The following is a 72,089-nucleotide window of genomic DNA, read 5'->3' as shown; positions in this document are numbered from 1 at the left end:
TCCTTGAAAAATGAGGTTGGAATATTGGTAGGTATTGCATTGATTTTGTAGATAGCCTTGGGAAGTATTGCCATTTTCACGATGTTGATCTTTCCAATCCAGGAGCATGAGAATTTTTGCCACTTTCTAAGTTCTGTTTTGATTTCCTTTTCCAAGTTTTTAAAGTTTTCATCATAGAGGTCCTCCACTTCTTTGGTTAAGTTAATTCCTAGGTATTTTATTTTTTGTGGGGCTATTACAAATGGAGTTGTTTTCCTAATTTCAGCCACACTTTTCTCATTGTTGGCATACAGAAAAGCCATTGATTTTTGAGGGTTAATTTTTTACCCTGCTACTTTTCCAAAGTTTTGAATCAGCTTGAGTAATTTGGGAGTGGAGTTTATGGGATTCTTTAAATACAAGGTCATGTCATCTGCAAAGAGGGAGAGTTTTACTTCATCTTTCCCTATTCCAGCTCCTCTGGGACACAGCAAGGCAGTACTCAGAGGCAAATTTATAACTCTGAATTCCTACATCAACAAATTGGAGAGATCTAAAAGCAACAATTTAATGAGACATCTGAACCTCCTTGACAAAGGACAACAAGATAAACCCCAATCCAATAGTCAGAAAGAAATAATTAAAACTAAATCATAATTAAACGAATCCAAAAAATAACAATAGAAAGAAAAAATTAACAAAATTGACAGATCCTTAGCAAACCATATCAGAAAAAGAAAAGAACATACCTAAATAAATAAACTCAGAGATGAGAATGGAACTTCCACAGAAACAACCAAGATTCAGAACATTATAAGGGAATATTTCTCAAACATTTATGCTAATAAGTTTGAGAACTCGGCAGAAATGGACCTCTTCCTAGCAAATATCGACATGCCAAAACTAAACCAAGATGAGTTAAGCCATCTTAACAGGCCTATATCAAGTATTGAAATAGAAACAGCAATAAGAGATCTCCCATCTAAGAAAATCCCAGGACAAATGGATTTACAGTGGAATTCTACAAGGCCTTCAAAGCAGAGCTCACATCAATACTCCTCGAACTCTTCAATGAAATTGAAAGAGAAAGTTCACTACTGCACTCATTCTCTTATGCCATCATAACCATCAACCCCAAACCAGACAGGGACTCATCAAAGAAAGAGAACTATAGACCCATTTCTTTGATGAACATTGATGCAAAACTTCTCAACAAAATTTTGGCCAATCGACTTCAACAATCCATCCAAAAAATCATACACCGTGATCAAACAGGATTCATTTCAGGGATGAAAATCTGGTTCAATATACTTAAATCAGTTAATATAATTTATCACATCAACAAGAGCAAGGATAAGAATGACATGGTTATCTCAATAGATGCAGAAAAGACATTTGATAAGATTCAACACCCCTTTATGATGAGGGTTCTGGAAAAACTTGGAATCCAGGGAACATCCCTCAATACAATAAAAGCTGTATATGACAAACCTACAGCCAACATTATACTTAATTGTGAAAAACTAACGCCATTTCCTCTTAAATCAGGAATGAGACAAGGATGTCCACTCTTTCCATTTCTCTTCAATCTAGTATTAGAATACCTTGCTACAGCAATAAGACAAGATGCAAACATAAAAGGTATTTGAAACTTTGTATTGAAGTAGGGATGCTGAATCTAACAGGTGACATTTGGCCACATGGTGAATTATAGGGTATTGGCTTTCACTGGTGCCTTCTTGTCTTCATGGCAGAGGCAGGGAAGTCCCACCTCCCAGTTGATGGGCATGACTGAATTCCTAGGGGAAGGAGCAGGGATTTTAACAATAGTTTACTGGACCCACCAGTTTTAGGTCGTGAACTCTCAAGCTCCCTTTGACTCTTCCCCATGCTTGACTCCATTTAGTCCCAGACCAGCTCAGGCATGGTACACCATGCCACATGTACTCCTGTCCTGTCTCCTGGCACTCCTCCCAGTAAAAGTGGTAGCCCACTTCAGCTTTCCATTGGAGCTGATCTGGTTTGTTGGTATTGTTTTTTTTTTTCTCTTTCTGCTGCTCTTCCTGTTTTTCAGCTCATTCCTGTCCTGCTCTCATGGCTAACTTTGTTGACAGTGGTGTTTATTCGTGGGGCTGCAGGTCTTTGTGACAAAAGGCCACCTGCAGTTGCTAGCCTTCTAGTATAGACTCCTGATTTGACCACTCAAACTGTGGCTTCTCTGTTTTCTCGCCATATAACAGAATGATTTTCACTTCATTGGACTTTCAAATTTCAAAGTAGTTTCATCTTATTATACATTCTGGGATGTGTGCAGTCACTGAATATTTATATTTACGATTTGCACTTATTGGTAATGTTTGGATTATGTTCACTTTTGGTTCACAGCTCCACCCAAACCTGGGCCCCCCTCCTATTCCTGGAGTTCCCTCCATACAGCTGGCCCTTCCCTCTCTCCATCCAGACCTACCTGAACTCCCATCTACCTCACTTCCTATCCCTCAGACCCTCCTACTATCTGGATGGGGACCGAGGCCTTGTGCTCTCTCTTGGGGAAAATATGGCTCCTCTAATAAACCTTATAATAATCTTTCTCCTGCGCCTTCCTGCCTCTGCATGGTCCCCTGGAATGGATGTGTGGGATCCTCTTTCATTGGTGGCCTGTATGGGAATAGGCTCTCTAGTGGATTTGCTCCCCCCTCCACTTTGGAAAGGGGTTGCCCGGCTGCCCCGGGACGTATCCTGAGATCCTACACTCTGGTGGCCAGAGGACCACCAAGGTAACTTTCTCCTGACTCAGCACTCTACCACCCCATCCAACACTGCTAATTAAGTCTCACTCCAGGGTAAGTGACCAGTTTATTGGAGATCCAGGTTTCTGATTTTGATATAACAGTGGTAAGGCCACCTGGACCTTTGTGGGCTAACTGAGTCCCCTGTCTGAGCAAACTCTTGGTCAAGTGCCCAGACCTAGCCTCAAGGGGCCTATCATGGCCCAAGGACCCCCCCTTCTCCCATGGACAAATGTGATGACATTCTCCACTGGTGGGGCCACTTCCTCTTTAGGAGCCAACCTGCATTGTAGAGGATGCTTTACTATAGGCACATGTCTTCAGGTCACTTACCATGGAAACGACACTAAATTTCTTTACATTAAGGCCACATGGACCTTGGAGGGCTGCTGAGCCCCTATCAGAGTCAAATTTGGCCCCAAATTTAAAACTCCATGTCTGTGAGCTCTCAGGCATGTAAAATTCTCTATCTCTCTCCCCTCCCCTTAAACTCTGCCACTTCCTGTTCCAAAATTAGCTTCTGATAACCTCTCCCTTCTTCCTACTAAAGGTATTCACAAGTATTTCATATGCTAAATGCCTTGGTAAAGCCCTGGAAGAATGTAGCCAATAATAGTTTGTTTATACTCCTTGAGATAAAAGAATGGATAAGTTTAAGTTTAAACTCACGCCCCCTCCCCCTGCAAAAAAAAAGGGAAGATCAACACATTTGGATATTACCAAAAATGTATTAAATTCTGTTAAATCTTCTCTCTATCACTGAGCATGTGGTGGATGTGCCATCTTGGCATCAGGTAATTCGGCTGCTGTTTCGTGCCTCCTCAATTTGATTCTGTGACCCTCCCCCCACCAACCTGACCTGTGGCGCCATTACGCTAGGCCACGGGTCTGTTCATGTCTTGTCTCCTGTTTACTAAGTTTCTTGTTGGTGCAAAGTTTTGTATTTTAAACTGACTACCTGGTTCCATCATAATTAGGAAACATAATACCACTAAAATTTCAAAACTTTAAAATGGCTGATTTTAAAATCTAAGCACACTCTATAATCTGTGCACAAACATGTCTGTCTGTGTCTATTTGTCTATATGTAAGTGGTTTTCAGGGTTAACAGGTATTCTGCATACTAAAGGTCTTTGTCAACGAAAGCTCTGATTTCATCTAAATTGTTTTATAACTTTGTGACCTGACTATAAGCCAAAGGAAAATCAGGCAGTTTTAAAAGGCTTTTGGAAAGGAGTTAAAAAAAAACAAAAAGACTGTTTTCTTTACAAAGTAAATAAGTTGGCTGTGATTTATGTCATTCCTATGTCCACCTATGCTAAGAGTTAAATATTGTACCTCTGACCATGGCTAGTAAACTAAGGCTAGGGTTTTAATTCTCTGTTTTCTAACTCCCTTTAAGATCAAAGGACCAGAATAACTCAAGATAGTGTGGCCTGTGAATGAGAAATGCCCAGGAAACAAAACAAAGTTGTCACAGCTGCCTAAACCAGTAACATCAATGTACAAAAGCCAATGTAATCCAGGTCTTTAACCAATATATATATAATTTTGCAGGTAACCAATGGGAGGTGTGACAGTCCATACATGCTTGGAGATGCCAGAGCAAACACCCATGCTGGTCTAAATCCCAACCCCCCTGTATCTGCTCAATGTCCTAATTGGCAGTAACTTTGAGCTGGTTAAATTCATCTGTTAAAAATCTTGTAGAGCTGAGATTATGTCCCTATTGAGATCTGTCTAAAGGCCTACAGAAGTAGGCATTGTTGGGGCCACTAGAAATCAGGTTCTTCTGCCAGCCAAAAGAAAAGCTTTTATAAACCAAGGTGTTAAACAGGCTATGCTGCTGTAGCCCAAAAAAGGCCTGTACATTTGTTAAAGGCTAAATGTTCTATATAAACCACTTTAAACAGGCTGCCCAGAGGCAGTGGGCATTACTTCAAGTGCCAATCAGTTCCAGATTAAAAGCATCTACTGGGTTTCCTTTTAAAAACTCTGACAAGTAATGGTTAGTCAATTGTTAACAAGTTATAGGTAACCTCTATCTCATTGATCTCCTTGTTGTTTTAATTAGAAATAAAAGGGCTTTTGTAACAAAGACTCTTATTGCCACAGTTCAAAGCCATCTTGGGCACAAAAAAATCCCTCCAAAACTCCATTTCCCAACTAATCAGCACAGAGCCAGGCTTGAGGCATGGCTGCGGACTCACCTCTAAGTATCCAGTGGAAGGCTGAAAGTGACATTGTGACTCTAAATTGCAGAGCACTAGCCTCAACCAGAAGTGCCCAGGGACAGTGCCCAGGCCTTGAGTCCAAACCATAAGTTCCAACTAGGACAACCTATCCCAGCAATGGACACTGAGACACCTGCCAGGACAAAGTCAGTCCTGACAATGAAAAACCATGGAGAAGAGTGAGAGGAGATGGCATCCTAAATGGAGACACTTTATACTTGTTCTTTCATTAATCAGAGCCTGGAGATCAAGAGAAATAGTTGCTTGTCCAACTAATGTCCATACCTGTCTACCTTCTAACTGGACAAAAATTCAGCAGTCTTGCCTTTCTTGCTTGCTATTTGTATTTATAGTAGCTTCTGACTGGTATTCCCAACCAGACCATTATGCTCCCCCTACCCAGTTACCAAAAAGCCCTACACACACCCTTTTCTGCCTTCTTGCCCCAGTTCAGTTATCTCACCTTACCTGTAATGGGCTACAACTGGGCTTTATACTCCAAATGGAACATTTCTGGCCCATGATCAATGTGTGTTCCTCTATGTCATTCATGTTAACTGACCTTGTCAGCTTTTTGCTTGATCTTTTGTCAGCTTCTTGCCTGATCTTTCCCAGAGTCTCTTTCAACAGGATAACAGCCCTGCCCAGGAAACCACTTGGGAACAAGTCAAGTCCATCCTGTTCCAACAGGCAACCAGTGACTTCACTTACACTGCTCTGCCTTGCCCAGCACAGACCCAAACCCTAAAGATCTCAGCTCCAGGGATTCCTTGATGCCCCAAGTCCAGCAGGAAGTAGCCAAAAGAGTCCAAGACACCTGTTGGCTCTGGTACCTTTAAATATTTCTGCTACCTCCTCCTCAGGTTACTGTGATCCTAAAGCAGAAAAGTCTTATGCCCCCTCCTCTAGGATGCTGGGAGTTAGGTGCCATTCTATGTTTCCAATCAGAGACAGAAAAGGCAATTTCAGGTCTTTGATAAATCCCTCCATGGCATATTCTCTCTTGGGGTACTAACAACAATTTTTGCCTTTTATTAATTGTGTCTTACATTTTAGATAACTATTGCCATGGAAAAAGGTAAACCTTTACCAACCAGACTGTCAAATAGATGCTTAATGGACATTATCCAGCCATGCAACAAAGCAGAGACCTCTGACTACTTCACCCCATGACAGCAGGAAGTAGCTCCAGAAGAAAGGACCTCTGCTCACAGCCCCCCCCACCTGTGCTCCCTATTTTTATTAAACAACAGAGAGGAGAATATTAGTATTATACTCACCTTTGGTCCTCAGCTCCACCCAGACCTGGGCCCCCCTCCCATTCCTGGAGTTCCCTCTATACAGCTGCCACCCCCCTTCACCCAGACCCACCTGAACTCCCATCTATCTCACTTCCTATCCCTCAGACCCTCTTGCTACCTGGTTGGGGATGGAGGATATGTGCTACCTCTTGGGGAATATATGGCTCCTCTAATAAACCTTATAATAATCTTTCTCCTGTGCCTGCCTGCCTCTGCGTGGTCCCCTGGGATGGATGTGTGGGATCCTCTTTCAGGTAACATTCATAGAGTGAAGTACATGGTTGTACTTGCAGTACATAACTATTGCTTCTATATGATTTTATCTCTCAGCTATTTAGAAATAGCCAGGAAACAATTCAAACTCAATTTAGCACTCTCTACCTTTATGTCCTCAGAGATTTTCTATGCCAACAATAAGTGGCTCATGCCTCTGATCCTAGCTAATTAGATCTGAAATCTGAGCCACTGAGATCTGAGAATTGTAGTTGGAAGCCAGCCTGCTAAGACTAATCCATCAGACTCTTATCTCCAATTTGCCAGCAAAAGGCCAGAAGTGGTAGAACTTGAATCATGAGCAAAAAGCCAAGTGAGAGCCCTGAATTCTAGAAAAAAAAAAAACTATCTCAGGCTGTATTTTCATTATTGTTAAAAGGGAATTGTGTTTTTCATGTTATTGTGAGTGTTGGGAAAATGGAGAACGGAAAAGGAATAGGCCAGACTCTATCATTAACAGGCAAGGACTGTTTATTGAGGAACAGCGAGGGGCACAGGCCTTCCCTTGGGTTTGGAGGTTGTGACAGAGAGTTGGGAAAGGAGCTGTTTTTTTTTTTTTTTTTTTAAATGAGGTCTGAGCAAGGAGGCAGAGGTTAATGAAAAAGCTACTAGGTCAAGAGAGGTGGGGCCTTTTCAGTTGGGCCCACAATAGGATGTTTACAGTTGGGCTTAAGTAGATTGCCCTGTCAGCACATCAATCATGTTCACATATACCTGGGATTTTGCCTGGTGTCTGTATGGGCCTGGGACACTAGGGTGGAGATCAATCCTTAGGTGAGAATCAAGTATTTTAATCTTTGTAATGTATTCCAGCATCCAGTACATAGTAAATAGTCAGAAATCAGCTCTTTTAATTAGCACATAATAGAACATTAGCACATAATGGGACAGACCCTACAGTACTTGGCTTAACACTGCTCACGGTCCCTTTACTTTCTCAGGCACCTCCTTATTTCTTCTAGATTACGTGCAAGCAGACGTGGTGCAGCATTCAACGGGATATTCCAGCTGCAAAGTCTGAAGACTGCTACTTAACTGGCACTCCCAGAATTTTCCTTTTTTTCTAGAAAAATTTATTTTTGGGCTGTGATTCGTTCATTGAAGCTTAGATGAGGGAATCATGGGAAATATGCTTTCAACATACTACCCATTGATATCTATTATCCTGAAAGATTCTCAAAAATAATTTTAATCTTCAGCTTCAATAGATAGCTGCACTTCCTTAAATTATCTACCAGCATGTGTTTTTCATCACATTACTTGATGTTCTAATATTAAAAATGTTACATTTTTAATATTAGAAGCATAAGCTTTTAATTGTTATGCAATACATTGATATTTTGAAGCCTGTTTTCTGAAGCTTTTGAAAACTGATACTACTAATAATTGATACTAGTGATAATACTAATAATTGATTGTAATCAGTTAATTGTACAAAAGTGTTTAATTTTAACATTACTATGTATAGAATGTGTCTTGATAAGACTCACCATGCTCATTGCTCTCAATTATCCCATATTCCCTTTCCCAAACAAATCTCAGTAAGCTTCAGTGTTTCATTTCACACATGAAAGTAAATTACATTATCCGTATTGGCACTTCTTCATCATCTCCTTTCAACCTCTCCCCTCTTACTAGTACAGACACTCAGGACATTAACTGCTTTCCATTTCCTTTATTCACTATTCCAGCGTCTGCTAACTTCTCAAAGGCATTTTACAATGGTATTTTACAAACGCATATGCAATGTTTTCATCACATTGACCATTTATTGGCCACATTTATTGTCCATTGGTACTCTTTAAAAAATTCTCTAATTAGTCCATGTGCCCATTTTCTTTTCTTTTTATTTTTTTTCTTTTTTTCTTTTTTTTTGTCAGTCATGAGGCTTGAAGTCTAGGCATGGGTGTTGTCCCTAAGTTCTTCAGCTCAAGGCTAGCACTCTACCACTTGAGCCATAGTGCCACTTCTGGTTTTATAGTGGTTAATTGTAGATAAGAGTCTCATGGACTTTCCTGCTCCAGCTGTCTTTGAGAAATGATCCTCAGATCTCAGCCTCCTGAGTAGCTAGGATTATAGGCATGAGCCACCAGTGCACGGTTCATGTGCCCATTTTCTAACTGGGTTATTGATTTTTTGCAGAATTTAGTTTTTGAGTTCTGTCTATGTTCAGATCACTAATCTCTGTCAGATGTGCAGCTGGCCAACATTTTCTCCCATTCTTTACGCTGCCTCTTTCACTTACTGATGATTTCTGTTGCTGTGCAGAAGCTTTTCAATTGGATCCAAATTCATTTTTCAATCTTTGCTCCTATTTGATTAGCTATTGAACTTACCTTTATTAGTATGGCTCTGTAATGTAATTTGAAATCTACTATTTTGATAACAAAGCATTTGTTTTTGTTCAACACTGGTTATTCAAAGTATTATATGCTTTCATATTAATTTTAGGATTTGTTTTCTATGCCTGTGAATAATGATGGATTTTGAAAAAAAATTGTATTGGATTAACTGACTGCTTTTGGTCACATAGCCATTTTTGCAATAATACTAATGTAGGTTCATGAGTACGGGAACCCTTTCTTATATATCCTTCTTCAAGACTTTGTCATTTTTACTAAAGAGGACGTTCCTCTGTTTTCTTAAGTTTGTTCCTCAGTAGTTTACTTTTACTGAGGCTATTGTTAAATTGTTTTAATGTTCTTGGTGTGGCTTACATAAATTACTGTGTATAATAAATGCTCTCTCTTGACCTAATTCAGGCCAGAGTCACTGTTCATTACACTAGTCAAATCATAGGACTTGATCAATAATGTCTTCTATATTGTTTTCTGCTAAGTTACATAGTTGTAACCACTTTTATAAATTGCCTCTTCACCTGATTTGGAGTCAATCAGACCTCAATCCAAACCTGATTCTTAAGTAACTGGTTAATTTTAGTTTAGTTAAATTCTCAGATTTTCTTTTCTTTTCTTCTTTTTGGTCAGTTTTGGGGCTTAAACTTGGGGCCTGGGTGCTGTGCATGAGGTCTTTTGCTCAAGGCTAGCACTATACCACTTTTTTTTTTTTTTTTTGTGAACATACTGTACAGAGGGGTTACAATTACATGGGCAAGATAATTTCCTATCAAGCATTGTAGCCTCCTCCTTTGTTTACCCTTCACATCCCTTCCCAGCCTTCCCCGTCCCCCCATCCAATCCTCCTCCCCCCCACCAAAGTTGTAAAGCTCGTTTTCGACATGACAACTTGTACTTCTCATTGCTGCAACGGGTCCACCTGTATCCTTATTTAAATGACTTGTTTTTCCCCTTCCCCTCCGCAAATTATACCGACATCAAATACAGTGAAAGCAGGGGTTATACTGTGGGGGAGGGACATACATAGCAACAAACAAATAATCTTATAAATGCATTAGAAACAAATGCATGCAAGAAAAAAAACATTTAAATACATATCTTAGGGTTCATTTTCCTAACATCACCTTATCTGACCTTTTCTTCTTGACTCATACATATACTAGATATTGCAAATAAGGGAAACCATGGGACCTATGTTTCTTTGGGCTTGGCTTACTTCACTTAATATAATTTTTTCTCACTATACCACTTTTATCCACACCACCACTTCTGTTTTTTTGGTAGTTAATTGGAGATAAGAGTTTCACATATTTTCCTGCCTAGTCTGGCTTTGAACCATAATCCTCAGATCTCAGCCTCATGAGTAGCTAGGATTACAGGCATTTGTCACAAGTGTCCAGTTTCAGATTTTCTAATCTATAAAATGTTATCAGGGCCAGGTGCCAGTGGCTCACACCTGTAATCCTAGCTACCCAGGAGGCTGAGATCTGAGGATCATGGTTCAAAGCCAACCTGGACAGGAAATTCTATGAGACTTTTATCTCCAATAAAACATTCAGAAAACCAGAATTGGTGCAATAGCTCAAGTAGTAGAGTGCTAGGCTTGAGCTGAAGAGCTGAAGGACAGAGTTCTGGCCCAGACTTCAAGCCCTATGACCAACCAAAATAAAATGTTACTAGGGATATTCTAAACACCTAGTGCATTAATCTTTATAATGTACCCAATATACAGTATGTATTTGGAAATTTTCCCTTATTTTCTGAATACACATATTGGAGCAAGGCATGATTTAGACCTCCTCATTTGTTCTCTTTTTCTAAGGTATATTTTCTTTGATAGTTAACACCAACTCCACAATAATTCCATGAATGGAGAAGTGATTGAAGAAGCCAGGATTTTCCCAGTGCTGAATTGTGCCCTCTTCTGTCATAAGAGATAACTTTCCATGGGGAGGGAATGGCTTAGTCACAGCAGAACTTCCTAGCTCTGCAGGCTTGAAGATGCTGATTATCTGGAAGCCCTGGAATCCATTTTCTTACCTATAAAAAGGACTTTGATTAATTTGTTGAAGAAATAATTTACTGAAGATATATAAATATTTTAGACCATGTGAGAAACGCTAAACATGCTAAACATAGATATGCACCATCCTGAGAGGTTCTCAAAGGCAATTTTAAGATTACAATAATCGAGAGTGCTGCTTTCTCTACTTTAACAAGATAGGTTTTATTCCAGCAGAAAAATGTAACCTGAACTTCATATAGTCAAGGTAACAATTAAAAAAACTTTCCATTTTGATATTAGAAACTGCAGTCTCTAAATATAATATAGTAAATTTTTAATCAGAAGGTTTTTTATGTATTCTGTAATTGCTTAAGTTACTTTGAATCCCCAGGCATTGTTCCTCTTCCAGTAGAAGTATTTTACTTATAGTCACCAGTGGATCTATATCAGCTAAATTCCCTTATTAAGTATTTTGGTGACATTAGCTTATCTCCTAAACAAAAATGTATGTGGCTATTTTCTCTGTGACTTTTCTTCATCATTTTCATGCAACTGTTTTACCTAATTCCTTTTTCAGTCAGCTCATGTCATTTCTTTGGGGAAACTTGGGATGAATTAAGTGAGTGGTTTACTAGAGAATTTTATCAATATTTGGATATAAATATGACATCATAGGAATCATAATGGTTAAATTTATGCGTGTAGCCCCAATATTCATATTCTTCCAATATTCTGTTTATGAAAATATCCATATGCTTTTTTCTGTTGAACATTAGTGTTTAGTGCTTGCAAAATGACAAACTTACATCAACTTTCTAAGTCTTAAGATTCTGATTAGCACAACTCTGTTTTGTGTACATAATTATCAAAATTTTATCACAAAGATTTTTCACATTGTAATTCCTTGCATAGACTATTGTTATTGTTCTATTCCTAGACCAGTGACATCTGTCTATTTTTTTTTCTTGCATTGTACCACTGAGTAGAAGTGCACCAATCTGTACTGTCATGTAATGAGAGACTGCTAAGGGGCTTTGAGCTACACAGTTGTTTATGTGTCTTGGTTGATAATAATAATGAAACAAACTGATTTGCTTAGAAAATAAGTAGTATACAAGAGACTTGAAATAAACTCAAGAACTAGAGAAACACTGTATAAAAATTTTAAATTAAAAAGTAAAACATATCAGAGAACATTGTTTCCTCCCACCAAAGGAACTTACAGTTTGAATCAAGAAGAAGAATATTGTAGATTTACTTAATCTTTGTGATAGTTAATCTTGACTACCCATTTGATTGAGTTGAAAAGTACTAAAAGACTAACTAGTAAAGCCACATTTGAGTGTTTTTGTGAGTGGTTTTCCATAGATGATTAGCTAAAGGGGAAAGACATGTGCAGAATGCAGTCCATAATATTCCACAGGCTAGAGGCTAGGTACAAATAAGGAGGAAAAAGGAGAAAGCCTATTGTAATAATATAATTTGTTTACAGTGATTCTTAAGTATTGATGTCTTTAAGTCTCAAAATATAAAAAGAAAAACTGTAAGATCTGTGTTCAGTTGATAAGGTGTTTTTTGTTTGTTTGTTTGTTTTTGGGGGGGGGTTCAGTTGTGGGGTCTGAACTCTGGGCCTGGGCGCTGTCCCTCAGCTCTGCTCAAGGCTAGCACTCTACCACTTGAGCCACAGTGCCACTTCTGCCTTTGTTCTTTTTGCTTATGTGGTGCTGAGGAATTGAACCCAGGACCTCATGCATGCAAGGCAAGCGCTCTACCACTGAAACACCTTCCCAGCCCCTGATAAGGTTTTTTAACATAAACAATAACCAAATATACGAGGTGTTCAGAATAAACTGGTGTACTCAGAGTACTCGCTACAGTCTGAATGGGGGTTAGAGTCCATCTAGATTGAATAAGGTTTAGAGCCCCTATCCTACCTTTTGTGTGCCATACTGGGACTTGAACTCAGGGCCTGGGTGCTGTTCCTGAGCCTCTTTATGAGGAAGGCTAACACTCTACAACTTGAGCCACAGTGCCACTTCCAGCTTTCTTGAGTAGCTTATTAGAGGTAAGAAGCTCACTGGGACTTTTCTGCCCAGGCTGGCTTTGAATTGTGATCTTTAGAAATCAGCCTCCAGAGTAGTTAGGATTATAGGTGTGAGCCATTGGTGCCTGGCTCCTACCCTGCCTTTTTTACCACAAATATCTCCAGCAAGAAATACCTCAAAATTTCTCCTGAAGAGACATTCTTTATCTTCTAGAGCACGTTCTTGCTTTATGGTGCTTACATAATAAAATTCTACCTAAATTTTAGCCTGTCTGACTTATGGAGAAGGATTTGTTTTGTATTGGGAGTCAGGACCTGGAATAAAATCCTGAGCAGAGTGTTCATAATTTTAAAAGGACACTTGCAAAACATCCATCAGTGACACCTGTAACTTCACAACTGGGTAAAACCTCCTAAAAGGTAAAGTCTCATCAATCTTGACAAAAAGACTACAGGTAAGCTATGTTGGCTTGGGAATTTCCCTGTGTGTTTATGCCAGTTTCTTCTTTTGCACTTAATTTGTGCTCCTTCATCAAAGAGTTTTTGCTTTTTTCTTACTAATGGTAATATCTCAAAGCCTGTCTTCCCAATACAGTAGGAGATTCTAAGAAGGAAGTTGTGGATAAGACTTCTCCAAAACACCCCCAGCCCCCCGCCACACACACACATACACACTACTCATGTGTTCTCAAATTCACAGAGACAGATTGGCTGGCAGAACTAGAATCATACAGTTGGATCAGCTGAGCCCTTCAGGGAAGAACCTTCTCACCTCAACTGGGAAAAAACTCCACTAGACTGAGTGAAAGCTCTGGTGGAAAACCCAGAAATAACCTTCTCCAATAAAACATTTTTCTTGTCCTGAACTCTTCTTCCTAGGATGGGCTCTCAGGATCTCTCTCATGTCATCTTTCCCTTGGACTCTAAAGCTTTTGTTACATCCCTGCCTCCACTACCAAGTTTGTCTTTTCATTCTATTGAAGGATTGATGAGGCTTTCCCCTCTTGAGTCTCTCCCTCTGGCCTTGCCTCTTTCTCCACCCTCACAACAATTCCCTGTCATCTCAACCCATGTTGACTCCAGAGTCTACTTTCACTTCCTCTTCAGAGCTTGCTTTGTTGAGGGAATTGTGGAGTATTTATCCCAATTTTTCGATATCCCACATAGATACAGTCTGAATGGAAAGTGTCCAATTTGCTCAGAATACATTTTTCTCTCTTTTGGTTTCCTTTAAAGGATAAAAAGACAGCCCCTAAGTTTAGATCCATCTTTGCCTTAATTCAGCATTTACTGTTTTGTTACTATCAGATGAAATGTTATCTCTACCATATTCAAAGGAATCCTATTCCAGATAAACATATGACTAGCATATAACTACTTTTAAAGGAAAGGTGGTTATTCTTGAACATTGCCTGATGGTAGTTGAGAACAGTGAAAGTGGATGTAAACATCCCCTAATATTAAACCTACAAGGCTTATGTATTCATTGAATAGTCTCCACAATAAAGGAGCAATATCATGAATTTCAACTTCAAGAATATTCTTAGTACCATTCAACACAAACTTCCCCTTTGATTTGTCTAATTTTATTTCTCTTTAAACAAGGGAACAAGGATCTGGCACACTTTTCTGCATTCTCATTCAGAGGCACCTGAAGTAACATTGCCCTGTGGAAGGAATGGAGGGCATGGAAGGCAAGAAGGACAAGGAAATCTCCAAGGTAGCTTTCTTCAATAATTGGATGGGTCAGAGTTTCTTTTCTATACTTGTCTTTTTTTATAATGCCAGAGTTTCCTCACTTAAGAGATTGAAATAGGCTTAAGTTATTGACCATCTTACATAAACTTTTCTACCTTATTTGCATCTTCTGGTTTTTATAGGCAAACCTTTTAATTTAAGAGTGATGTCAAAAATTCTTTCACAATTTCTTATATATCTTTAGATTTTAAAACAAAGAAGTTTATCTTCTGGTATAATGTAATTTGGTCTCTTTATAAATTTCTTAAGGAGATGTATGGCCTGAAAACTGGATAGTAAATGTCACTACTAGCCCCCAACTTAGACTATTCTGTAAAAGGAAGGGATGTGCTCTATATGCACTCTGTTAAATACTTACAATTTTATCCCAGACACCTAGACTTAGTGATTGGGGTTCTCTTCATGAGTAGCCTATAAAGGACCCTGTTTGGGGGGGGGCTAGAGAAGGATCTTTCCTTAGCAAGTTCATAAATTGACAACCAAGAATGAAGAAAGGTCACTCCCACTGGCTTCTGTTTCAGAAGCATTTGCCTATATCTGATGGCCAACAAATACTTCACCTTCAAACTGGTCTCAACTTACATCTATCTCTGTACGCTTCTTTGGTAATAATGTACCCTGACAGAACAACTTAGAGTGGATCACCTTACCATTCTCTGTCCAAATATAATATGTACCTTCTGAGAGAATTGGTTGTGGCAAAAGGCAGAACAACAATTTTACATATATTTTCCTGTGAAAGACTTGTCTGAAACTAAGTCTAAATTCAGATGATATCTCTGAAGCCCTTCAGAAGAAGATTTACCTTCAATGAATGAAACTCCCACAACGCTCTGATATGGAAAAAAAAAACACTTAGTCTCCAAACACATATGGTACATATTACATATATAAAAAGTCTACTCAGCAAGTCTTGTCCAATAATCCCCAACAAAATTTCTTAGCTAAACTCAGAGGTATAAATGATGAAATAAACTGTTAACCCAACTAAAATAGCTTTAGACATTCTTTCTGTACCACCAGGAAGATCATGTATCATTATAATAAAGGCAATTATTTTCTTTTTTCCAGTTCTAAAATAGGTTTTTATCCAGATTAAAGTTTATGTAAAATATTGCTCTTAGCATTAATAAGCTCCTTACCTTATGGTTCTCTAGAATTGCTTGATGAAAAAAGATATCCTCTTATTGATACCCATGTATGAGGATATTAATTTCTTCTCCTTAAATTATTTTTGTGGCATATATTTTTTTTGTTTCGTTTTGTTTTTTTGGGGTCTGGTTGTGGGGCCTGAACTCTGGGCCTGGGCTCCGTCCCTCAGCTCTTCAGCTCAAGGCTAGCGCTCTACCACTTGAGTGTGGCATATATTTTTGAGAATACTTTCTTTGTCTTCTTTTACATCTAAAATCTGTATAAAGGTCTTGTTGACCTAAAATATGGCAGCTCATTGACTGAATCTTCCATGTCCCCCCTTGATAGGAAATGATTTCTTTTCCCTGTGTAGTTAAGGTTAACACCCTACTTAGCTTCAAACAGATACAGAAGATGGATCATCACCCATCAACTCCCTTTAAGATTAAGGGACTGAAGTCATTTAGTAGCAAAGTGAAGTACGGTAGATGAGGTAAAAAATAATAAACAGCAGCCAGAGAATCAGAGATAAATTCTGTATTCATAAATAGCCTGAAATAAACACACACAGGCAGTATTACTTTGGCTTTATCCTTATACCCCTTCAAATAAGATGCAACATTTTCTAAAAAGGATGTTTTCTAAAGGGGTAAGCCAGAATCTGTTGGCTCACGCCTGTAATCCTAGCTACTCAGGAGGCTGAGATCTAAGGATCGCAGTTCAAATCCAGCAGGGGAAGGAAAGTCCATGAGACTCTTATCTCCAATAAACCACTAGAAAACCAGACATGGCTCAAGCGACAAAGTGGTCACTTGAGCTGAAGAGCTCAGGGACAGCGCCCAAGCCCAGAGTTCAAGCCCCACGACTGACCAAAAAAAAAAAAAAAACCCAAAAAACAAAAACAAAAATTAAAAGGATAAACTCAAAACTACTTATTTGATGACAGTATAATATTAAGCATCCTCTCAGTTCCTAACTGTGATGGTTTAACACTTGCATTGTAAAACACTTTGCATTTGATGTGAAGTTTATATTTGGAGGAAGGATATCTTCTAGGAGGTTAATTGTTCTGTTTCATCCACTAGAAATGCTCTACTAATGATAGCTTTGAGGTTACTTGGAGACCTAGAAGATATGGTATTTAATTTTATATGAAAATAAACCTGAAGTTGAGGGATATCACTTAATATCTGATCTAATAATAACCTGGCTACACTCCCCTAGATATAAGGTGGAAAGTTTGTTTGCTTTAGGATGCCCATGGGTGAAGGTAATATCAGAAATTTCTTTGCAACATGATTGATGTTGGTCCCAGTGCACTCTGAGGGCACCTACTGAGAGTCTTAGTAAGCCAGAAAGGTAAAAAAAGAGCAGGTCTCTTCTATGGATTTTGCCTGTATACATACCTTTTTAACATGCTGTGGGAACTTAACAAAAGACACTGAGTACACACAAAGTATCAGAAGTTCATTCACTGTACATGTGTTTGCATATGAGAAATACATCAGGAGTGACTGGTGGATTTAATGTCTCTGGTTCTGATCTTAGAATGGTATATATTTTTAAGAAAACTTGTATTTCCTGAATTTTTAAATATTGTACAAAGGGGTTATAATTTAGCATATCCATGTAAGTGTACAGTGTTTTACACTCCAACCTGGGCAATCTGTTGACAGCCTGATGTTCTTTTATATTGCAATATCAGAATTTCTTCACATCTGTGTTCTCCTTATAGCCTTCATATACACAGGGTTTGTTAACTAGATGTAATCATATTAATAACTTGTCGTATTCCCTTAATATGTCTTTGGTACATTTTCCATATTTCTTTTGAACTTTGAGTTGTGACTACAGAATTGAAACTTGAACATGAGTTTCTATGGATTTAAACATAATGTTTCTTTCACGACTTTTCTTGTGTGTGAAATGTAATTTTTAATTACATAACCTCTCTTGTTTTTCTTTTGAGATTGATCTTGTACTGATTATTATTTGAGAAATCAGCTGTATATTTCTCAATGTATTTTTGGAAAATGCAAATAATATTGATTTTTATTATAGAATAATTTAAATATAGTTCTTTTTTCTTGTTTTCCTTTATTCATTTCTGTCAGAAAAAGGGTGAAAATTAAATGTCTTAATGCAGGTGTATCCTTCAACTTTGAACATGTTCTCATCTATGTAAATGATTTCCTTTTGACTCCAATGTCCTCAAATTTTCCTTCTTTGTCAATGCTTGAAAAATATACAAATGTTAGGTAGCAATGAATTCTAGCAAAAACTGTACAAAAGTAGGTAAAAATACTTGAGTCAAAATTTTGTTATCTATAGTAAGAATGACCCATTAAAGAAAATATTGGCATTTTACTTTTTAAAAAATAAGTTGTTTATTGTGAAAATACTGTAAGAGTTACAATCACACAAGCAAGGTAATGAGTATATTTTTTTTATCAAGCATTGTTGCTTCCTCCTTTGTTTTTCCCCTACCATCCTTTCCCTCTCCACAACTACATTCCCCTCCTCCCCCTCCTGCCTAAATTGTAAAGTTTTTTTTTTTGTTTTTTTTTGTTTTTTAATTTTATTTTATTTTATTTGAGAACATACTGTACAGAGGGGTTACAATTACATGGGCAGGATAATGCATACATTTCTTACCAAGCATTGCAGCCTCCTCCTTTGTTTACCCATCACCTCCCTTCCCAGCCTCCCCCCTCCCCCCCCACCCAATCATAACCCCCTCCCCCCCCCACACCGACATTGTAAAGCTGGTTTTGACATGACATTTTGTACTTCTCATTGTTGCAACAGGTCCACCTGAATCCTTAAACGACTTGAAAGGCACTTATTCAAAAGAAACAATGAAGAATAAGATAAATATCCAAACCTGACTGCCTTCCTCAAATAAGCAATTCAAACATTTTTTTTTAGCAATTCAAACTTTTAAAAATAAATGCTGGCCTGGGGAGGACAGAAAGGCTTCTGCTAAAATTATACAACAACAATGAAGAAAATACAGACTTATTTTGTCTTTTCTGTTTTCTCTTTGCTTGCAGTGTCCTTTTTTTCTCTACTTTTTTTATACCTTTTATTTGTAGTAATCACATGCGCTCACCAACACTCACTGTATATGAGGCAATTTTTACTTCTCTTTAACTTTCATCTTCTGTCACCCTCTTTCACCTGTATGTTCTTTTTTTTCAAAATTAAATTAGTTTTTTTTGTCTAGTTTACTTGTGATTTCCTGTCATATAGTCCTACTTTATTGTCATTTTTTGGCATCCAATTAAACTGTCAAAATGCTTTCATACTCCATTTTATTGTCTTAACTTCTAGCTTAACCTTTCTGTAGATTTTTTTTTTTCTGATTATTCTTTTTTTGTACATTTTCATTGTAAAAATACTGTACAGAGTGGTTACAGCTACCTGAGCAAGGTAATGAGTACATTTCCTATCTAGCATCTGATTATTCTCTATGTTGATATTGGCTGTCTCCTATTGCATCCTTGCTCTCTTCAATACTGTTATCTTTTTCCCTAAACTGCCCCTATTAACAAGGATCATTTACTTCCTAAATATTATCTTTGCTTCCTATGCTACTCTTTAAGACATTGGAGAAATGGCAGTGATTGGGGATAATTGTATTTTCACAATGGGTGTTTCTGTCAACTTTGATTGCTTCTGGAGCTAGTCTGCTTCTCCTTAAATTGAGTACAGAGAGAGTCAGAATTGTGATTGTTAGCTGGGTAAAGGTTTTACTAATAAGGCATCCTCACAATCTAGTATCAGTTGAAAGCAATACAATATAGTCACTATCTAGTATAGCTTAAACAATGTAAAAACTCAAACTGAAAATACAAAGCTTGTTGAAAACCACCTACCTAGATCTTAGGCTCAGAAGCATAAATCTAATAGGCAAAAAAACAAGACAACAAGCCTCTCTAAAGAAAGTTAACAATTCCATGGTAAAAGCCTTATGTGATACTGTAGTGGATGATATCTCAAACACTGAGCTCAAAAACATAATGACAGGGATGACATAGTGGTGTCCATGCTGAGCTCTCTGCTTTGGCCATTCTGACAGGTCCATCCTAATTTCTACTATGTAGAGTGAAAAATGTTAAGGGTTGTGAAAGATGAAAAATGGTCTATGAATATGCAGATGAGAGTCTGTGGAGTAACTCATTCAGAAAGAATACCATCTTGCAAAACATCTGTAGGAAGTAGCTAGCTGATCAAGAAATCGCTGTCTTTCTATGGGATAACTGATCCTGTTAGAACCAGATATCAATGTGGTATGATGTTCCACTCTCATGGTGTAAAATGGCACTGGAGGCTTAGTTGCATTGTCTTCCCTCACTTAGCTGACAATGGGCAGCATTTTGGGGTCCAGAGAGCAATATGGTAAATCAGCTTCAGAACCTATTGACCTTTCAAGGGACCTAGGCTTGATAAGAAACTTTTGCAATAGACAAAACTCTAGTTTTTTAAGGGGTCCAGTAGAGTTGTCTAGTTTACTTGGTAATATCTAGTTATTATTTTTCAATTTCATATGAAGAGACTTGAATCTTTCATTCTGCCAGTGAATTACCCTTTCTCTTTGACTTTATGTAATATAGATTCCACACTGTTCCCAAGTAGTCGAATAATAATAGATTCTGTGAAAAACAGCATGGTGATCCGAACTTAAAATGAAACTAAAGCAGGCATGGATAAACATCTGAATAAATTCAAGTATAATACAAAGAAATAGCCAAAACAATTCAATTATATATATATATATATTTATATTTATATTTCAAACCACCTAACAAGGATACAATATGAAAACTGCAACAGAAAAAAAAACCCACAGGAGCACTCTCAGTATAGCCAGGGCAAGTAGGGAAGGTGCAGCCAGACTGCCTATTGGAAGTGATGGCAGCTGTGGCAGGTTGGGCCAGCTCAAATGCAGGCACAAGGCAGCACTCAGCATGAGGTTATATGGCTGGACAGGCTTGCCAGAGGCAATAGGTCAGAGCTGTCTAGGGATGATTCATGCTACTGATACATAAAGAAGATCCTGAACTCAGGGAGCAGCTGCATCTCTCAGGACAGGTGGAACAGCATGTGCTGGACAATCACCAGGGCCATTGGGCACCCTGTTGGCAAGGACACTTACTGCTGATATGCAGTTAGCAGCCCACATGCCAGAACGGCCCACCAGCCTCTTCCACATTAAAACCTGTTCAACAATACCTAGTGCAAACCAAGAATTGTTTAACCTTGGGACTTGTGCAAGAGGAGACCAATTAAGGTTACCAAGGCAGCTACTATCACCAAGTAAGCAGTTCCAGAGGTATTGATGTAGGCAACTCACCTGGCAACATCATGTTGGGGGCCATGAAGTATCTGTGTTGAGGAGCTAGTAAAGGATGCACTGTCACTAGGAGCACATGTCACTTTTAGAACCTTGATATGGACAGTAGTCGAGGCTATTTGGAAGGAGTACAAAAACAGAGTGGACCAGGACAGGCTCTTAGATATGTATGCAAATCAATGACGTGGGCAGAGGCTGTCCAGTGGTCAGGACCAAATGCTAGTCTAGGAGGCAGGCTGTTTGCTAAGTGAACAAAGGTCACTTTATGACATAGGACCTGTCCAGATGTTGGCCCCTAAACATATCCAGCATCCTGATCAGAATCTTCGATGCTTGGCAACAGCTTTTGTTGATTTAAAGATTGCTCATCTAGGTGGGTAATGGCACCTAGAGGCATCTCCATGCCAATGTGATCAAACCTACATTCCTGATACTATATGATGCTGTTCTTTTCTTTGCTCAATTTCATTTGCTTTTTTTCTAGCTCATTTGTGATCACACTTCCATTTTCTAGTCATTTGTAACCCAATCCATCACTATCCAGATTACCTTTAGCCTTAGCAGGAGGTCAGGAGCTAAGTTCAAGAAGACATACAGGGTCAGGACATCCTCTCCTCTCCAGACACTACCAACTCCCAGGACTACTTCAGCTTATAACCTATGAAATGGTTCATGATTTAGTCTCATACAAGGACAACTGTGTCTTATCAAGGACAACAAAGAATAAGTCTCAAAGAGGAATTCCATGTTCTTCAGGCTTTCAGTCTTCCATATCAGTGCATTTTTTCTTCTTGTAATTCTGAATCAAGCTGGAAGTTGTAATCTGAGAGGCCTGGCCCTTTTCCCAAATTGAAAATTATTCAGTCCTTTCTGACTTGTCTGAAATAAGCCCCTCTCCCATCTCATCCAGCCTGGGTATCAGTGCTGAAGTGTCTTCATTGTAGGCATTCTGGAATGAGTCCATGATGTGGCAGAAATATCCAATAAAATTCTGCAGTAGAGGTTAAGAATGTCTGCATTGGGACATGGACAAAGTACAGGAGTTGTGAGCCAAACACTTAGAAGCAAAGCCTCCATTTTGGTGTAGATCTACCACTTTATTTTCTGTGCCACATCAAATCCTCCTAGAAGACCTTAGGACGCTCCACAGAAAGTATATGTCACTTGTCAAAAACTCCTTTACCTAGAGTTAAGAGGGAGTTCAAACGTTGAGCCCATGGCTTCACCACCTATGTGCAAGTGTTCCAAGTGAGCACAGAGTGGCTGATCTGACATGCTGCACATCAGGAAGTTTAGGCAAGATTCAAAACACTGAAATTGTTCACACGATTTTCTGGCCACAATGGACTTAAGCTGCGGAAATGTGCTGAATTTGATGCCATATCCAGAAAGAAGGCACTCAGGCATGGCAATGGAATCTCCATGCACACTGACAGCTTCTTCAGGGAATATCAGAATGTTGTTCAAGTAAAGAAATTTGTCCTCTAGGACCAGTTCATCAGCCTCCACCTGGAAAAAGGCCTCAAACATTGCAGTGACCCACGTGCCACTGGATTTAATGTGGTTTAATTTTATCTTAAGTCTCATCATACAGTGTCCTAAAAAGAAAACGGAAAGTTTTCTTTTAAACATGAAATTGACTATTACTAGTTTTAGGAGTCGATGATAACTTCAAATAGCCTTAAGTTATTTCAGGACTGCTTTGTTTTATTATGTAATGGGCTTGGGTATTAAATAAATATTCATTCATACATGGTCCTAATGCTTTTCTTACAATTTCATTTAAAAGTAAGGTCTTTTATGCATTTAACTTTTATGAGCTTTGTGAATGCTCTAAACCACTTTTCAACCAATATCACATACACTTTTGCATTTAATCTTAAGAAATACTTTTGCATTTTGTATTCAAACTCAGGATATTCAATCAAATGTCACTGATGGGGAATTTATTTCTTAGGGAAAATTTGTTCAAATATGAAGAAAAGGAAATTAATGATTGATTAGGGTACATTTATAAGAGGTAAAACTTAAATTGCCTAAATTTTGATTTTATATCTTATTAATATGTCCCTTGACATCTAGCTATTTAGAGTACTGACTGTTTACAAACCCAGAATTTAGGCATCTACCTGTGACACTATTTTGAAGAAGTTAGGAACATTTGAGTTACTATTCCATAGAGTTCATTTTACAGGGGAACTGTGTCCTTTGTATCATTTTGTTGCATTAATTATGCACCCTGATCTTGTGATAACCTGTACTTAAATATTTCATGCTACTTTCAACTCACAATTAATGAAGGGCTTTTTAAAATTAATATATATATATATATATCAATTGTATAAAGATTTTATTGCAAAATTTATTTTAAAAAATTACTTTATTGTTGTTTTGGAAGTATATACAGTGGGGTTATCTTTACATACATCAAGTATTAAGTACATTTCCTTTCACATAGTGTCATCTGTTCCCTCATTCTCTCCCATTCCTTTCCTTCCTTTTCTACCCATGAGTTGCATAGTTCATTTTCATCAATGACCAGTATAGCCAGTGTGCTCCACTGCTGCATTTTTCTTCATTTTTCCTCCAATATTGTGTCCTCCTCCTCCTCCCGCTGATGTGCACGTGAATACACCATATTTGAGATAAAGAATACATTTTCATAAAAATTGTAATAGCAAATTAAGATAAAATCCTGCATTTCTGTATCTTTGGAGTTTGTTTCAGTATGTATATTATTTTTATACATGTTAAAAGGTGCTTGGGTATTGCACCTTTGTGATTCTCTCCTAGGACTATCTTCTTGGTCTCATTATAGGTGGGTATCTAGAAATTCTGTGCAATTTGTCATATCCCAGTGTGTTTTAAGCCTAACATCTGCATATGAGGGAAATCATGAATTTATATCTTTCTGATCTTGGCTTGTCTTACTTAACATGATTTGTTAAGGCAAAGAGCATAGTTAGCAAGATCAACAGAAAGCCCACGGACTGGGAAAAGATTTTTACTAGCCATACAACGAAAAAGGGTCTCATACCTTAAATATACTTAGAACTCAAAAAATGAAATCCCCCAACAACAAATCCTCAAAGAAACAACTGTCTGATTAACAAATGGGCTATAGACTTGAAGAGAGACTTCTCTGAAGTGGAAATAAGAATGGCCAATAGACATATGAAGAAACGCTAAACCTCTCTAGCCATAAAAGAAATGAAAATCAAGACAATGCTGAGATTCCACCTCACTCCAGCTAGAATGGCTATAATCAAGAAATCTAGTAACAACATATGCTAGAGGGGATGCGACCCAAACACAACCCTACTGCATTGTTGGTGGGAGTGTAAACTTGTTCAACCACTCTTCAAAGCAGTATGGACGTTCCTCAAAATAGGAGAGCTCCCTTATGACCCAGCAATCCCACTTTTGGGCATTTATCCAAATGATCACAAACAAGGTCATACCAAAGCTACCATCACAACCATGTTTATCACACAACCATGTTTATTTACTATAGCTAAGATATGGAACCAAACCAGATGCCCCTCAATAGATGTATGGATCAAGAAAATGTGGTAATATATATATATATATATATATATGTATATATATATATATATATATATGTATATAATGGAATTATATGCTTCCATCAGAAAGAATGACACTGGCTCTTTTGTTAGGAAATGGAAAGACTTGGAAAAAATTATATTGAGTGAAGTAAGTCAGGCCTAAAAAACATAGGTTCCATGGTTTCCCTTGTTTGCAGTGACTAGTACATGTCTAGGACAAGCAGAGAAGGTCAAAGGCCATGGACATACAACCACATGAGATAATGTTAAGCAAAATATACCCCAAGACAGGGACACAGAGGGTTTTTTTTCTCTTTCTTGCTAGTGTTTTTAATGTATTTACAAAACACTATGTGATTCTTTTGTTTCTATGTAGGTTCTTCCCCAATTGTATAACCCCTGTTTTCACTGGATTTGATGCCTGTGTTCTGCATCATGTATATACATTTTTGTAATTTGGGAAGGGGAAGGGATACTGCAGAACGCTTAAATGGGAATGCAGGCTGACCCATTGTGATGACGATATGTATAGGACACTATATTGAAAACGAATGTTACAATGTTGGGGGAGGGGTGGGATGAATTAGGGAGGGGGTAAGGGAAGTGATGGTAGGGGGAAAATAAAGGAGGAGGTAACAATGGTTGCTATGAAATGTACTCATTACCCTACTCATGTAACTGTAACCCTTCTGTACAACATTTTTACAATAAAAAAGATTTGTTCCATTGTTAGTTCCTTGAAGATTTATGCTCACTATTCGATGGTAACAAAATTATTTGATTGCTAAATGTTATGAAATATTTAGCATTATTCATAACATTGAAATCATCTTAAATGATATTAGTTTCTTCTCAGAGCTCTCTTTTTGCATTTTAATGTATTTCTGATCACTGGCACTCATACATCACGAGATGATTGTGTATAGCTTGGTGAAAAGCTTTGACTCCTATTTCTTTCTTTCTCTCTCTTTTTTTTTTTGTCGGTCGTGGGACTTGAACTCCGCCTAGGCTCTGTCTCTCAGCTCTTCAGCTCAAGGCTCTCAGCTGAGTAGCTAGGGTTATAGGCATGAGCCAATGGTGCCCGGCTTAGCCTCTTATTTCAAACGTTAACTATCCACTGTTTAAATAGGGATACAGATGGACCCACTGCAAAAATGAGAACTACAAGATGTTATATCGAAAAATGAGCTTTACAACTTTTGCGGGGGTGGGGGTTTCGGGGAAGGGGGTTAGGAGGGCAGGTTTGGTAAGGGGAAACAAAGGGGGAGGCAACAATGCTTGACAAAAAATGTACTCATTACCTTGCTCATGTAATTGTAACTCCTCTATATGGTATTTTCACAATAAAACAATTTTTTTAATAAAAATTTAAAAAAGTTAACTATCCATCATGCTTCCTGAGTCTTTCACCAGGATCTTGGATAGAATAAAATGAGTGCTTTGAAATTCCCCTTCTAGAAATTCATGGACATTGCTTACCAGCTAATAAATTATTACCAGCTAATGAATTAAAATCATCTTTGTAAATGAGCTTGACTAGTATTTGTTATGAAGGGATATGTAAAATTCTGAACAATAGTGGTCTTACTTGGTCTTGTAACCATGTGTTTCATGCAAGCTTATCTTAAATCATTTTTCTCTCTACATGACTAGGTATCCTGGCCCCTGGTTTTAGACATTTCTCTAGGATAGTAAAATAGAACATGTGCACCAGCTACCAACCTAAACGTATTTTCAAGGTACATAAGTATGGGTTGCTACAATGTCCAACCACAAATAAGACTCTGGGAAAAAAGGTACAGAACCTTCTTCAGAACTCATGATGGAAAAGTTCTTTGCTGGTCAGCTTATGGATCTTTGGTGTTAAAAGGGTGGAATAGAAACCAAATCTTTAGAATACATGCACAAGTTTATGTTGCAGGAGGTGAGAGTTGTTTTCTAGAGGGGCATTTCTCATTCCTGTCCTTGTGCTGTAATTAAAGATAGTGTTGAAATCATTTCCCTTAATCTCTAGAAATCTAATTGACTATTTGTAGTACTCAGCCATTCTCTAAGTGCTGCAAGCTAATTTCTATGACTAAAATTCTGTTTCTGAAATCTAGTCCTTCAGTGATCCAGGAATATCTTTTTCTTGGCCCTACTTGTGTTTTTCTTTTGTAATATACCTGTTCATGTACCAGACATACTAACATAAACTGTTTTGATTTCAAGGAAAATTGATGTTGACTTCGTAGGACCAAAGTTGTGACCTTTTATATTTCATTAAAGAGAGTAGCTGAAAACAGACATTGACCAGAGTGGTTTGCAGAAAAGAAATCTTCAGTCGTGGTAGCTTGTCTGGTGCCTTTGTTTTAGGTATGAGGGTTACACTGTGAAAACAATTTGAAATCAAACTCCATCATTAGAAAGGTTTCGATAAGTTGTGAAGCCCACGGACTGAGTCAGTGGTTAGGAACAGGAGAGCCTGTTAGTGCATCCTGCCCATGACATTTATATAGAAGGGTTCCTACAGACATGTATCATCAGTGTAGAAGTGAAGAAATGGCAATTAAGTGAGTCAAGGCCATAGATATTGTAAGTAAACTGTTACTTGTTTTTAGTTTCATTCCACAGGGCACTATTGCTCTCTAGACAACACAGAGCTCATACTTCTAGAAAGTTAATAGCTAAACAAGCCCACTAAATTAACTTCTTTCTCAATTGAGCGATGAAACATAAATTAGTTATTCTTAGCCTCTTCCAAAGAGGGAGGTTAGGCCCAGAATTTGGCCATACCTCTGTTTGGTTACTGAGAAAGTATTTAGAAAGAATTTTCATGTAATAAGGGGACTAATGTCATTACTTAGACCAACTGATATATGGTGCTTGTGAAATTCAGCCATTGGAAATGTTTTGGAAATGGTCTAGAATTTAATATTTCTATCGTTCTTAAGTGCTTATTTCCAGTGCTAGATTAGAGTCAAGGTAACACATGAAGCATGGAGAGTGATGTCAGTGTACATAGCTGAATCTAGTTAAAGGATAGTTTTACAGGAACTTATGGGCATGTTTGGTAAACATGAAATTTGAAGTTAAAAAATAGTAAGCCCTATCCTTTGTGGTAAGAATCTAGTGTTTTTAAATCAGCATGAGGAAGTATTACTGTAAGGTATCAACACAAAGAAAATAAAGTCTGTGAAGCTGGGGGCTCCTTGAATAAAATAGGAAGTCAAAAGAATATTCTTGAAGTGTTCATTAAGATCCCATGAAATGGTTTTGCATGACTATCTTGCCCTCCTTCAATAATTCAGCCAATATGTATGGAATTATGCTGTAATATAGAGCACAGCAAGGGTATTTAGTAACTCACCATGTAGCTTATGTATTGAAATGAGTAGTGAGAGTGAATGTAAAAGCCAGTGTTAACTGGGTAGATGGATTATGAGTGTTCTCTTAAGAAAGGGGATCAAAATTGATAGTGATTTTTTTCCACCAAAAGCTACAATTAGTTTGCATGGTTTTATACACACTGATCTCTTTATTGCTTGCTGTAAAATATCATTATTATTATTTGCTTTTTCAGGCTAAAAAAAAACACTCATCCTGGTTTTCAAGCGATTCTATGAAAATCAAAGATATAATAAACTGTTACAACTATTTTTCACAAACTCTCTTCCAGACCATTTTATAAATCAATTTAAAAATAATTATGAACCAAGTTGGCTGTCTGTCATTCTAACTGGTTGTCCAATTTGTGGTGTTCTGTTTTCACACATGTCAAGAATGCTGAGAAAAGCCAGCTACAGGTGGTTCACACCTATAAACATACCTACAGGAGGCTGAAATCTGAGGATTGCGTTTCAAAGATAGCCCAGTCAGGAAAGTCCATGAGACTCTTATCTCCAATTAACCATCAGAAAATTAGAAGTGGAGCTGTGGCTTAAGTGGGAGAGTGCTAGCCCTAAGCAGAAAAGCTCAGGGATAATGAACAGGCCCTGAGTTCAAACCCCACAAGTGACAAAAAAATGCTGAGAAGGATCTCACAAAGAGAAAGAAGCCAGATGAAAGAATAAAAATACCACCAGGCACTGAGCATACAGTCTGGTAAAAAAAATTAAAGCTGATAAATTGGTAGTAAATCAGACAGAAACCATTTTCCAATTATGTTTAAAGTGAAATACATTATTTTCATTGGTTTTAACTAGAACCAACCTTATTCTTGCCAAACGAGCCAGCTTACTTTTCAGTTTATGGTAGAATAATGCATTTACCTCATAGTTAGAAATAGTGTGGCATTCAAGCTCATGAGGCTCTTAAAATGTAATAAATGTGTCCTAATATTTCACTTATAAAATGCTTTGCTATAATTTACCATTGTGCTATTGAAAAACAAAAAATAGAAAATGACTTTGCATAGGTTCAAAATACAAGAATGCATTTGAAATGATTAAGTAGAGACTAAAGCAGCTGTGACAAAATGGAAGAATTGCAGGTAGAAGAAAAGAACAAAAAGGAACCTGTCTGCACTCTCAACAAAGAATATCGCTCTATTGTCTTCATGGATGCCAAGTGAGAAACACAAGGGACACCAGTGGCCCTTGGTTACGTCAGACCTTTATCATGCAAGGGTACAAACTGACATTACCCTCTCTAAAACCTCAACAAACAATGGTCCCAGGGCAGACCCATGATTGACAAGAACCAGTGCTACCTCATGTCCCTTCTGTCTATTCTTCCCAAGCCCTCCCTCTTCCCCCAACCAGTGGACAAGCCTACTCCTACTCAAAGGTCAACAAACAAAATTGAGAATGGGTAAGGAGTTTATCACACACAGACCCAAAATACTCATTGCAAAATGAGGTAAATCTCAGACAAGTACAGAGGGGAAGGAACACATAGCCTTCATCCCTGCACAGTCAGGAAAGGTCACAGGATGCTCTCAGTTTTAGAAAGAGAGGGAGGACCATGGGGGACTGAGGTGGCTGCTGGCATTACTCAGTCCACACCTGATGAGCACAGATGGATATTGCCCACCCACAGAGCCACAAATCAGCTCAAGGCAATGACTCTCAGGGCATCAGAAAGCTGCACTTTCTCCAAGTCTAGCCTAGACCTTCCTTACAGTGCTTAGCCAATCTCTGGCCTCTGAATGTTTCTGGGACAACTCCCCCTCTTAGGCAATTTTTTTTGTCCGTTGTGGGGCTTGAACTCTGGGCCTGGGTGCTGTCCTTGCACTCTTCAGCTCAAGGCGAGCATTCTACCTAGAGCCACAGGGCCACTTCCCCCTTGTAGACAATTTTGAGGCCACACCAAACCTCTCACTACTGCCCATAGGAAAATAAACCACATTAAAGGCAAAGATCCCAAAATACCACAGGCCAATTTTCTTCCACTCACTCCACTCACAAAATCCATGCTTTCAATGGGGTTGTCATGTATACTTCTCTGCAAGGTTTCTGACTGCCATATGGACAAGAGGGCCTTGGTGTCTGGGCTCATGCCGGTAGAAGGTAGTCTACCCTGTTGGAATCCTGGCAACACTGCAAAGTCATATCTGATTAAGAACCTTCCCTGGTCCTCTTTCACTTAGCCTTCACAGATCCTCAGGCTGGAAGCCAGTCCTAGGACACAGAATGGGTCTCCACTATTTAGGCTAGAAGCACAACCGGAAAGGGTGTGCCATCATCTTCTATCTCCTTCTTTTCAGAGCAAACCCTCCTCCATTGATGCTGCTGAGGTGACATCTTCTCCTACATCCCTGGACTTGCCTCTACAGCTGCTGAAAGTCCTTACTTGTTGCCAGGTGTTCTATAATGAGAATCTAAGCCTCAGTATCCACCTATTTGGTAGCAAAAGCAACTCTTTCAAGCTTTCGTTTACTTCACAAAATATATAATGGTTGAGCAGACTGTCTTTGGTCCACACTTATAATCCTAGTTGATCAGGAAGCTGAAATCTGGAGGATTAAGGTTGAAACCAAGTAGGACAGAAAAATCTAAGACAATCCATCTCAGTAACCAACATGTGACTAAATGTCATGTCACTACATGGGACTTGATTGGCAGAGTACCAGATTTGTGCTAGTAAACTCAGCAAGTGTGAGGCCGTGAGCTCAAGCCCCATCACAAAATAGACATAATGGCAGGAAAACTAATTTTTAGTGTTTGGCAAATAGAACTACATTCTAGAAAAGAAGGCATAAATAAAAACCTCAGCTATATCTAAATAATTGTTAAATACACTAATATCTGATTATGATGCTCTCACACACTTACAATAGAAGCATTCTTTTAACATCCAGACACTATTTCAAAAGAAAAAAACTGACTTGAGAAGGTAAATTATCAGATAGTGATCATCTTTCCTGTAATCATAATACAAATGAATGTGACAAGAGAATATGAGATTTTTTTGACCTTGGAGAAATCACAGGGAAACATTCTAGGACACAAACACTTGTTTTTCCAGCAGGATAATTATTTTTTTACCCTCTTTCATGAATTATATTCCTGCTTCATTAAAAATTTTCACTAGTCCCAATTCATATTACTTATCTGAATATCAATTTCACTTTTTAAAAATTCTTCTAATTTATAACTTGACTTCAATATATATTTAATAGTTATGTTGTTAGTCCTGCCCCCGGAAACATGTAACCATCTTGGTTGGATTTTCATTTTGAGATTAGCACCTCCCTTTGGGAAGGTGGCTCAGTAGTAGAGTGCTTGCCTTGCATGCATGAGGCCCTTGGTTCAATTCCTTACCACCACATAAGCAGTAAAAGCCAAAAGTGGTGCTGTGGCTCAAGTGGTAGAGCACTAGCCTTGAGCTGAAGAGCTGAGAGACAATGCCCAGGCCCGGAGTTCAGGCCCCACGATGGACAAAAAATAATTCTATTTTATTCCCTTGATCTTCATGTACATGGTAATTAAGAGACAGTGTAAGACAATCTCATATTTCACTCTTCCACATGATGTGCTTTATGGCTTTTCTGGGTTTTCTTTCATTTAAAACTCAGTAGTATTTTACAGCTACATTCCTCACTACCTTCAACACTGAATCATTTATATGATTTTTGTGTTGTGTGCTGTTGTGATTAATTTATGATTTCTGAATTTTTTTATTTTCTTCTTTTATACTTCAGTTGTTACGACCTATTTTATAGTAGTTTTTCATTCAGAATTATTCTATTACTTCTCTTTCTAAAGTACTCTTTTTTTTATCTCTTTAATCACAGTAGTTTTATTTCTAATAATTACCATTTTATTTTATTCTGTAATTAAAATTACTTCTATCACTTGTGCAAAACACTAAGCTCATCCCATTCCTGGTTCTATAAGGCTCTCTTTGTTGATAATTTCCTCGTGAGTTCAGAGTTTTCCTGAAAATTCTTAATTTTATCAATAGCTTTCATCTATATTCTGCCATAAGGCAGATTACTCCCAAGAGATTATTTCAAATTTACATATTTTTTCTTATTTTGTACTTTTGTGGGACTTAAATTTATCATTGAATTTTTGTTTTTTGTCTGTTGTGGGGCTTGTACTCTGGGCCCAGGTGTTGTCCCTAAGCTCTTCCACTCAAGGTGAACACTCTACCACTTGAGCCACAGCACCACTTCTGGTTCTCTGGTACTTTATTGGAGATAAGAGTCTCATGGAGTTTCCTAAGCAGGCTGGCTTTAAACTATAATCCCCAGATCACAGCCTCCTTAGTAGCTAGGATTACAGGCACAAGCCACAGGTGCCTGGCCTTATCATTCCATTTTGAACAGTCTAATTAAGTGGAAATGATGATTAAATGCTTTGCAATCTATATTACTGATTACTGTAGTTTTATTGTCCAACTCTCACAATTCATATAATGTACCTAAAGTGCAAAACTTGAAGCGCAAACCATTCTGACCAATAAGGTGCCGTCTAGGGAATGAGCCAGATTTCCAGATGAAAAGAATTTAGGAGTCAGACGCTGGTGGTTCAGGCCTGTCATGCCAGCTATTCAAGAGACTGAGAACTAAGGATCGAGGTTCGAAGACAGCCCTGGGAAGAAAGTCTTGATACTCTTATTTCCAATTAGCCACTAGAAAACTGGAAATAGTGCTGTGGTTCAAAGTAGTATAGCACAAGCCTTGAGCAATAAAGCTCAGTGACCACATCCAGGCTGTGAGTTCAAGCCACACCACTGACAAAAAGAAAACAAACCCCCCCCCCAAAAAAAAAAAAAACGGAAAAAATGGAAGTAGCGCTGCAGCACGGTGGCATAAGTCTCAGGGCACTAGTGGCAGAGCACAAGCTAGCCTTGATTGCAAAAACTCAGGGACCTTACACATACCCAGAGCTTGAGTACTAAAGTTGGAATTCCTTCCCCCACCCACCCTACCTCAGCCGCCTCCTACCCCCTACCAAAAAAAGGAAAAAGGATAGGAGTGGATAGAATCTATGTCAATTATGCCAATTACTACCAATCAGAGCATAGACTGCCCATAGAGTCTTGTCCAATCAGAGCATAGACTGCATATAAGTAGAGTCCATGCGTAATTATTGACGCCATTTTGTTCTTGCGTGTGAGTCACTTTGAGACACGGTGGTTTCTTCTAGAAGTCACAGTAATGTTGGTTTACTTCTATATTTAATCATTTAGTAGTTACCGGTAGTTGCCTGTTTGTTTGGCTTCCTAGAGATGGATAATATGAAATTAGTGGTATATTGTAATAGTCCGGAAAGCATTGAATTTGGTAGTATGGGTTTCTAGGCTACGTTTGGCCTTGGCGTTGTGCTCTGTGTTACTATGCAACTACTCTAATGTTTGGTTTATATCAGTGTTGGCTATGGTCACTTCTGTTTTGTGGTTTGTGGTTTTATAGCTTGGTGTTTATACTTTAAAAAAAAAAACCAAGGTATTATGATGCCAGGCACCAATGGCTATAATACTAACTCCTTAGGAGGCTGAGATCTGAGGATTTCTGTTCAAAACCAGCCCAGACAGGAAAGTCCGTGAGACTTCATCTCCAACTACCAAAAACCAGAATTGGAGTTGTAGCTCCTATAGCAGAGTGTCAGCCCTCAGTGAAAAAGCTTACTGGACAGTGTGCAGGCCCTGAGTTCAGGCCCCAGTACTGGTTTTAACAAATGAACAAATGTGGTGGCTCAGTCTAGAATCTTGGCACTTACATGCCTGTGTGGCTTGGTGGTGGACGGGGAGATCGGGGGGAGGAGGGCAGGTGCTGAGACAGGAAATTCACAAGTTGAAGCTGAACCTTTGCCACCTAATAAGACTTTGTCTCAAGAGTGCTGGGAAAGCCTAGTGGCTTCCAGAGAACTGGGTTCAATTACAATACTATAATGTTAGTACTGCCATGTTCCTGTTTAAATCTTAGTTTTGATTCTAGGAAGTTTGTTATCTTTTATCTGGAAAGGAGAAAAAGCCTACTTGGAGACATCTTATGAGCGAATAAGACAATGAATAGCCGCTTATTTGTCTCTGAGGTTTTGTGGATTTGCCTTTTTTAAAATACCATTTGTGGGGTTAAATTTTGTCTTGAGTCATCTCATATATCAAAATAAAGAGAAAAAGAAAAGTTTCCTTTTAAAAATTGAAAGTGACTGTTGATACAGGAATTATCCAATGATAGTTTAAAATAGCCTTAAAATATCTTTAGGTTGTTTTACTTTGTTATGTGATATGCTTTTGTATTTAATATTGTATTCAATCATATATAGTACTGACACCATTTTGCCACTTGAACAATTCCACTTCCGGCTGTACTTCTTGCCCAGGCTGGCATTGAACTTTCATCCACAGATTTCAGCCTCTTGAGCAGTGAGGATTACAGGAGTGAGCTACCTGCACCTGGTGGTAAATAGTTTTTGAAACTGGAACACAGCAGTTGCACAGGGCTAATTAGGAAATAAAATAACAAAAATGCTACTCCTTCCTCATTTGTTAGGTCTTTAGCGACACCCTTCTGGCGACTCAGCTTCTTACATATTTGGCAATATTCTTCCCCAAATGATTCAAATACAATATTTTTTTATTTTTTTATGGATAGGCTCTTCCTCCAAATATCTGTGTTCAAGATATCCTCTTATCTCATCTTCCCAGATGGGATTACAGGTATACCCTTAGCTCCCATAGTTTATTCTTGTTTAGAGCTTGATATATATATATATATATATATATATATATATATATATATATATATACACACATATATACACATATGCATATATACATGTATATATACATATATGCTTATATATTATATATGATCTGATATCTTTATGGTATGCCTATGATTATGGTATACATGTTGATGGAATATTTGAAATATTATCCTAGTAAACTATTTAAGAAAGTTCAATTATTATTAAGATGGAAAATGCATTTGTATTTGTTTCTATGATATTCAGAGTGTTGAGGTACTATAACATTAGCTTTACACATCCCAAATTTTAAAGCAGATTGTTACATCTAACTGAAATATAGGTCTAGGCATCAAGCTTAAAGGCACTTTTACTGAATCTACTTGAAACATGGAGTTCTAAAAAGGTAGTATCACAATGAGCACATATACAAAAGACTATGAGTAAGTGTAATGTATATTCCATCATTAGTTATTTAAAATCTGCATTCAGTATAACATAACAGCCTTATTTAATGGCTGGATTATTTTAATTTTTGGAATTATGCTGTTGAAAATATTTTAAATGATATTAGCTTGTTCTCATGGTAATGCACTTGCAATTATTGTATTTCTGATTACTGCCATGAGTATATCATAAGATGTTGTTGCATAGTCTAGTGAACAGCTCAGCTTGAGTTTTCACCAGGATCTTGAAGAGAACAAAATTTATTACTTTGAAACACATTTTAGAAATTAATGGGCACTGCTTACTAGTTAATAAATAGTAATGCTTCTTTGGCTAAAATAAGATGAAGTAGCCAGGTGCCAATGGCTCGTGCTTTTAATCCTAGTTACTCTAGGGGCTGGGATTTGAGGGTCATGGTTAAAAGCTAGCTCAGGCAGGAAAACCCATGGGACTCTTATCTCCAAGTAACTACCAACAAAGCTGGAAGTGGAGATGTGACTCAAATGGTAGAGTGCTGTTCTTGAGCAAAAATGTTCAAGGATAGTGCCCAGGCCCCAAGTTCAAGCCCCAGGACCAGTGTGCAAGCATGCATCATGTGCATGCATGCAAGTGCGTGTGAGCACACATACGGATGAATTATGATTTGTTTAGAAAAATGGTCACACTTCTGATCAGTAGGCTTATTTGATCTTGTTACCACAAGTTTAACATAGTTTTGGTGCTATCTTTTATTCTACAATGGTAACCTCTAGAGTAGTGAGGATTGTATTCACGATCCATCAGCGTCTGACTAGTTCATCTTATTTTAACCCAGGAGGCATTACTATTTATTAGCTAGCAAACAGTATCCATAAATTTCTAATGATGGTCCCATCATGCATTTTCAGAAGTTCCTCATAATAAGGAAATAGGATGTGCGCCTGACCTACTCAACTAAATGTATTTCTAAGGTACATAATTTCCCTTCAGTGATGCTTGGCTATCTATCCACAATTAAGCCCCATGGCAGATTTGCACAGAAACTCCTCAAAACTTGTGATGGAAAAATCTGTACTGGCCAGGCTATGAACTTTTAATGTGAAGGGGGTAGAACAGGAGACTAAATTTAATATCATCTAGATAAATTCAGGGCCTTTTCTAGTAATGAGAGGAATTTTCAAGAGTGTCAGTCCCCACTGCTGTACTTGGTGCCATCACTGAGGATTTTGTTGAAACTCCTTTTCTTAGTCTGTAGAGATCCAGACTACCAAGAATGTCAGGGATACTAGCTGAGAAACAGGCTAATACCCCAATAGAGACCTTGTTGCTAAAACTGGTTCCGTTAATCAGACAGGAGCTTCCTTTTTTAGTCTTATTTCTGTTACTATGGATGTCATCATTACAAACACATTGATACTAGTGTTTAGATTTTGAAAGTGAGTGAGTTTCACATATTAACACCAAAATTCTGATCTTTGTATTTTAGGAAAACCAGTAGCTGACAGTAGAAATTCTGACCAGAGTGGATTACAGAAAACTAACTTAAGGAATTGTGATAGTGTGGCATTGGTGCTTGAGTGCCTTTTTAAAGTATGAAAATAAAGCTCTAATGATTATTTCAAAACCAGATGTATCATTAAAAAGTTTAAATAAGGTATGGAACCCACTATGCATGTCATTTATTTGAAAGGGTCTCCAAGATTTACACCAGTAATGAAATACAAAAGGTCATTGGTTTTCTTGTCTATTGGAAAAGTGGAACTAGAGATATTTAGAAAATTCTGAGACACATTTAATAGAGCTGTTCCAGCCAAGTTCCTTCATCAAGTGGTATTATGATAGTTTTTATTCACTTGTTAATCTAAACAAAAGTATGAAAAGTCACCATATTTGCATTATTTCTTTATGGTCCCCCATTCTTTCCCACTACCCCTCTCAGTCACCTTGGTTCTATTTCAGGGATTTGGGGAAGAATTAGTGACTTTTGCAAGATATTTTTTGTTAAGTACTGGCATTTAAAAATAGTCATAGCCAGGGGTTTTCTAAAGGGTAAGTCTGTATTTGAGTGGATTGCCCCAGAATTCAGACCTAAGAATAGTGATATTACACTGAATTTAAGGTGGACCATGGCATTTTAATATCAAAGGAATTCAGTCCTTTGCCTTTTACCTCATCAGAGAACTAGTTTGTGAATGACTGCAAATTATTTTGAATTCTAATGGTGCTCTAAATTTTGATATGATTTTCCCTTCAAACTTAGGTTTTCATGTTACTTGCTCACACGGGTATAGAGTTTGTCTTGCAATAGAAACATATAGTTCTGATATAGAAAATAAATATAATTTTAGAATATTTCATGAACAATACCATTTATGAAAAGATTAAAATGCTCTATGTTCTGTATGTTCTATATAATTTTAAATGTTCTATGTAATTTTAAATGGTAGCCATAATATATCTTTACAAAAAAGGTGTGGAAGATTATATGTAATATTTCTCTAAAAATCATTGGCACTCCACAAGAAAGAAAAATAGCTGATAAATAGGAGTTGCCAGTTTCTCAGGTGTCAATATTCCCACTGTGGCCAATTTCAAGATACCAATGTATCTGAGTGCTGAATGCAGATTCAGCACATCTGAATCAAATCTTATATAACACTTAACTGAATGTTGATCATCTGCAATTCAACTCTAGTGAGTTAAGACTATCACTAACATTCTTAATAATGTAGTGTTCTTCCAGAAAGTCTTTTCTTACGAGTATCTCCACATTGATTCTGGTAAGGAGACTTGTTATTGAATTCATGTAATTAAATATTTGCTCTCCCATTTAATTATCTGACTAGGACTACATTCCTAATTTCTAAAGTCAAATATTAAATGTTTATTAAAGTCATAGTTATTCAATGTATTTCTTTTAAGGATTCTAATGATTTTAGGTATAATGCTCTGAAAAGCATATGCTGTGTTCCTTATAGATTGCATGATTTGTGCATGTTAATTTTTAATATCCCCTTAAACAAAAGAAATGAAATAAAACCATCCTCATAGGAAGACCAAATTTTATTCATATAGCTTGACACAGAGGAATCTTAAGTTTGCTATTGGGAATAGAAACATACAGGAGAAACTTCCCTTCTCTGCCTTTCTCCTGTTACATTCATAGTATCCTGAATTCCCTTTATGAATAAACTTCCTCTTAATATAGGAACTAAACTCTATTGGATACATCCATAAAAATAAAAATTCCTGCTGTTAGTTTCCTTGCAGCCACGTTCTTTAAGATGTTGGGGCCAACGTCTAGAAGGAGCTTATGAGGCTGCCACATCATGGCTGGATCAGTCCTGCATGAAAACTCTGGATAGCCATGAGTGCCACTGGAAAACCCTTGGCTTCCCAACTCCCAAAAAACAAACTTAGAAATGTTCATGATTGAGTGGTAGTTCTTTCCCTCTTGCTTTTGTCCTACTCCTTTGACACAGTGATTTCTGTCCACACTGGAGAACACAGGACGAGCAATGCCAGCTGAAAGCATGGACGTAAAAGAATAGTGTGAAGTGTTTATAAAACACAAATGACTTGTATGAATTAGTGCTTGGAGTGGCATTTTCTTTTCTCTAAATTTGTCCTTTTCTTAACAGATCCAATTTTTGCTGGATTTCTAGGTAGTTGCCTTTTCCAAGATTCTTTCAGAGGTAAGAATATGTGAGGGTCACAGAATATAGGTAACAAAGTTGATGAAGAAAATGTTAGCATTTGGTCACTGACTGTCCAGCTAAGGAGCTGACACTCAATCCCTGCACTGCTTCTGTGCAGAGCTGTTTGGCATAAAACTTAGATAGCAAATTGTTGGGTCCAAAATCAGTCGGAATGTAGAAGTCTTGTTTTATTTATTTCTATCAAAACTAATCATTTATAGGAATTAAACATTTATAGGAGATTTACGTACTAGAACAAAAAGTTCTCCAGCTTACTACCATATCCATTTTTTACCTTGTAATTTTTTTTTACCAGGGGATTTTTTACCAAGTGATTTTGAGAGTGTAACAAATAAACTGGTCCTGAAAATTACTGAGGTAAAATGAGAGTGCAGAGAGAAGTTAATATGTGGTCCTCTAGCCAGTTTGGATGTCTGTCCTTCTGAAAGGAGGATAATTAAATTCCCAGAGAATGTGGATTAGGAGACCTGGAATGACAAAATAGAACTATTCTATTACATTCAGAGACCTACTCCCTGGAGTTAGGAGAAGACTATGAAAGGGGACATCCTATAGAGATGCTCTTGAGAATTAGGATAAAGTGAGAAAGCAATGCCATTCCATGTGAAAGAGGACATGGAAATTTTATGTTCAAGGCATGATTTCCTGACCTGTCCATTTTCAGATTCTACTTTGTTGCATTGTCTCCTTTGTTTAAGGGTCACAAGTGACATCACAGAATACAAGCTACTTTTATTGTATTTCCTAATGGGCTACATATGAAGCTCAAGTATTAGCACACCAGCATTTTGAGCACCATGTGAGCACCCCAGCAGTTTTTTGCCTGTCCTGGGCCTTGAACTCGCACCTGAGTACTCTTTGTGCTCAAGGCTAGCATTCTACCACTTGAGCCACACTGGCACTCTGTCTTTTTCTAAGAAGTTTATTGGAGATAGGCATCTCATGGACTTTTCTGCCTAGGGTGGTTTTGAACCATGATCCTCAGATTTTAGCCTCCTGAGTGGCTATGATTATAGGCATGAGCTACTGGCTCCCTGCTCCAGAACTGTTATTATGTGACTCCATGTGTAGGTTAAAGAAGTAGTGAAGTATATGTGTGAAAGAGTATATGTGAAAGAGAAAAGTTATGATATTCTGTAAACACTACTTCTCCATCAAGGTTTTAGCTTTAAAACAGACAGAGGAAATATCTAGTAGTGTTGCCACTCAGTTTTCATTTTTTAATATATTATAGTACACTTGAAGGCAATCTCAGGTTTATTTGTTAAATATTTCATTTAAATTATATTTTATTTTGGTTCATTTTTAAATACTTGGACAAGAGATTTGCAGCTCTAGGCTCTTAAAACTATTAACATTATTGTCTATTACTTGTTTATTCAGTTGAAATGAGGATTTATCAGTCTTTTTTATTGTGTGTGTGCATGCACATTAATATATGTGGGTGCCAGTACTGGGGTTTGCACTCAGGGCCATGGCACACTCTCTATTTTTGCTCAAGGCTGGTGTTCTACCACTTGAGCCATACCTCCACTTCTGGAAGTTTGCTAGTTAATTGTAGATTAGAATTTCATGGCCTTTCATTCCCAGGCTGGGTTCAGACTTTGGTTCTCAGATTTCATTTTCTTGAGTAGCTAAGTTTATAGATGTGAGCCTGATTTGGTGCTTTTGGTACTGGAGGAAAAGAAGGTAAGTAGTAGTATTCATTGGCTTTTTATCCAAATCCAAGTTACAATCCTTCTTAGCCCTGAAAATTATTTTACTCACCCAAATGTAGAAAGGAAATTTGGACTCTTATAAGTCTTTCAAATACTGTTCTCTAGAGGTAATTTTTCAGCATTGAAAATCATAGCTCAGATTCTTCATGTGATAAAGCCTCATGAGTTCATATCAGGTGAAAATAGAAATTAAACAATATGATCAGGAGGGAAGAGAACATGTATTAGCTTAGCAGTTTTATGGGGCAAAATCTACTTGCCCTTTGGTAAGAGGACCACCATATCAGAACCTTTCACTTGTCAGAATTAGTTCACATTTTTATTAATTTAGTAGAAAATAAACAGTTTTATATTAGATTTAATTGTCTCTTTTCAGAACAATAAAGAACAAAGAATCTAAGAATTATAGAGAAATAAAGACCTTTAATACAATGCTGTAATAAGTGTAAAGAAAAAGCAAACACTAATGTCCATTTGAGTTACATGAGAGAATACAGTCTTCTGGCAAAGTTGAAAAACTGATCTTTGGGGAAAGAAAGTACTCATTTGCCATTTTCTCAGTAAATTTGATACCTCAGAAATTATTCAGACCTTTCTGCTTCTATCTTCTTTGTGGAAGTTTTGAGCCTATGGAAAATTACCCTTGGGAATAGATGACATCTCAATTGATCATTTGTTTAAGAAGTTATCTGGGATATCCTTCTGCCTTGATCCACATCTGTGGGTGATGCTGATCCAACATGTTTGTTAGGAAGCTTTTCCCTTAGCTTTTCCTTATTCCTCATTGCCCAAGCTAGTTGTACATGTTGCCTAGAATTACAATTCCCTCTGGTGGTTTCACAGATTTCAGGAGAGCACATCTGTATTCTCAGTTATTATTTAGTCAGTTTCCTGTTCTTTTTGTCAAGCAAGTTGTATGTGGTGATATTTCTTTTTCTATGATTCTCCTGTTTTTGGACTCAGACTTTTCTTACATGTCATCTATGGGGTCTCAATGTAAGGACTCTGAAATGATGTGTTTTATGTTTATTAAAAACAGTTTTGTCTCTTTTCCATTACATTTCTAAGGCTATTTGAAATTCCTTCTAAGTCCTGGTGCTCTTGCCTTTGCTTTGGGCTAACATTTATCAAGCTTCATTTTGATATGATTCTCCTTGGGGGTCTTTATTTTATAAATGCCTTTGTCCTGTAGCCTTAGGCAATATGTAATCCCTATATGCCCAGCCATAATAACTCAGTAGAAAATCTAGTAGTTCTTTGGTTTGCCTATTTTTACAGTATTGGGATTGAACACAGTGCCTTGTACCTGATAGACATGTCTTCTCTCAGTTGACACATGTGCCCAGTCCTTTTATGTTTTTTTTTCAGTTTAGTTAGACATGTGTTCTCTCAGTTGACCCATGTGCCCAGTGCTTTTTTGTTTTTTTTTTTTTCAGTTTAGTTTTCAGATAGATTCTCTAACTTTTCTAGGCTGTCCTTAGAATGTATTATCTTAACTACAAGTCCTGAACAGTGGGGACCTCAGACATGTACTAACCACCCACTTGGCTTATTCTTTGATACAAAGTCTTGCTAACATTTTCCCATGGCTTGCCATTATTGCTGGTTCTTCTACCTCTGCTTCCCAAGTAGCAGGAATTATAGGTGTGTGCCACCACAACTGGATATCTAATGTCAATTAGAGTTTATTCTGGTATTAATGCCTTTTGTCATTCATCTAGACTTTAAGGAGAAGTTTCCTTTAGTTTAATCTTCACTTATAACTTTAATATATGCTCAAATAATTTACTTTAGTGGCTTCTACATGGCCTGGGAATAGGTTATAGAATCATTGAATTCTAATTTCTGTATGTGGTTCTTCAGTTGTTATGTACTTGAATCCGGATCACTTTTTGTAATTAATAACAACTTACATACTTTTCTACATTTACAGATCCCCTTGAAGGGAATATGTACCTAGGTTTATTTAGTTTTCTACTTTAATATGTCCCTTTTAGTGAAAAGGATGTTTTATTTTCTTTCTGTATCAATTGACTGATATCTAAACTGAGTATTATTAACTGTTTACTTGAAGGGGCCTGAGATATAGGTCAGCTGAAGACTACCAACACTATAAAAAAAAACTTTAAGCTGAATCTGCTTTCCTATATTTTTGTAAACTTCCTTTATTTCTTATGAATTTTGAAACTTTAGTTTCTTTAATAAAAAATGGGAAATTTATGACATGCCACATGTCATAAAGAAGGTGTTAGAAAAATAAACAGTTCAGACGGACCCTATATGTACTACAAGAGGCAACAGTGTCTTAGATTCCCTTCATCAGCATGTTGGTTAATCTTCACTGCCCATTTCATTCAAGTGGACAGTGCCTAGGAAATTAGTGTTAGAAATGTACAGTGAATCTCCAGTGTTATAAATGCGTGCCTCAATCCAAAAATTCATATGGAACAATAAAAGACCCCGAATAGCAAAAACGCTCCTCAACGGAAAGAACACTGCTGGAGGAATATCAATACCAAATTTCAAACTCTACTATAAAGCCATAGTAATCAAAACAGCTTGGTATTGGCATAAGAACAGACCTCAGGACCAATGGAATAGAATTGAAAACCCAGAAATGAACCTACAGACCTATAGCCATCTAATCTTCGATAAGGGAGCTAAAACAATAGAATGGAAGACAGACAGCCTCTTCAGTAAATGGTGCTGGCAAAACTGGTTAACTACATGTAGAAAACTAAAGCTAGATCCTTATATATCACCCTGCACCAGAATCAACTCCAAATGGATCAAAGACCTTGAACTCAAAGCAGACACTCTGAAAACATTACAGGATGGAATAGGAGAAACCCTGGGTCTCCTTGGCTCAGGCCGAAATTTTCTGAATAGAGACCCGGAAACACAACAAATCAAAGAAAGGTTGGACAAATGGGATTTTATAAGGTTGCAGAGCTTCTGCAGGGCAAATGACATAGCTAGCAAGATCAATAGAAAGCCCACGGACTGGGAGAAGATCTTCACTAGCCATACAACGGACAAGGGTCTCATATCTAAATATACTTGGAACTCAAAAAATTAAACCACCCAACAACAAATCCTCAAAGAAACAACTGCCCAATAAGTAAGTGGGCGAAAGACTTAAAGAGAAGCTTCTCTGAAGAAGAAAGAAGGATGGCCAATAGACACATGAAGAAATGTTCAACATCCCTAGCCATAAAAGAAATGCAAATCAAAACAACATTGAGATATCACCTCACTCCAGTTAGAACAGCAAAAATCAAGAACTCTAACAACAACAGATGCTGGAGGGGATGTGGACAGAAAGGAACCTTACTTCATTGTTGGTGGGAATGTAAACTTGTTCAACCACTTTGGAAAGCAGTATGGAGGTTCCTCAAAAGACTTCACATAGAACTCCCCTATGACCCAGCAATCCCACTTTTGGGCATTTACCCTAATGTTTACAAACAAGACCACACTAAAGCTACCAGCACAACTATGTTTATTGCAGCATTATTTACCATAGCTAAGATATGGAACCAACCCAGATGCCCCTCAGTAGATGAATGGATCAAGAAAATGTGGTATATATACACAATGGAATTCTATGCCTCCATCAGAAAGAATGACATTGCCCCATTTGTTAGGAAATGGAAAGGCTTGGAAAAAATTATATTAAGTGAAGTAAGCCAGGCCCAAAGAAACATAGGTCCCATGGTTTCCCTTATTTGCAATATCTAGTATAGGTATGAGTCAAGCGGAAAAAGTCAGAGAATGTGATGTTAGGAAAACGAACCCTCAAATATGTATTTTAATGTTTTTGTTTCTTTCATGCATGTGTTTCTAACGCATTTATAAGATTATTTCTTGGTTGCTTTGTATGTCCCTCCCCCACAGTGTAACCCCTGCTTTCACTATATTTGATGTCAGTATAACATGTGGAGGAGATAGGGACAAACAAGTCGTTTAAGGATTCAGATGGACCTGTTGCAACAATGAGAAGTACAAAATGTCATGTCAAAACCAGCTTTACAATGTTGGAGGGGGGGGGAGGGGGGGTATGATTGGGTGGGGGGGAGGGGGGAGGCTGGGAAGGGAGGTGAAGGGTAAACAAAGGAGAAGGCTGCAATGCTTGGTAAGAAATGTATGCATTATCCTGCCCATGTAATTGTAACCCCTCTGTACAGTATGTTCTCAAATAAAATTAAATTAAATTAAAAAAAAAATAAATGCGTGCCTCTGGTGTCAGAAATGAATAGACACACTAGACATACAGGACATTTCATTAAGACATTGTGCAAAAGGGTGCAATACTGTTTCTCTACCCAGAGCTAGGCAGACACACTGGGCAGAACAATTTGCTTGGTTTTCATCCCTGTCCAAAATGTCCCTCCTCCTTGTCAAGGAGTTAGGCTTACATGCTAAGTATAATTGATTACCAAGGTTAGCAAGAGGGTTATCCTTTAATATATTTTTCCAAAGCTTTCTATTTTTTCCATCACAGCTATCTGAGAGTGGGACTGGGAACAGAGTGGTTGACAGATACAGTTGGAGGAGGTTGATAAGGTCAGTGGAAGGCTCCTATTCAAAGGGAAATATTATTTCCTTAACTCCATTGATAAGGATTTCTATTTCTAACAAGCAGCACACTTGGTAGTGGCAGGTTTATTATTTTAACTCCTTTGATAAAAGATTTGCTTCTGTAACTTAGCTAGTTGGTCACAAGTAGCACACCTGATAATTACAATTCATTCTTTTTTAATGTTTTTATTGTGAAAATATTGTACAGAGGGGTTACAGTTACATGAACAACTTAATGAGCACATTTCTTATCAAGCATTGTTGCCTCCTCCTTTGTTTTTCCCCTACCATCCCTTCCCTCCCACCTCCACAACTACACTCCCCCCCTAAATTGTAAAGTTCATTTTTCAACATAGTGTCTTGTACATCTCATTGTTAGAATGGAAAAACCTGTATCCTTATTTAAGCATTTTGTTTTTTTCCTTTCCCCTCCCCAAATTATACCAACGTCAAATACAGTGAAAACGGGTTATATCGTGGGGGAGGAACATACAAAACAAGAACTCTAATAACAGCAGATGCTGGAGGGGATGTGGACAGAAGGGAACCTTACTGCATTGTTGGAAAGCAGTAAGCACTTTGGAAAGCAGTATGGAGGTTCCTCAAAAGATTCCACATAGAGCTCCCATATGACCCAGCAATCTCACTTCTGGGCATTTACCCAAATGATCACAAACAAGACCATATTAAAGCTTCCAGCACAACTATGTTTATTGCAGCATTACTTACCATAGCTAAGATATGGAACCAACCCAGATGCCCCTCAGTAGATGAATGAATCAAGAAAATGTGGTGTATATATACAATGGAATTCTATGCCTCCATCAGAAAGAATGACATTGCCCCATTTGTTAGGAAATGGAAAGACTTGGAAAAAATTAAGTGAAGTAAGCCAGGCCCAAAGAAACCTAGGTCCCATGGTTTCCCATATTTGCAATAACTAGCATATGTCTTGGACAAGTAGAAAAGGTCAAAAGCTGTATACATATGACCAGATAAGATGAAGTTAAGATAGGCACATAAGTGATTTTTTTTTCTTTCTTGCTATTGTTTCTAATGTATTTATAAGATACCATGTGATTTTTTTGTTGCTTTGTATGTTCCTCCCCCACGTTATAATCCCTGTTTTCACAATTCGTTCTTTTAACTTCTTAGACACATAAATCGCCTTCCTCACATGGCTTCCTGTCCACAAATAACACAGATAATAGTTACAATTGAAGTAAAAAAGCAAATGATTCCAGGAAATATAAATACCAAAAATATCAATATACTGAAAATATCAGTATACAAGACAGAAGCACTTTAGTTTGACAGAAAATATTTCTCATATTAGTAAAGCCCACCTGTGGATGTCTCTGAATATTTTCCAGAGGGGATTATTTGAGTGGAAGACTTTGCTAGAATGTGGTCAGCACCAAACCATATGCTGGGAGCCAGATATACTTAAAGGAGTCAAAGGGGAAAGCTTTTACTATGTGAGCTGCTCTGCTCCACTACATCTTCCCACAGTTGTTTGGCCCACTAAAAATGTGGGCCAAAAGAAATGTTCCCTTAAGACTTTTTTTCTTCAAGCCAAGTAAGAGTGGCTTGTGCCTGTATTAACTAGCTAATCAGAAGGCGATTGCAATTTGAAGCAAACTCAGGAAAGAAAGCATTCCAGAGTCTTCATCTTAATCTCAGCAAAATGCTTGAATGGGGGAATGATTCAAGTGATACAACTTGTCTATGAACAAGCAAGCCAAGGAAGAATGCAAGGCTTTCAAAGGTTAGAAAAGAGTGAATATGTAGAAGAGAAAATCAAGATACTAGAGAAGGGAATGGTATGCATTAAGAGGAAAAATGTCAGTAGGCAAAAATGCAACTTCTATTTTTTTATTGTGAAAATATTGTACAGAGGGGTTACAATTACATGGGCAAGATAATGAGTACATTTCTTATCAAGCATTGTAGCCTCCTCCTTTGTTTCCCCTTCCCAGCCTCTACCACCCCCCCCAGTCCCCCCCCCCAAAGTTGTAAAGTTCGTTTTCATTGTGACAACTTGTACTTCTCATTTTTGCACCGAGTCCACCTGTATCCTTATTTAAACGACTTGTTTTTCCCCTTCCCCTCCACAAATTATACGGACATCAAATACAGTGAAAGCAGGGGTTATACTGTGGGGGAGGAACATACAAAACAACAAAGAAATAATCTTATAAATGCATTAGAAACAAATGCATGAAAGAAAAAAAACATTTGAATACATATCTTAGGGTTCATTTTCCTAACATCACCTTATCTGACCTAAAAGCAACTTCTATTTTTAACAAGCTGCTGGTTGAAATTTGCTAGTATGTTCAGATTCGTATCTTTCCCAACATTACTCTGACTTGTCTTGAATATGTGGACACTGTGGTAGCTTAAAATTTCAGCTGACCTCAGCTGTAGGAGCCAACAGTAAGTTTAATTATGTTCTATTTTTATTCCAGAAGTATTCAAATTAAGACCAGAAATTAATTTTGTTGATTTTTGGTGAGAGAATAGTGAATCATTTTACGTTTATGTTATAAAGTTCTAAATTTGTTTAGAAACATTTTGTGCTGAGCTTGAGTTAAATTTTTCATTGAGAATTACCATTTCTTCCAAGAAAAAACAATGAAAGAAATATTGATTGGAAATGCTAATGTATAGATTGTACAGAAACATGCCACCACGCATGGCTGTAGTACTTAATATTTTGCAGAGTTGCAAAGGAATTTTGTAACACAGGCTATAGCTTTTTAAAATCAAATGTGGTGCTTGAACTCAGGGCCTAGGCACTCTCCCTGAGCTTTTTCACTCAAGGCTAGTGCTCTACATCTTTGAGCCACAGCACCCAGCGTATTAGAAATGTCAGTTCAATACTGCTGAATGACCAAACTTACAAATAAACACTTAAACACATATAAAAATATCTCAATGCAAAACTTGCCTGAGAAGCTTGGATGATATGCCTGGTTAATTTGCATAATTAAGAAGCAACTAAGGCCAAGAGCCACTAGTGTGGCTGAAGGCTGTAATTTTAGCTACTCAAGATCTTAGGGACACAGTCCAAAGTCAGCCTGAAGCTCTTATGTCCAGTTAACCACCAGAAAACCAGAAGGGGTGCTGTGGCTCAAAGAAGCAGAGCACTAGCCTTGAGCACAAAAGCAGAGACAGCACTTAGGCCCTGAGTTCAAGCTGCATAACCAACAAAAAAATTAAAAAATTTTGTGCATTTTACAAATTAATGGGTTTAACTGTGTCAATGAGTACATTATAGATCTTATTCCTTCCCCCTCAACTTTGTGTTACCAATCATTTTCTTCTCTTGAGCCTGGATAGATCAGGCAAAATGAGACACGGAAATTAGCTGCCACAAATTCAGAAATAAAAACTGAATTAAACTCAACACTGGTGGCTCGAACGTGTAATTCTAGCTACTCAGGAGGCTGAGATCTGAGGATCGTGGTTTGAAGCCAGCACTGTCAGAAAAGTCTTAATAAACTATACCCCCCCCAAAAAGGAGTGAAGCTGGCTCAAATAGTAGAGCATTAGCCTTGAGCACAAAGTAACTCAGGTACATTGCCCAGACTCTGATTTCAAGCCCTTAAACCAGACCAAAACCCCCTCCAAAAAAATCTGAATCAAGAAATAGCTTGACTAAAAACACAAGGGAGCCACTGTTTTTCCTTAACCCTTGTACCCCCTCAGTAAGCTACATTTATTATATGGGGAAAATGTAAAAATAACAGCTTTCTCTCTTTTCAACTTTGTCAGCTTGCCCAAATGATTACTATGCTGTGGATCTGTGTAAGATATCTTTACAAAAGACACTCTGAAAATTAAAATAATAATAATAACATAGGAGGAAATGTGACTGATTTGATCACCAAAGTGTTTTCAAAGAAAACTTTGTCAAGGAGGGTCTCCTGTCTTAAATAGAACATCGTTCCAGGTATAGGTGACCCATGCCTATAATGCTAGCTATTAGGAGGCTGAGATCTGAGAAAGCATATTTGAAGTAAGCCAGAGCAGGAAAGTCTGTGATATTTTTTTCAGGGTCCTGGGGCTTGAACTTAGGACTTTGGCACTCTCTATGAGCTTATTTTGCTCAAGGCCAGTATTTTACCATTTGAGCCACAGCACCACTTCCAGCTTTTCCTGAGTATTTTATTGGATATTAAAAAGTCTAACACACTTTCCTGCCTGGACTGGCTTCAAACCACGATCTTCAGATCTCAAAACCTGAGCAGCTATGATTATAGGCATGAACTACTGGTGCCCAGCTTACATGACACTTTTATCACCAATTATTATCTAGTTAAAAGCCAGAAATAAAAGTATGGTTCAAGGTTCAAATGATAGAGGACCAGCCTTGAGTAATAAAGCCAAGCAAGAGTGATAGACTCTTAGTTCAAACCCTAATACTGGTACAAAAATAATGGAACATTTTACAGAACTCATACATGCTTAAGCATCTATGACATTATGACCCAAAAATAGAGTAAAGAGACCAACCTGGAAATCACTGGGCCTAGTTCACAAGACAGTGTAACTGCAAGAAAGAAAGCATATATCAGGTATGCAGAAAAAAGGGGAACACTCATCCCATTCTGCATTCCACTTTTATACCATAAATGTCCCCAATATCAATATAGTTCAATGTGTCTCTCAAAGCATCCAAGCATGGGCAATTAGAGCCTTCTTTTTTGTTTTTGCTTTCTGTTTAATTGCTCAATATAACTCTGTCAAATTTTCTTACCGAGGTATCTTGTCCAGAAATTATTTGGTGATCAAAGTCAAGAATCTGGAATTTGCTAACACTCAAAGACGGTCTTCAGAAACTCTAAACAACCATCAATCAAGTTTTTAATTTTAGTGATTCCAGTGGGAGCCTCCAGAAAGTAGAAACATTTCAGGCCTTTTAACAAAAGGCTATAGGTAAAACTAAGTTGGCTTGTGATTTTCCTCTGGTAGTGCCTATCATCTTTTCATTTAGCACTTTCTGTGTGATCCTATATCCAAAAATCTATGTTCCCTAGAAAATAACATCCCAAGAGGAATATTCAAAGGTAAGACTTCTCCATTACACTATCTCTTTGTTAGAGGAGCAGAGGTGTCTAACCAAAACAGGAATCATACAAGATTTGGTCAATGAATCCCTGTGGTATTTACTCCTTGTTGAACTGGTAATATTACTTCCTGAGACTAAGTAAAGACCTAGTAACATCCAGAATCAGAGTTCAAAAGCAATATACTTTACCTGTATAAAACACTGCTTTACTAAGATGGAAGACCATTCCTCTCAGGAACACTCTAGCGTTGACCCTGCAACTTTCATTTTAACCATACCACCACCAACAACGATGTCTGCTTTACATTCTATTCGAAAAGTTATGAGCCTTCTTCCTCCTCAGGCTACCCCTCTGGACTTGCCTCTCCTCTGTCTCCCACTTTAACCCCATTCTCTCTCCTAACTACTCACACAGACTCTCGGGTGTACTTTCACTTTTTGTTTGAAGCTTGCTTTGGGGAAGGGACAGTAAAGTACTTGTCTAGATTTTTTCATATCCCATATAGATATAGTCCAAATGGACAATGCCTAATTTGCTCTAAGTGTAGAGAATATACTCTGTTCTGGTACTACTTACGACATAGTCAGCTCCATTACTTGGAGCTGCCTTTGCCTTAATTCGGCACTTGCTCTTATGCAACTATGAGAAAGTTCCTTCTAATGCTTAGGATTGCCAGCAGAATCTCCTTTCCTATAAACTGGGAGAGTGGTACATTGCTACTTTTAAAAGAAAAATGTTAATTCTTGAACGTTATGTAATTGAAGTTGAAGATAGTGAGGTTGAAGGTAAACACCCCCTAATGTCAACTCTCCAAGGGTTATGTATTTATTCAATCCTGTCTACAATAGATGAGAAATCTAATTTTCATTATTTTCAACAGAAAAGAAAATCTCAACATCCTAGAAGGAAAACTTGTTCTTCCTATAAGTCTTCATAGTGCTTTTACTTTCTATTTAAGGGAGGGAACAGAGACCATACCCTTGCCTGTTCCCTGTAGTCTTTTGGGGAAATATCAAAAGGACTTTGCCCCTTGAAAGAGAAGGACACCTCTTCACTAGGAATTGGCAATAATTAGATGGTCTAAGCTTCTGTGTATGCCAACATTATCTTTAAGGGGTCAGATGACCTATTGTGTCCACTGTAGAGAGGTTTTGAACATTTATTTCATCTTTCTTTTTCTTTTTATTATTTACTTATTTATTTACTACTTTTTATTAGGATGGGTTAATATTACAAGTGGGTTTCATTATGATAACTCCATAGATGTATACAATGTAGTTTGAGCAAATTTACTCCTTATATTTCCTTAATGACTTTCCCTGTGTACCCTTTTGTCAAATAGTGATTAGTATCATTATGCTCTTTTTCTTACACAGAGACATTAAAACTAAAAATACTCTGATAAATAGTATTCCTTATGATCCCCTCCTGGGATGAATTTGAAAGAACAAAAATAATTTTTAGGGGCTGGGAAGGTGGCTCAGTGGTAGAGCGCTTGCTTTGCATGCCTGAGGCCCTGGATTCAATTCCTCAACACCACATAAGCAGAAAAAAAAGCTGTAAGTGGTGCTGTGGCTCAAGTGGTAGAGTGCTAGCCTTGAGCTGAATTGCTGAAGGACAGCACCCTGGCCCAGAATTCAGGTCCCACGACCGGACCCAAAAAAATAAATAAATAAAAAGAAAGAATTTTTAGAGTTGTATTAAAGAAAAGGAAGTTGATCTCTCTGTAATATAATTTGGCTTTATAGCCTGAAAATTGGACTTTACGTTTCAACACTATCCTCCAAATAGAACTATTCCTTTAGAAAGAAAGGAAATGGTCTGAAGTTCTCTTTGTTCATCTTCTTCCCGCTTATTTTGTGGTTATACTAAGGCCATAGACACAGGCATCAATGTATGATTTATTTTATGTGGGGCTTCCTACATGAGGATCTTATAGATGACACTCTCTTGCTTGATCCTCAGAAGGTTTATTTCTCAGCAAGCCTATCCAGCAATACCTGAGGTAAAAGGTCACTTTACCTGGATACATAATGTGTTCCAGAGCCTTCTGCCTGTGCAACATGGTCAACAATCACTTTTCTCCAAACTGTTCTCACTTACTACTCTCTGTACCTCTCTTTGGAAAATATGCTGAGTCCCACCAGAACAACCTACAGTGGAGTCTCTTATGATCCTGAATCTAACAAGAATACAAGAATCTAACTTCTCTCTAAAGAGAAGTGGCTACAGCAGAGAGGAAAAGAATATAAACTCATGTACCCTTTTCTGTGACATAGTTCAATATATCAAAGTATAAACTTGGAGAGTTCTCTGAGAATCCAAAGAAACTGTTAAAGGAATTTGTCTCTTAAGTATTAACTTTGATTTAACCTAGCAAGATTTATAGCTCATAGTGCCAACTTTTTGCATCCCAGAGAAAACACATTACATATGGTTATCTTTCCAGGATTTGAGGTAAGAAATTTATGACAAAGGTAGAAGAAAAACAGAAGGTTGAACAGCAGCAACAAATTATAATGCTAAATGACACTCGTAGCTTGAAAGTGCTCCCCTATTTTAAAAAAGGTTATGAGAGGGTAAGAAGGTAAGTCTAAGCCTTATCAGTTATAGTAAGTTCTGCTTATATTCAAAGAACTAATGAGAGCCCACCGCTGTTATTAATCCAGGTGACTGACAATAACAAAATACACAAGTGTATTTTGAGTTTCATAAGCAACATTATCCCATAGGAAATTGTATTAACCAGTCGGGTTAGACAGATACCATAAAAACTTCAAACAAGAGATGGGACCACAAACTCCATTAAATCAGTCTCTAAATTTGTCCTTTTAGGAGTTCAATAACACAGAGTTCCGGGAAGATGGCGGAGGAGAAGCTGGAATCTGAACAAGCTCTTGCATAGAAAACAGTTTCAGAGTTCCAGTGAACAGTCCCAAGCCAGAGAATCACACCAAGTGTGCCATCACAGCACAGAGAGTTAGTCAAGAGAGGGGAAGCCAAGCAGACACATCTGAGCAGCTGCCGCTGCGGCGGCAGGGTCGCAGCGGCGACCACCGCCGCGGAGGCATACCTGAGACGCAGTCCGGGACGAAGGAGCCAGACGCAGTGGACGAGCGGATTCTACTCAACACCAGCAAGAACCAACAAGGAGCGGACAACTTCATCCTGCACTTTGCAGACCAGAGACGACCCGAGATCCAAGACTCCGCGTGAGTAGAAGCCCCACTTCCTCACTCCTCTGGGAGCAGAGGAGGGAAGGCCACCCCTCCCCCCCCAGCACCGGTGATCTCCATCTTGGATACCGACAAAGCGCGGAGGAGCGGCTAGCTCCAGCTCAGGCCTTGGAATAGAGCTAGTCATTTGGCAGGTCACAGGAACTTGGCGGCGAGGTGACCTCACAGACTCAGTTCCATCCAGGGAGGGGTCGCCCAGCTCAGGCACCAGCCACTGGAGTGGCTCTCCTCGCTGGGTGGCCAGAGCCAGAGGCTGCCCCTCCCTCTAGCAGCCTCCACAATCAATTGAAAAACAGAAACCCTGAGAATGGCTCCAGGCTGGGTGCTGTGAGTTTTTTTTTCACAAAATAGCCCCAGGGAAAAGCTACTGTTCATTGAAAGGCCTCAACTCTACCCAGAACCTAGCCTCATCACTGCATCCCCCTCTTTTGTGATTCTCAAAGCAGATCACCCTCCCAGTAAACTAACCTGGGAGGGGGATCTCAAAATCTTGGGTAAAGCAGAGCATTTTCCTGCCTGTTCCAACAAACTGACTTAAGAAACCAATCAAGCCACAGGACCTCAAGCTGACCAGAGACTCCAACCAGACTCTGGTTACAGACAAAAGGGAGATACAGGACTCTTCCCACCCCTCCCAAAAAAAAAAAAAAAAAAATCAAAGAACTTTTTTTTTCTTCTTCTTCTTTTCTTTTTTTCTTTTTCTGTTTTGTTTTTTTTCGTTTTTTGTTACCTTATATATATATAAAAAAAATTTTTTTGCTTTTCTAAAACTTTTATTAATCTTTAATTTTAGGAGTTCAATAACTGAGATAAAGTAATGACTGTAAATGTTAAAGGAAGGTTATTGTGGCTAAAAAATAAGCTCAAGTACTTGTTTTAGCTATAGGAAGGACTTTACTTACTTTTGTTGGTCCTGGGCACTAGGTGTGGGTAGAGGCTCGAGAGTGGCAGGGTTGGATCACAGCACATTGGGTGTGGTTTCTGGAAAGCCAAGCAGCAGTCAACAAGCAAGCCTTCAGTTGGTTGATGAAAGCATGCCAGGTCAACATTAGTGGGCAGCTATGCAGTTACATAGTGAAGTCAACTGACTGCCTCATAGCTGCAGGAGGGCAGTGGAAGTCAACAGACATGGCCTCCTTGATTGTCTAGTAGGTGGAAATGCAGTTCTCAACAGGCTCTTTGTACTCTGCAGCTGCTATGTCTGCTGCAGCAGCCATGTACATCACCTAGGAAGAATAAGAAAGGCTCATGCGCAAGCACTCCTAGAAGAACATTAATGCTTTCCACTACGAAGACACTAGTATGTGAGTAAGGCAAAAAGAAAGGCAGTTTGGATCACTGTTGGATAATCAATAGAAGCTACTTCCTCCATTTCCCTATCTTCATTTGGATAAGATTTGGAAATGTATTGATCATAATCAAGAAATACTACTGACAATTGTGAATGATTACATTCATGTGCATGACAGTAAAGAATATGGAGAAGATGGGAATGGAAAGATTATCCCAGTGTCTACATTTGAGATAGATGAGTTAAAAAAAACCCACATTAATACAGTTGGTCACTATCTGGGAAAGCAAAAAGGGATCCTGCTACCAGTCAATTATTCAGAGTATTTAAAACTATTCCCAAACAGACATGGGATCCTTCTAACGTAAATATACTCATAGCTACTGATGACTTGGATGATTTTAGCCTGGGAAATAGCTATGCTAAGTCATATTTGTCAATGAAATGGAGGTTTTTAATGCTCTTTCCTTCCAACTTTGTACTCAAAAGATGACCTGGAATTAATATAAATTTTAGCCTAGATCCAGCAGTTAGCAAGAAATGGAAATCAGCTGATTCGATCCATCTTTTCCCTGATGTTGATTGCCAGAGTTTTCCTCCTGGTTCTAAATTTTCTATGCCAGCAAGAGATTTATTTCTATGACAGGAGGAAATTTATTCACAATGCAATACCTTGGACTGTATTGCTACTTATTTCTTCCTAAACACAACTCATAATCTAATTGATTCTATGGATACAGTGTGAAAAACTTGGCAAATGAACTTTCCATAGAAGTCAGCTGTAAGTATATAAAATACTTTGTTCTGCAATATGGATTCTAGCTAGAGGTAGAGAATATGTGTTATCAATATATACTGTGAATGACCTCTCTATGATGAAATACTACTATTTCAAGTGTTGTTTGTGGTTTGTAAACCACAATAATGGACTTCAATAAGAATAAATGCCGAAATATACAACTGAAAATCAATCTCAAATCAGCATTACCTTTGTAGTCCTTAAAAGAATTAGAAATTATGTATATCTTAATATCTATTGCTTTATTCCAAAGTACTATCTTTTGTATACATTGCACATGGTATTTTAGAAAAGCCTAAGGATCCTCTGTGACATTCAACATCAATTAAATGTGTATCTATACTTTTATCATCCATTCAAATTAGTTGCTTTTTTCTAGCTCAGCTGAATTTAGAGAAGCATCAAACATTTCACTTTTATTAAAAGTTAAATTCAATTACAACTTGTATTTAAAAACATGTTAACGTAACAGAAATTAAGTTTAGCCACACTAAAACTGAACACTGAATGCATACTCATCAGGAATCATTTTGAAATGTGTGAGCTCTGAGCATTCTAAGTAAAAAATGCAAAAACCCTTTAAAAAGTATTGCTAGGGAACTGAAAGTTTAAGGACAAAATCTACTGATTTCTGATAGGGCAGCTCTTGAGAACCAAACATGCCTGAAAACTCTCCCTTAACTGAACTGCTACTGGACAACTATTGAAAACAGCTTGAGGAACCTAGGATTGTAAATCACAAATTAGTTAATAAATCTCATTTTGAGTGCCAGGGCTTAATATTTTTCTGTCTTACTAGACTTCTTGTATTACTAACATGAACTGTGGCTAATTTAGAGGATACCCCAGATATCAAAGTCTTTACTTTCTAATATGCTAATATGAAAATTTTATTTTTCTTACTAAGTTCTTGTAACAACTGAATATCAAGTACTTGGTATGAGATGAGACATATGAACTAATTTGAGAGTTAATGAAACAATAAGAGAAGTTGTTTTTACCTTTCCTTAGGAACATTAATAACCTCTCCTCATAAAGAACCCACTGGAATCCCTTAATAAATTCCACTTACAGTAAATCTACAGGTTTGAGACATAGAGACATTTGGCAAAGCTATAAATTCACACCCAGTGATTATTCACTTAAAAGACTCTTAGTTCTTTTCCTCACAAAATACAATACCCTATGAAACTGGAAACCCACCAGGAACTGGTTAAATTTGGGCTTTTCACTCTCCTGTTCTCCATTTAGTTTGTGGAGACATTTCTCTCTTTGTTGTTTTTTTTTAATGTACTATGTGATTTTTTTTTGTTTCCTTTGTATGTTCTTCCCTTTGTGGTATATACCCTGTTGTCACTGTACTTGATTTAGGTATCCTTCATCTTTTATATACATTTGTCTAATTTGGGGAGGGGAAGGGGAATAACAAAATGCTGAAACAAGGACACAGAATGACCCATTGCAACAATGATACCCACAAGACAGTATAGTATATTGGAAATGAACTTTACAACTTTGGGGGTGGGGAGGGGTGAGGAAGGTGGGGGAGGGAAGAGATAGTGGGAAAACAACAAGAGAAGGGGTAACAATGCTTGGCAAGAAATGTACTCATTGCCTTACTCTTGTAATGGTAACCCCTCTGTACAGCATCTTTACAGTAAAATAAAATTTAAAAAAAAACAAATGGAGAAGATTAGCATGTACAAAATACGAGAAAAAATGCTGTAATGAGAATTAATCAGATAGTAACAATACTTATAGACTTGCTGAAAACACTTGGTTTACTATACTTGATAACAAGGATACTTTTTTTAATGCTCTACTGAACATAGAATCTCAGTTTTCAGTTTCTTTATTTGTTTCTTTTCTTTTTTTTTTTGGTCGGTCATGGGGCTTGAACTCTGGGCCCGAACTCCGTTCCTCAGCTCTTCAGATCAAGGCTAGTACTCCACTACTTGAGCCACTGTGCCACTTCTGGTTTTCTGAGCAGTTTATTGGAGATAAGAGTCTCATAGACTTTCCTGCCTGGGCTGGCTTTGAATCATAATCCTCAGATCTCAGCCTCCAGAGTAGCTAGGATTACAGGTGTGAGCTACCAGCACCCACCTTCAGTTTCTTTTGTAAGGACACAAAGAAAATCTCTGGAGACAAATTGATATACTTGGACTATATTAGTGTACATGTCCAAAGATAATTCATCTACAGTTGCTTGGAAATGATTTGGACAAAGTATTATAAACTCAACACTTGATCAAGGGGTTTTAATCCAATATATACATGACTTGTTAATCTCTTGCTCAACAAAATTAGATAAAATAATCTTCCTGTATTTCAATTTTTAGAATCAGCAGATTACCAAGTGATTACTCAGGAACCTCAGGTATTAAAAAACAGGACTAAATATTTTGTGTATATATAGCAGCTCCTGATAAATGTACATTTGGTTTTGTGCTGGTACAAGGACTAGAGCTGAGGATCTACGTGATGTTCATTAGCAATGTTCCTTAGCTCATTTTTCTCAAAGCTAACACTCTGATTTGAACCATAACTCCATGTCTATCATTTTACTGGTTAATTAAAAGTAAGTGTCTCATAAACTTTCCTGTCTGGACTGGCTTTGAACTGCAAACCTCAGATCTCAACCTCCTCAATAGCTATAATTGCAGGCATGAGCCACCAGTGCCCAACTTGGAGAATGTATTGTGTGCCCAAATACAAAACTGCCATATTCTAGAGGCACCCCTAATGCTCTTGGGAATGATGAAGTTTTGTAGGATATGGGTTCAAGAATTTGGCTTCATAGTAGAACCTCTGTCAAATAACACCAGGGCTCCTTGTTTAAAACCTTTAGAATGGACTGGCAAATAATAGCATGCAGTAGATTAAATTTTAAACAAATCTTGTATTCCAGTACTGGAGCTTGAAGTCAGGGATTCAAGTTCTCACCTGGCTTTGTATCTCATGGCTGGCTCTCTACCACTTGAACCACACCTTCGCTTCCAATTTTTTTCCTAGTTAATTGATAAGAATCTCACAGACTTTATATTTCCTTGGAAAAAAAAAAGAATCTCACAGACTTTTCCCAGGCTGCCTTCACACACAATCTTCAGAGCTCAAGTTCTGAATAGCTAGGATTACAAATGTCAGCTACCAGTTTCTAGCAAACCCCTGGAGGTCTGAAAAAGATAATACTTGCAGAAAACAAGGAGTTGTTAACTCAAAAATGATGTGACATTCCTACCTGGAGTTTATAAATCTAAACAATTGTTTATTGTATCATTTTTATGTCCAAACTTCTTCAGAATTTTTCTGCCTATGACACTTCCATTGAAGAACAATCAGGTTAACTTTGGAACCCTTCCTCACCCTCTTCCAAAGTAAAACTATTTATCAGATACAAAATTTATTAGAATTTAAGGGTCACCAATGGTTATCAGGTAAGAAACTGACTAAATATCAGATCATTTTGTCAGTTACTCCAAAATTTGAAATATCTTAAATCTTGCCTCTCTTTTACGTATCCCAAATAAGGAACTGTGTCATTCTTTTTTATGTGTTTTTTAAAATTTTATTTTATTGTAAAGATGCTGTACAGAGGGGTTACAGTTACCTGAGTAAGGTAATGAGTACATTTATTGTTGAGCATTGGAACTATGTCATTCTTGTATAGAAAAAAATTGATTAGGAATACACTGATAGGCCAGATCTTAAAGATCAGACATTAGAAAATCTTCATTAAGATTGGTTTATAAAACGACATTGTTTTATCCAAACAAAGAAGGAACTGGCAAAATATAAAATAATCAGTGGCTCACAATAAAATTCAATCCTTCCCTTTTTAAATCACTGCACAAAAGGTCAAATTAATTACTCTGACTAGAGCATTATAGTTGAGAAGACATAAAAAGCTTAATATTTATACTGATTTCAAATATTCGAGTTTTTTGCTTTATATAACTATATAGCAACTTTAAAAGAAAGAAGCTTATTTAAAACTTATTCCTCTCCAATGAAACATGGGCCTGAGAACTTAAAGCTATTCAGAACTTTTTGGGGACAAAAGCTATTATGAATGCATCATGTTCACATTCCACAGTTAGACCTGAAATCACTTTTGTAGACCTGACTCTTAAACAGGTAGCATTTATACATTGTATGGGCATGTTTCAATCTATTCTATGTCTACTGTATCTAATAATCCATATTCAGTGTCAGATAAAGAATAGGAAACAAAACATGGTTAGAAATGTGGAATATCAGTGAAGAAAAATGAACACGATGTATTACTAAGAGAAAGATCAGTGGAATATTATGAAAATCCTCCATGATCCCTGTCAGGAAAATTATCTCTAGAGTCACTTAGGTACAGGGTGGGGGAGAAGGAAGTCTTCTTTTTGATCCCCTAAGCATTATCTAGATTCTTTGTTCACAAAATAACAAAGGATTCTATTTAACACCTTCTCTTTAAGACCCTTTGGAGGAGAGGAACTTTTCTATTATTAAAATTAGCAGGGGTATGAATAAACACATGCTTGCTAGCATCCCTAGTGCTCAGATGAAGTGGAAAAGGCTTATCAAGAGTTTAAAACTTCACTGTAAAAACTGTCATAAAACCTGTGAAACTTGGTTGAAATTTCTGCCAGTTAGCTTGACGCAAATTCTGACTACACCCAAAAGCCTCTTCAGTTAAGCCTCTTTTAAAATACTGTATTGTGAGACTTTCTGACCTGTGACCTGGGATTTCAGTACATGAGGCATCATAAAATATATAATGAATCAGCACCAGGTCCCTAACGCTGTAAGAGACCATGATCATCAGATCTTTCCTCTTCCAGCTAATGATAACTCTGTTTTTCCAAAAACAAGTGCCAAATAATAGATTTCAGGGACACTCTCTTTTTTTTCTTTTTTTCTTTTTTTGTGTCAGTCCATGGGGCTTGAACTCTGGGCCTGGGCACTGTCCCTCAGCTCTTTCAGTTCAAGGCTAGCGCTTTACCACTGGAACTACAATGCCACTTCCTTCAAGGACACTCTCAAAGCTACCTTTTTCCTAAGTGGAGAGGACATTATGCTACCTCAATCCTACAGATACAAAACTTTTCTGCATTTCCTCTTGGATACATATCTCTAAAATAAAAACTTTGTATCTTCAACCTCAATTTCAGCTTTCACATTTTATCTAGATGCAAGTACTTCTGGAAAATTTTAAATTCTTAACAAAAGACAAGAAAGTTTAATTAGATAACTCTATAAAGATGTGTTAAATTATTTCAGGTGCTCATGTAGTCATATTTTAGTGACTTGTATATGATTATCCTTTTTCATTTACTCAGTTATAGTTATACTTATTTTCAATATGATAATTATTGTTTAACTTAAGTCCCTATTTCAAACTGAATAGGTACAACCTGTCATTTCTTTATAATTTATTCCCTTTTCAGGAATAGAAACAAAATCATTTTTGGAATAGGCACAGGTATATGCATCCTCCAGATTAGTTACCATTAGGGAAATAACCACCAGTATTTTGATTGATACAATATGGGATAATTATTTCTGGCTAACTCCTACTACTTGATATTGTTGAGAATGAAAGCACATTTTAATAACTAGAAAAATAGTACTAATAGATTAGATTGGATTCCTCTTAACTGACTGGTATGCTACTAACTAGCCCTTGTGATTAAATATATTCTATGGAGCTCTAAATGGCACCAGATGGCTCAACAGGACCAAATTCTGGCCATCCCTAGCCCAGAGGTTGGATAGGACTCTATACCAAATGTTTTTAGTGGATACAAGGAAGGCAGATCTCAACTTTAGTAAGTCTTGTTAATCTGACAATATTATGACATAAATGAGCTAGATCTGTATTTTTGTGGGCATGACCACCTGGCCTTTGTTTTCATTCCATCTGTTGACCTGCGTGTTATATGGTATATAGCATTTGTCAGCAAGTATATTCAGCAAGCCTTGGTACATGCTGCCAAAGAAGATTCTTTGTTAAACTCAAATATAAAATAATGATTAAACTTGTTGTTCAAAGCAGATTTAGATATTTCTAGTGTAACCCAGAAGAACCTATGCAATTTAAATTTGGAACATTCCATTTATATTTCAGTCTTTCAAAACCTTCACACTCAGATTAAGGCTGTTTGACTCTGATCTTAGCTTTCATGACCTACTGGTTCTCTGGAGTCATTTGTTGGAATAAGATGTTGATTATCCTTTTGATACTCATAGGTGGAGTAATAATTTTTCTTCATTATGTTGTTTTGTGTATCGTGTTCCTCCCCTTAACACCTCTTGTAACTTCTTTTTCAGCTAAAAGCCATCCAGTGATCTTGGTGATGTCTGTTCCTGGCAATTCATTGAAAAATTTCTCATTTCACCCCTTGATAAAATAGGAGACATCTTCTGGTCCCTGAATAGGCAAGGCCAACGCCCCAACTCAGCTTGAAGTAAATACAGAAGACAGACCTTCACCCATCAGCTTCCCTTAAGGCTTAGGGACCAAAGTTATTTAGGGGAAAAACTAGGTAGGACAGATCTAGATAAAAAAGATGCATGGGAAACAGCAGCCAGAAATTCTAAGATCAACACTATACTACTGAATAGGGAAGAGGTCAGATAACCTAATATGGAGGATTGCACATTTTGTTGGAATAAAAGTGATGTGCTGAGAGATTACAGTTTCATAAGTCAAGGAATGGAGTATGTTTGTTTTTGGTCAATGTCACCCCTACACCTCACTCCCAGTTATTCCCTCCCATCCTCACCTACAAGTTGTACAGTTTTTTCAACATAGTGTTTAGTGAGTACCACTGCTGCATTTATTCACTCATTTTCCCTGTATTTCTGTGTCTCTTTATCCTCCCAAAGACAGATAAACAAAAAAGACAAACTTGTTTTCACTTTTTGGAGTTCATTTCAATAAATATCATTTTGTAAGATCAGATTAATGTAGGCATAGTGTTCTTGTGTTCCTCCCCTTAGAGTATCCTCTTTTGATATCATTCTGGGTAAATACATAGAATCCTGTACAATTTATCATGTTGCAATACATTTTAGCTTCTGAAGAAACATGAGCTGTTTGTCTCTCTGTGCTTGGCTTATCTCACTTAACATGATTTTTTCTAGGTCCATCTATTTCCTTGAAAAATGACATAATATTTGGTCCAACTAGATTATTTGACAATGAGGTATATATAGTTTTGGTACTTTGAAAGAAAGAACTTGGAGAATTAATCAAGTTAGAATTGGATAAGAGAAATGAGAATATTGCACTACTGAAAGGAAGAGAGAAAGGAGGGACTCAAGATACTAGAGATGGGATTGCAGAGATGTAATGAGATACTAGAAAGAGCAGGAAGGAACAGTATCCAGAGCGGGAGTCCAGGCATAATAGCCTGAAACAGCCCAAAGGACCTTGATCTCCAATAGGATAGGATGAAACTACATAACATCTGGTTAAAGGCTAAGTCAAGTCTATTATTATTTTGCTGAGTCTATCCATAGTGTTCTGATGAGTGTGTTCATTAGTTCAACCATTTATTAATACAAATTTTGTTGAAGCAACTATCATATTTCAAGCCATGGTCAGTTATCAGAATGATGGAGATATCATCAGGAGATATCAGTGTTCTAGGGGCTCACAATCAAGGGCCCACAAACAGACTCACAGCATAGGTTGGTCTGTGAAAACAGCACAGGAGCCTCAGGGAACACAGAAGTAGTAACTATCATGTATATTGATTAAAGCTTGGAAGAAAATGCCTGTAAGTCAACATAGACTGTTCAGGTTCACAAAGACAAAAAGCTTTCATTCATCATGTCTGATCTGAGACAGTATTATAAAGTTAGGTGGTATTAGGGTCAAAAGTAAGAGAATCCAGAGGTATTCTTTCACTTTGCAGTGGTGTTGCAAATACTGGGATTGCCCACCAAGATATCTAATATGAAGTAATTGCAAGAAAATGTGGTCAAAAGTAAGAGAATCCAGAGATATTCTTTCACTTTGCAGTGGTGTTGGAAATACTGGGATTGCACACCAAGATATCTAATACGAAGTAATTGCAAGAAAAGAAGATGGATGTCCTCACTAACTCACAAAGCATGTTGAGGCTTGTAGGAGGAGGTACACTTGGGAGATAGGAATAAGATGAGAAGCAAAAATTTACTGAAGGCTATATCACAAAATATAATTTGATTGAATTAATGGATGACATAAAAAGTATGAGTCTCAAAGATTGGTTCCATTCTAGATTCACCTCTGCCACACCCTTTTGGTTCAGCATATTCAAATTTCTTTTTTTCTAATACCAAATAGTTTTTATTAATAAATACTTTAATACAATGAAAGTCTAATGATCTTTAAGATGGTACAGTGACAATAATAAGCAATAATTCAAAATAAGTAGACTTTTCCAACACAAATAAACAATACATGTTTAAGATGATAAATGTTAATTACCCTGATTTGCTCATTGAATGTTGCATACATACATTGAAATTTCACATGGCACCCCATGAATATTCACAATCATGTAAATTTGTTCTTAAGTGACCAAGGTTCTGCTTTGCTTCTTTAATCCTTGAAGGAGTGTATGGTCTCTACGCTGAGTTACATCACGAGCTGGATCTGTGCAAGTGACTTGCTGGCTTCCATCCCTTTATTTTCAGTCTTCTCTTATTGCTGTGGACCTGAAGACCTAGGTAGTTTTAGGAATTGTGCAAACATAGTCAGATTCAACCTCATCTTGATAACTTAATAACCTTCCATTCCATTTCACTAAAGGAAAGGTTTTTCCTTAAATGCTTCTTTGACATCTGACTTGGGTGATGCTTTTCCTTCTGATGTTCTATCTTCTTCATTTTCATGAATGATATTTCATGCAAATGCATATTCATATTTCTTTTGGAAATTCCTCAAAAGATCCAGCTTATGTGTGTGTGACAGAGGAGGAGTTTGTTCACATAGGTACAAGTATTTGCTCACCTGGGATTGGAGCAAGAAAAATTGGGAAATAATTCTGCCATGCCTCCTTTGTCTCTGTTGGATGTCTTAGATGTGCTGTAAAATAAATATAGTGAGCTCATTTTAATATAAACACCTTAATATTCTCCATCCCAAATCTACCGAAATGGCTCCAAAGTCTATAGCCTTACACCCTCACAAAGGTAGGAAAGATTTATTCATGTCCAACTCACACATTTTTCCCACTGGGATAATTTCTTACTATACTCCTAGGTTTTCTGTTTTTCAATTTTTTGCATGTTTACCAAATTCCACATTTGTGTGAGGTACTTGACAGATGAATTCTTATAACATCTTGAACTTCTACTCTTGCAGCATTTAACACAGTATATTCCAGTCATTGCCAACTTTCTTATCCAAATCTCCTACCACACTGTATATGTGAACCTGAATTATACCACTCATTGTTATTTTTTCATTGCCTGAGATAGCTGCAGACTATATATAGTATGTATCAACAACTATGTACTTAAGAAAGGAACAAAGTATTCAAAATTTCTCCAGCTGGGCTCAAATATGAGAAATAAACAGGGAGTGCCTATTATGTGCCACTATATAATCTACAACTTATTTGGATATATTTTCCCAGATACTATATGCCAATGGCATTATCTGAGTTGATTAATCAATTGCTGAGACTACATCAGATTGTCAAGGGTACAAAAAGGTTACAGGTGAAATGTAAATCAATATTAATCTGTTCAAGTAAAATAAATTTGTAGTTGCCAGATGACCCAGGAGGCCCACTCCTTGGGTAGATCAAAAAGAATTAGAAACAAGTAGTCCAAGAAAATATCTCAAAGAAGAATGATCATGCAAGCAATATGCAAAAGTTGTAAACTTCTCAATTAGAAGTCACTGAATTATTTGAAACAAAATAGTGGAATATTATTCAGGTATGAAAAGGGAAAGAAAGAATGGTTTGTGCTTCTGCATGGGTGAGCAATAATGAACCAATATGACCTGGATGAATCATACTAAGTCTATGAATCTAAATGAAAGAAACATACACAAAAGGACAGAAGTTTCCTGCATGATTCTTTCTATAGGAAATGACCGGCACAGCAAATTATCTAATGCAAGAATGGGACTAGTGGCGACCTGTGGGTTCTGTGTGTGTGTGTGTGTGTGTGTGTGTGTGTGTGTGTGTGTGTGTGTGAAGGGTTAAGGGAGAAGACAGTTTAATGGGTATGGGGGTTGTTTAGTGTGTGGTAGAAGTAGAGTGGAACCAAAACATTGTGAACATCTCAGGACACACTGAACTTACTTGGTGCCAAGCCCATCCTCTTTAATCTGTTATTCTTTCTAAGGATGCTCTGGGTGCTGTAGAAACTGACAGAGTTCTGTCTACCAAGTGGAGTCAGACTTGATCCTCACTGGATTAAGGGCAGCTCCACAGTGGGATTCTAGCTGTGACATCATCTGAGCATGTGCTAAGAAGCCCGCCATAGACCAATGAGGGATTAACGGGTCGTCACTAGGATACCCATTAGTACACAATGCCTGAGCCATTACTGGAGCAGCCAGCCTTCACCAACATCCAGAAAGGCAGAGAGTGGAGCCACTTGGAGGGAGATGTTCCAGCCACTGGTAGCAAGTGCAGCTGGCAGAGAAAAACTGGAGAAACTTTTCATTTCAGGAAGCGCCCCCACCCTTCCCACCACAACAGCCGATCTCATCTTTTGGTCTCTAAAGAGAAACAGCATTAGCAGGAGAGAAACTGTGTTTTGCATCTGGTTTCTAGTACCTCTGTCTACCTGGACGCTGTTTTAGAGTACATGACTTGAACCTTGCTTGAAATAGCAGAACACAAAGCTCAGTAGAGCAGCCAGAGGTTCATCACTAAAGTCTCAACAGAGTGGTGCGCAACAACTTGCTACTCTGTATTTTGCAAGTACCACTATCTCCCAAGTTGCCCTTACCCAGTGCTAGGTGTTCCTACCTGGCACTGGACTTTGTCAGGCCTGAATCCCGTTCCTTCTTCCAAAGATCCTACCTTCCTCTCATCCACCTGCCCCAGATGAAACCCCTTGCTACAGGTTCTTTTATTATTAAAATGTTTCAGAGATGTAAACGCCTATTTCATTGATTTTTTTTTCCTGTGGAGGTGCTTTCAGGAGTTGTTACAGGTCCAGAACTAGAGAAATAGCAGGGGGTGCGTTTGTAGTGTTTGAGAAGGGAGGAGTGGGAGTCGGAGATAACGTAGCTCAGACAAGCAGACTCGCTATGTGACAGGACAAGGGGTGGCCTTAAATGGGAAGGATAGGTTGGGATGGGATCCCTTGGGAGGCCCCTTCTTCTTCTGTTCATGCCAGAGCCTTCCTATGACTTAAGAAATAGGGCATCTAGCTGGGCACCAGTGGCTTATGCCTGTAATCCTAGCTACTCAAGAGGCTGAGATCTGAGGATCGCACTTCAAGGCCAGCACAGGCAGGAAAGTCCATGAGACATCTCCAATAAACCACCCGACACCTGGAAGCGAAGCTGTGGCTCAAGTGGTAGAGCAGCTAGTCTTGAGCTGAAGAGCTGAAGGACAGCAATGTTTAAGTCCCATGGCCGCCCCCAAAAACAGAGAAAGAAATATGGCATCTAACACACCTATTGATTCTTGGCAAGCATAGTGGTGAAAGAAAGATGGATTTGGTTCCAAATCACTAAGGCTTTAGACAGAAAATAATGAGAAAAAACACAAAGAGATCCGTATCATGTAGCATCAAGAGTGTAGTGTTGGTCACATTTGCATGAAGAATCCCAAGGTGCCCTTAACCACCCAGATGATTAAGCCATAAATTAGCAAAAGCTACTTCCAGGCATTGAAGATTATGACCAGAACATTGTATATATTTAGGGGCCAACATCTGGATGCCTAGGTCTTGTGTCATAAGCTGACCATTTTTCACTTAGCTGACAGCTAGCCTCACTTCTAGATTTGCATTTGTTCCTCACCTCTCCAAGGCACAGACCATATTGTTGAATTACATACACACCTAAGAGCCTGTCCATCTCTCCCCTTTTGCCCTACTCTTTCCAGTTAGCCTCAACCACTCTCTGTCAAGGTCCTCAAAGTGACATGTCTTCATGTGGCAGTGTTTCCTTTACCAGCCCTTCAACATAGTACCTCAAGACCTCCCACGTGATTTTGTCAGTTGTTGTACTGCATCATTACCTCCAGAATTGCTGCTAATGACTTGGTTGCCTCCTTAGCCCTTCTTTTTTTTTTTTACTTAATTATGTTTTTTTTTATTGTAAAGATACTATACAGAGGGTTACAGTTACATGAGTGAGGTAATGAGTACACTTCCTCTTGAACATTGTTACACCCTCCATTGTTTTCCCCCTACCATCCCCTCCCTCCCTCCCTTCTCCAAGGTTCTTTTTTTTTTTTTTTTTTGATTGTGATTAAGTGATTACATAATTTCCCGAATTTCACAATATTGTGGAATAATGATGCTCATTTAAAGTCAAAAGTTCATTCTAACTTTCCTGGAGCAAATTGTCTATCACAGTCTGTAATATATAATGGTGTTCACATGTTATATACCATATATGTGATCAGCAGCATGGGGATATTTAGTAGTGGTTCAACCAGATGAGTGGGAGTTCTTTGTTTCTTAAGTCCTGTTAGATTTGTCGTATCACCTAACATTTTGGATTTAGCATCCACTTATCAGGGAGACCATGTACCGTTTGTCTCTTCGTTCTTGGCTTACCTGGCTCAACATGATTCCTTCTAGCTCCATCCATTTCCCTGCAAATGCCATTATTTTGTCATTTCTAATGGCTGCATAATATTGCATTGTGTATAGATACCACAATTTTTGGATCCATTAATCTGTGGTGGGGCATCTGGGTTGTTTCCATATCCTTGCTATTGAGAACAGTGCTGCAATAAACATGGGTGCACGTGTCCTTGTATATTGGTTCCTGTTGTTCAGGGTAGATGGCTAGAAGTGGTATGACTGGGTCGTAAGGGAGGTCAATCTTTAGCTTTCTAAGGACCCTCCAGACTGCTTTCCAAAGTGGTTGTATAAGTGTACATTCCCAGCTCCAGCATTTGTCGTTGGCTGATTTGTGGATGTGGGACATTCTGACTGGGGTAAGGTGGTATCTCAGGGTTGTCTTTATTTGCATTTCCTTCACCACCATGGATGATGAACATTTCCTCATGTGTTTCTTTGCCATTTTTATTTCTTCATTTGAGAAGTCCCTTTTTAGTTCCCTTGCCCATTTAGTAATTGGTTTGTTAGGTTTGGGAGGGATTAGTTTCTTGAGTTCCCTGTATATACAGGATGTTAACCCCTTGTCTGATATATTGCTGGTAAATATTTTTTCCCAATTAGTTGGTTGTCTTTCTAGCTTAGTTGCGATAGATTTAGCTGTGCAAAAGCTTTTTATTTTAAGGTAGTCCCATTTGTCGAGTCTCTCTCCAACTTGTTGTGACCCTGGGACTCTGTTCAGGAAGTTCCTTCCTGTGCCTATTAGTTCAAGTGTCTCTCCTACTCTGTCCTGCAGTAGTTTCAGAGATTCAGGTTTAATGTTAAGGTCTTTAATCCATTTTGAGTTGATGTTGGTGCATGGTGATAGGCTGGGGTCCACTTTTAGTTTTCTGCATGTGGCTGCCCAGTTTTCCCAGCACCAGCGGTTGAAGAGGCTGTGTTTCTTCCATTGTATGCCTTTGGCTCCTTTGTCGAATATCAGCTGGCTGTAGGCCTGTGGATTTATTTCTGGATCTTCTATTCTGTTCCATTGGTCTTCGGGTCTGTTTTTGTGCCAGTACCATGCTGTCTTTGTTATCATAGCTCTGTAGTAGAGTTTGAAGTTCGGCATGGATAGCCCTCCCATATTGTCTTTATCCCCTAGAATTGTTTTGGCTATTCTAGGTCTTTTGTTGTTCCATATGAATTTTTGGACTGTTTTCTGTATTTCAGTGATGTAGTCATTGGGATTTTAATAGGAATTGCATTGAATTTGTATATTAGTTTTGGAAGTATTACCATCTTTACTATATTAAGTCAGCCTATCCAGGAGCATGGGAGGTCTTTCCATTTCCTAGTGTCTTCTGCAATTTCTTTCTTTAACTTTTTATAGTTCTCATTAAATAGTTCTTTTACATCTTTGGTTAGGTTAATTCCTAAATATTTTATTTTTTGGGAGGTTATTGTGAATGGGGTTGCTCCCTTTATTTCCCTTTCTTCTTGTACATTGTCAGTGTATAGGAAGGCAACTGATTTTTGTGGGTTTATTTTGTATCCTGCTATTTTGCCGAAGTGATTTATGATTTGTAAGAGCTTGAGGATGGAGTTTTTGGGATCGTGAAGGTATAGTATCATGTCGTCTGCAAAAAGAGATAGTTTAACTTCTTCTTTCCCTATGCGGATCCCTTTAATGTCTTTTTCTTGCTTTATTGCCCTGGGTAAGGGTTCTAGGACTATATTGAAGAGGAGTGGAGACAGTGGGCATCCTTGCCTTGTTCCTGATTTTAGGAGAATTGGTTGTAACTTTTCCCTATTAAGTATAATATTGGCTATTGGTCTGTCATAAATGGCTTTTATTGTTTTTAGAAATGTTCTTTCTATTCCTATTTTCTCCAGAGCTTTTAGCATGAATGAATGTTGAATTTTATCAAAGGCCTTTTCTGCATCTGTGGCAATAATCATGTGATTCTTGACCTTGGCTTTGTTGATATGTTGGATTACATTTATTGACTTATGTATGTTAAACCATCTCTGTGTCTCTGGGATGAAGCCTACCTGGTCGTAGTGTATTATTTTTTTTATGTGTTTCTGGATTCTGTTAGCTAGAATCTTGTTAAGGATCTTTGCATCTGTGTTCATCAAGGAAATTGGCCTGTAATTCTCCTTTTTGGTTGGGTCTTTGCCTGGTTTGGGGATGAGTGTGATATTGGCTTCGTAGAATGAGTTTGGGATAGCTCCCTCCTTCTCTGTTTCTCTGAAGAGCTTGAGGAGTATGGGTATTAGTTCTTGTTTAAAGGTCTTATAGAATTCTGCTGTGAATCCATCTGGTCCTGGGCTTTTTTTTGTTGGAAGACTTTTGATAGCTTCCTGTATCTCCTTATAGGATATTCGCTTATTTAATTGGTTAACTTCTTCTTTGCTCAGTTTGGGCAACTTGTATTTCTCTAAAAATGCATCCATTTCTGCCAGATTTTCTTCCTTTAGAGAGTATAGCTTTTGAAAGTAGTCTGTTAGAATTGTTTGGATATCTTGGGTACGTGTTGTGATGTTTCTGGTGGCATCCCTAATCCTATTAATATGGGTTTCCTCTCTTCTTTTTTTAATTAATCTTGCCAACGGGCCATCAATTTTGTTTATTTTTTCAAAGAACCAGCTTTTTGTTTGGTTTATTTTGGTTATGATTTTCTGATTTTCTAATTGGGTAATCTCTGCTCTTAATTTGGTTATCTGGCTTCGTCTAGTAGCTTTAGGTCCCATTTTTTCTTGTTTTTCTAGCTGTTTTAATTGCAACATGAGATTATTTACTTGGTCTTTCTCCATTCTCTTGATGTGGGCACTGAAGGCAATAAATTTGCCCCTCAGGACTGCTTTTGCTGTGTCCCACAAGTTTCTTTGTGAGGTGTTTTCATTTTCATTGAGTTGTAGGAAATGCTTTATTTCTTCTCTGATCTCTTCCGTTACCCAGGCATTTTTAAGGAGTGTGCTGTTCAATTTCCATGTATTAGAGAAATTTCTGCGGTATGCTTTGTTATTGAGAGCTAGCTTGATTCCACTGTGGTCAGATAGGATACAGGGGATTATGTCGATCCCTTTGTATTTGCTTAAGTTCCTTGCATGAACTATGATATGGTCTATTTTGGAGAAAGTTCCATGAGCTGCTGAGAAGAATGTGTACTGTGTTGTTTTAAGGTGAAATACTCGGTAGATGACAGTTAATTCCGCTTGAAGTATGGCCTCACTTAATTCGGTAGCTTCTTTGCCAATCCTCTGGTTGGTAGACCTGTCCTTTGGTGAGAGTGGCGTGTTAAAGTCTCCTAGTATTATCGTATGGGGATCTATTTTATTCTGTAAGTTTGAGAGCATTTGTTTAACATATCTGGGTGCACCAATATTTGGGGCATATAAGTTGATGATGGTTATATCCTCCTCTTGGATTGTTCCCTTTATTAATATGTAGTGTCTGTCCTTGTCTTTTTGTACTGATTTTAATGAAAAGTTTATTTTGTCAGATATCAGGATAGCTACACCTGCTTTCTTACTGGGGGCATTTGATTGGTAGATCCTTTTCCACCCCTTCACTCTGAGTTTGTTT

The 72,089-nt window shown here is 37.8% G+C and overlaps 2 pseudogenes; one reads left to right on the top strand and one right to left on the bottom strand.

The window, feature by feature from the left end:
* Nucleotides 1–21,987: 21,987 nt before the first annotated feature.
* Nucleotides 21,988–22,757, bottom strand: LOC122098634 (annotated as a pseudogene).
* Nucleotides 22,758–38,876: 16,119 nt separating this feature from the next.
* LOC122098636 lies at nucleotides 38,877–55,711 on the top strand (annotated as a pseudogene).
* Nucleotides 55,712–72,089: the final 16,378 nt, after the last annotated feature.

This window comes from Dipodomys spectabilis, unplaced genomic scaffold, assembly GCF_019054845.1.
Source record: "Dipodomys spectabilis isolate Male_0828 unplaced genomic scaffold, ASM1905484v1 ptg000482l, whole genome shotgun sequence".
Lineage (NCBI taxonomy): Eukaryota > Metazoa > Chordata > Mammalia > Rodentia > Heteromyidae > Dipodomys > Dipodomys spectabilis.
Note: the sequence above shows the minus strand (reverse complement) of the source record. Positions and strands in the feature narration are given on the sequence as shown.